The 66,071-nt window shown below is 56.2% G+C and overlaps 3 protein-coding genes across 7 annotated transcripts; 2 read left to right on the top strand and 1 right to left on the bottom strand.

Annotated features, from left to right (window-relative positions):
- Window positions 1-15,862: 15,862 nt before the first annotated feature.
- Window positions 15,863-16,559, bottom strand: LOC133752235 (immunoglobulin iota chain-like). Its single transcript, XM_062182641.1, has 2 exons — window positions 16,514-16,559; window positions 15,863-16,427 (listed from the first exon to the last, which is right to left on the bottom strand). Exons 1-2 carry the CDS (start codon window positions 16,557-16,559, stop codon window positions 16,030-16,032), a joined length of 444 nt encoding a protein of 147 aa, XP_062038625.1. The 3' UTR covers window positions 15,863-16,029.
- A 13,384-nt stretch (window positions 16,560-29,943) lies between these two features.
- Window positions 29,944-33,013, top strand: PRAME (PRAME nuclear receptor transcriptional regulator). The gene is made up of 3 exons (XM_062182332.1): window positions 29,944-30,233; window positions 30,508-31,125; window positions 32,458-33,013. Exons 1-3 carry the CDS (start codon window positions 29,944-29,946, stop codon window positions 33,011-33,013), a joined length of 1,464 nt encoding a protein of 487 aa, XP_062038316.1.
- A 5,574-nt stretch (window positions 33,014-38,587) lies between these two features.
- TOP3B (DNA topoisomerase III beta) lies at window positions 38,588-60,605 on the top strand. Of its 5 annotated transcripts, XM_062181935.1 has the most exons (20): window positions 38,645-38,665; window positions 39,646-39,737; window positions 40,856-41,246; window positions 43,300-43,377; window positions 46,603-46,812; window positions 47,825-47,956; window positions 48,952-49,058; window positions 51,783-51,857; window positions 52,890-53,086; window positions 53,449-53,605; window positions 54,884-54,997; window positions 56,102-56,192; window positions 56,457-56,611; window positions 56,723-56,828; window positions 57,128-57,448; window positions 58,210-58,338; window positions 58,567-58,716; window positions 59,027-59,127; window positions 59,276-59,477; window positions 60,023-60,605. In XM_062181935.1, exons 5-20 carry the CDS (start codon window positions 46,743-46,745, stop codon window positions 60,502-60,504), a joined length of 2,589 nt encoding a protein of 862 aa, XP_062037919.1. In that variant the 5' UTR covers window positions 38,645-38,665; window positions 39,646-39,737; window positions 40,856-41,246; window positions 43,300-43,377; window positions 46,603-46,742; the 3' UTR covers window positions 60,505-60,605. The 5 variants fall into 5 exon arrangements, with proteins under 5 accessions (XP_062037916.1, XP_062037919.1, XP_062037918.1 ...); XM_062181934.1 differs by lacking the exon at window positions 43,300-43,377; XM_062181932.1 differs by lacking the exons at window positions 39,646-39,737; window positions 40,856-41,246; window positions 43,300-43,377 and having other exon boundaries at window positions 38,588-38,665.
- The last annotated feature ends 5,466 nt before the right edge of the window (window positions 60,606-66,071 follow it).

The following is a 66,071-nucleotide window of genomic DNA, read 5'->3' as shown; positions in this document are numbered from 1 at the left end:
TAGTATTTTAAGTAAAATAAACCAGACACCCAATGGAAGTCACAGAAAATGCACGTAAGTGGACCAAACTCGCTCCACTTCTGTGGCTTCCTGGGTTCTATTTCTCCATGTCCTCACCTGTTGGGTAGGGCTTCACTAAGCCATTGACTTGGAGAGCCCAAGACACAGTGGAATTTGCACCGTAGCATCAGCCAACTTAATCTACACCTGCTGCTATAACAAAAAGCCTTTAGAAGGATGATCCATGAACAGAAATCTGAGTTCTGGGGCTGGGGAGCCCAATCTAGGCACCAGGAGATGCTGTCTCTTTGAAGAGTCTGCTTCCAAGATGGCACCTCACCGTGTGCCCCAGAGGAAACCAACACATCCCCACATGGCAGAAGGGCCCAGCTGGGACCCTGTGGTCTTTTTATAAGGTCATCAGTCCCGTTCATGAGGGTTCTTCCTTCATGATTTGATCCTCTCCTAAAGGCAGTCCCTCTTTGGAAAAAAAAAAAAAACAACTTGAAAATCAGAGTTATATGGAGAGGGAAGAAACAGAGGTCTTCCATCCACTGGTTCACTCCCCAAATGGGCACTACAGTCAGAGCTGGTCCAGACTGAAGCCAGGAGCTTCCTCCAGGCCTCCCACATGGGTACAGGGGCCCACGCGCTTGGGCCACCTTCCACTGCTTTCCCCAGGCACATTGGCAGGGAGCTGGATTGGAAGTGGAGCAACCAGGACTCAAACTGGCATCCATATATGATATCGTCTCTATAGACAGCAGCTGAAGCCTCCAACACAGCGCTGGCCCCCAAGGCAGCCCCTCTTAAAATGCTTCACATTGGTGATTGACACACTAAGTTTGGGGGATACCTTCATACCACGGCACCAGTGGAAGTGGTTCCTTTTGATAACATGATCACAAACAGACCCATATTCACCAAGTGATCCATTCACTGTGGCTCCCTCAGCCGATTGTTTAACTTATTCCTGTTTTAACCTCCAGCCTCATCAGCCCGTTCAGGCTTCCGTACCTGCATGTCCTCTGCTTAGGCTCCTGTTCCATGTCCTGTGACCCCCAGCCTCAGTGTTCAGGCACCGTTCCCGGGCCACCCACACATACGATGCTACCCCCGCCACCCCAGTGGCCTTCCACTGCATCCTGTACCCATGCCTCTTGTCTGAAATTGTCCTGCTTCTTGATGTAACTTGCCGATCGCCCGAGTCACCCATCTCAGTACAAGTTCCTAGAAACGTGAGAACCACACATGTCTACCACCCCTGCCTCTAGCACTCAGCCCAGGGAAGGGCAGAGCCTCAAGCACCTTCTGTATAAGTAAACGCACTATGCTGACAGCTTTCAAAAAAAAAGGGGGGGGGGTAAGGGCAGGGCTGGCACTGTGGTGCAGTGAGTTAATGCCCCAGCCTGAAGCGCCAGCGTTCCATGTGGGTGCCAGTTCTAGTCCCAGCTGCTCCTCTTCCGATCCAGCTCTCTGCTGTGGTCTGGGAAAACAGAAGATGGCCCAAGTCCTTGGGCCCCTGCACCCTTGTGGGAGACCCAGAAGACACTCCTGGCACCCAGATCAGCACAGCTCTGGCTGTTGCGGCCATCTGGGGAGTGAGCCAGCAGATGGAAGACCTCTGTCTCCACTTCTCTCTGTAAAAAACTTATTTGAAAGACAGTTACAAAAAGAGTAGAGAGGTCTTCCATCCACTGGTTCCCTCCTCAGATGGCCACTGATCCAAAGCCAGGAGCCTCTTCCAGGTCTCCCATGTGGGTGCAGGGGCCCAAGGACTTGGGCCATCTTCTGCTGCTTTCCCAGGCTATAGCAGAGCTGGATCGGAAGAGGAGCAGCCAGGACTAGAACTGGTGACCATATGGGATGCCAGTGCTTCAGGCCAGAGTGTTAACCCACTGCACCAAAGCGCTGGCCCCTAAAATAAATCTTAAAAATACCTCAGTTTTACAAGTGAGGAACTTCAGTGTAGTGAGATTAAGTCAACCATTTTTTACATGCACACCCACCCCAAACAAACAAGAAGGAAGACTGCAGAAAAAACAAAATGGAAAACCAGACCAGAGGGACATCCGTATCTAGAGATCCTTCACAAAGTCTCATTTGGGGCAGTGCTGCGGTGCAGTGGGTTGAAGCCCTGACCTGCAGCACTAGCATCCCATATGGGCACTGGTTCAAGTCCCGGCTGCTCCATTTCCAATCCAGCTCTCTGCTAATGGCCTGGGAAAGCAGTAGAAGATGCCCCAAGTCTTTGAATCCCTGCACCCACCTGGGAGACCCAGAAGAAGCTCCTGGCTTCAGATCAGCTCACTTAGGCCTTGCAGTCATTGGAGAGCAAACAGTGAAAGGAAGACCTCTCTCTCTCTGGCTCTACCTCTCTAACCCTTTCAAATAAAAAGTCTTTAAGGAAGGATTTTTTTAAAGTGTCTTATTTGTCCTCATACCCGGCATCTACAACAGTCTAGGACACCAGAGGAACATCTAAGTTCAAGTTGAAATCCAAAATATGAGACCCGAGTACAGTTGATGTTGTAAGACAGAGACGAGCATGAGATCATCCTTTATTTTGAAAGTTAAAATATTCTTTACAAGTCAACAGATCAGCAGGGCCCTGCCTCTCCCATCCTGCCAGAACGCCTCCTGCAACAAGGAGCCGGAGTCTCGGCCAGCAACTAGAAGCTACCCAGACACGTGCAAGTAAGGACACTGAACCACGGCACTTCTGCAGGCTGGCTGTGCCACGCACTATCGCACGGTGGAGCTCTGCGCGGCAGTTTGTGGGTCTCCCCTCCCCCATTTGATCAAGTTCTGTCCAGCTTAGCTTAGCCATGGTTTGGCTTCTAAAGCAGCGTTAATCCAGGGTGCTCATCCACATATCCAGAGCATTCAACAAGGTTAGGATACTTCAACATTCTTCAGCTCGAGCATTGCCGCACACCATCTTATCTGTAGGAGGGGCAGTTTAGAAGGTCGTGGGAGACGACCACCCCGGGGTGGGGGCAGCAGCACAGGGCTGGCAGCAGGAACTCAGGTGGCAGCAGGGGCCCAAGACCACCCCCACCCAGCAGTCTCCAGGGCGCAGGCATCACGTGGAGCAGGCTGTTGCTGCCCACGCCCACGTTCTGCAGGTGAGCAGTGTAGTGTAGTGTAGTCTGTAGTACAGGTGGGTGATATCGGTGCCCAGAAGTCCACATCTTAAGGTCTCCACTGGTCTCTGCATGTCACTAAGACGACACAAGTAGTTATTCCCAGGGAGCTGAGGCCAGAGCTCTTGGCTTGGTCCAGCTCCATTGCCCCCCACACATAGGGCTACACCCTAAGATGACCCTAGGAGACCATCTCCTCACTTCCTGAGAGGACTTCAGAGTCAGGTGCTCTCCCATACCTACCATGGATGCTACACACACATTACTGGGCCACTGCTACCCATGTGAGCCTCACTTCTGCCATGGAAACTATAGAGGTCAAGCTTTGGAAAGATCTTCGCACGCTAGGGCTGATCTGTTCCTAGGCGATGAGTTTGGGAAGATGCTCCACTCCCCCCCCCCTTAGTACCCCTTTCCCCCAACCACTAGCTTCCTAGTTGAGCAGAAGGCCTATGGGAGTTTCCACAAGCTCACCATTTGTGAGAGGGGTGCCTAGCCTAGCCATGAAGACAGCAGCACTGCACAAATGCGGTGCTAGTTTGATTCCCAGCTCCGGCTTCCAACTCCAGAGCCCCGCTCATGAGGGATTCGAGGGTTCCCTGGCTGTCCTGATTGAGCAGTGTCCCCACCACCCCCAAGCGCATGTCCAAGAGGAGTCTTGGCATGGAAATCGGGTCTTGGCAGATGTGATCAGGTCAAGGTGAGGGGAGACTAGAGAGGGTGGCCCCTAGTCTGTTGACTGCAGTCCCTTACAGACACAGACACACGGGAAGAAGCCATGGGCACAGGCAGACTGCCCTGATGTGCCAAGGAGCGCAAAGGATCACCAGCAAGCACCAGGAGGTAGAACATCAAGCAACAACTCCTCCCCCGGAGCTTTCGGGGGGAGCACGGCCATGTCCACACCTTGACTTCCGACATCCAGCCCTCACTCATAAGGGAGCACATTACCGTGTTTTCAGCCACCCAGCTTGGGATCCTACAATGGGACCCCTGGGAGTCTACTACACAGGCCATTTCGTATTCAAACAACCCTCCCACGTGCTCACCTGGCAGCTCTGTGGCTGGCCCAAGAGACAGCAAAGCTTACGGAGGTAGTCCAGCTTATCGAACCAGGAGAAGAAGGCCACAGGAGTTCCATGGTGTGAGCAGGTCTGCTCCTGCTGGGGTGGGGGACGGGGTATGAGCCGGGGCCGGTCTGGCTGACCCTGCAGCCTGTGGCTGCCAACATCGGCTCCCCTTTCCCCAGGATCTTCACCACAGGGGGCACGGCACTCCATGAGCGAGCAGCTTCCTGCCCTGGAGGCACGGAGACCCTCCCCGGGCACGGGCACGGAGGAGACAGGACAGGAAGTGGCGACTTCCTGTCAGGGCAGGAGACCATCTCACTCTGCCTTGGAAGATGAGAGCAAGGCAAGCGTCCCCCGGCCCTGGGATCCATGGAGGCTCTGGCCTTGGATTCTGTACTAGCCTGGCCTTGGCCACGACCGAGGCCGGCCCTGCCTTGGCTAGTGCATGTGTGTGTGCTAGACACAAAAGGGATGAGAGATCTCCCAGCACATCTCCCTCCTAGGTGAAGCCCAGCACCCTCAGCTCTGGCCTTCTGTGAAGATGGGCAAGGATACAGGCTCCTTAAAGCAGCCGCAGCCCTGGGATGCAGCAGGCCTTTGGTCCCCATCCCTCCACATGGCCACCAGCTGCCCCACCCCACCTGCCACCCCAGCCACTGGGGTTTGTCCACACAATGCTTCCCTGCAGGCCTCTCGTCCCTTCTTGCACACAGCCCTTTGTCAGAGGGCCGTCCCCACTCCTGCCCACCTCAGGCAGACCTGACCTACACCCAACAGGTGCACATCCATGGAGGCTCCCACCCTGTTGTGACTCCCACCAACTGTGCCTCTGCCCGCACCTCCCCCTGCTCCGGCCTTACCTGGGGTGAGCAGTGGGACTCCCGAGCCATGGCTACTCGATGATCCCAGCTGGAGGCAAGGAGAGGGCCAGGCCTGTGCCATCACTGTCCATCTTCGAGCGGCCCTCATCGAGGGTCACAACGGACAGGGTCAGGAAGAGGGAGCTCTCCAGGGACAGGACACAGCCGAGCCCTCAGCACTCAGCAGGCTCCGCACTGCAAGATACAAGACACCGAGAGGGGGACCGGTCTGTGCATCCACCAACCCGAGAACAAGATGGGGGAACCCTCAAGCAATCCCACACCGCTCAGCCTCTTCCCGTGTCACGGAAGGGCAGCCCAGGCCTCAGCCCGCTGACAGCAACATCCTCACCACCCACTCCTGCTCGTGCCTCGAGCAGAAACCCACAGCTCCCTTTCTGCCCAAGAGAAGCCACAGGGGCTTCTTCCAGTCCTGGACACCTGGGGGCTGGCAGGAAGACTGGCATCTCTGCATATCCACTGTTCCTTAACAGGTCTAAGTGGAGAGAGCTTGTCTCCCCTCCCAATTCCCCCAGGGAATTCCCATCAGCACATGCACAGGTTCAGGAGCCAGAGAGAAGGTGGACTGAGGGCTTAACGCCTGTGCAGACCGCAGCTCAGAGCTCAGCTTGTAAGGAGACAGGGAAGCCAGCAAGAACAAACCAGGCAGGTGGCCCAGGCATGGCCCCAGGAAAGCAGACTGAAGGGCGAGGCCCAGCTTCCTTTCCCAGCCAGGAATCCAAGCCTCTAAGCACAATGGCCCTCAGCCCAGGAGTCTGCCAGGTACAGACCAGGAGCCTAAATGCATCGATTTGGGAGCTTTCTCACAATGAACAGCCAGGCACAAAGCCTGCACTCCTACAGCGCTATCTGCAACTGCTTAGGCACCGCCTTCCCACTGCCTGGTCCTTAAATGCACGGAGCTAAGGAACTAAGGAGCACACCCTCGTGGCTGGGGCCGGCCTTGTGGTGCAGTGGACTAAGCTGCCGCCAGCTCCTTCACCACCTCGGAGTGCTCCAAACCCAGTGCCCTCAGGTCACGTTCCAGGTGCACAGTTGAGTGAATCACTGGCCACAGGCAACTAAACTCCACTTCCAGCCTCACCCTGCTCCCCGGAGGTCAGGGCTGGAACTCTAATCCTGTAGCTGGTTGCTCTGGCAACAGCTTTCCCAGTGGCCACACCAGGCTAGGCTGAGGTGTGGTTAAAGAGGCTTATTGCCAATAAAGGGTTCTATTCACCTTACTTGTGCCTGAGTGACCCCAGCAAGGGGGGGGGGATGGGTAATGAAAATTTAACAGGTGCTCCTATGCCCTCATCACTTAGGCAACCACAAGGGCTCCAGGGGTTCTGGCCAGGAGGCAGGGATGGAGACCAAAATATCTTCCTCCTATGTTGATGGATGTTTAGACAGGCAAATGGTAAATAGTCAAAGAAAAATACTGTGGCTGTTAGTCAGCTTAAAGAACTGATAGGAGGGTAAGAGGAACGGTGTGTCAATGAAGAGGTAAAATGGATAATCCCAGGGACTGGCGTAGTGGGTTAAGCTGCGGCCTGTGACACTAGCATCCCATATGGGTACCGGCTTGAGTCCTGGCTGCTCCACTTCCCATCCAGCTCCCTGCTCCTGTACCCAGGAGAGCAACAGAGGCTCAAGTGCTAGGGCTCCTGCCACCTACACAGGCACCTGGACAGAGTTCCAGGATTCTGGCTCCAATTTGGACCAGCCCTGGCTGTTGCAGCCATTTGGGGAGTGAACCAGCAGATGGAAGACTTATCTTCCCAACTCTGCATTTCAAATAGATAAAAAATCTCTAAATAAATGGATAATCCTGTTTCAGGACAGGAAAAAGCAGGAAATTGACATCAACAAACCTGGGGGGGCGGGAGGGAACATGGACTTAACAGTGTGCATCATGTGGAGACCAGGTAGTAACACAGAAGTTAGTATCAGACCAACAACTTGTCCCAAGAAGCCACCACCACTTGGAGTGGGGATGGGGGTGGCAGATGGACTACTTTCATCACCATCCTATCCCCGGTACTACTTATGGCTTTTAGAATAAAAAAGGAAAACACAGGCCGGCGCCGTGGCTCAACAGGGTAATCCTCCGCCTTGCGGCGCCGGCACACCGGGTTCTAGTCCCGGTAGGGGCACCGATCCTGTCCCGGTTGCCCCTCTTCCAGGCCAGCTCTCTGCTGTGGCCAGGGAGTGCAGTGGAGGATGGCCCAAGTGCTTGGGCTCTGCACCCCATGGGAGACCAGGATAAGCACCTGGCTCCTGCCATCGGAACAGCGCGGTGCGCCGGCCGCGGCGCGCTACCGCGGCGGCCATTGGAGGGTGAACCAACGGCAAAAAGGAAGACCTTTCTCTCTGTCTCTCTCTCACTGTCCACTCTGCCTGTCAAAAATAAAAAAAAAAAAAAGGAAAACACAGCCCCCTACTGCCTATCTGCTTCTGCCACAGCAGAGGCTTTTGAGAGGTAGTAAGACAGGATCTCATCTTGCTGGACCACCAACCAAACAAAGCAAGGAGCAAGGGTGCACCAGTCACCATGACTGGAGATAACAGGGGCCAAGGGTGAGTGAGCAGGGGGTCAGCTCTGAGATGGGAGCCCAGGATCGGGATGCGAGCTTCCACCCTCACGGTGTAAGACCCCTGCTAAAAGTAAATATTAAAATATTATAGTAAGGGTTAAAAAGTTTGGCTGCTGACGGTAGACATTCCTTAAGATAACTGTGTCTCCACCCGCCTGCAGAATAACCTTGGGAAACTGCTCTGTGTAACTGTCTCACACGGTAACACTTTCAGGAGTTGGAAAAGAGTTGCAATAAGGTTCAGTAACTTAGTGACCATTGTATAAACTTACCCCTTCCCTCGCTAAAATCGCAACAAGAGTTTGCCCTTCAAAATAGCTAATCACCAAACGCCCTGCATACATATGTTAATCAGGTGGCTATTGTCTTTAAAAACTGCCTGTAACCTCTGCTCCGGGCTCTCTTGACTGCCTGTGGTGCTGGGGAGCCCGTTTGCGCAAACGCCTAATAAAAATCCTCTTGCTCTTGCATCTTTTGGTCTGGAGGTTGGGTTTTTGGGTGACCACCAGAGCAAGTTGGATTCCCAGATTTGGGGTCCTTCAACAGGATCAGCAGCCAAGAAGTGGAACTAACAGCACAGATCACTACTTAAAGAAAATGACCCGGGGCCGACATCGTGGCACTGAAGGTTAAGCTGCCACCTGTGATGCCTGCATGCCATATAGGCACCCATTGGAGACCCTGCTGCTCCACTTCTGAACCAGCTCCCTGCTAAAGTGCCCAGGACAGCCGAAGATGGCCCAAAAGCCTGGGCCCCTACCACCCACGTGGGAGACCCAGAAGCAGCTCCAGGCTCCTGGATCTGACTTGGCACAGCCCAGCCTTCACAGACATTTGGGGAGTGACCCAGCAGATAGAAGACCTCTCCCTAACTCGGCCTTTCAAATAAATCTGTAAAAATAGGGCCGGCGCCGTGGCTCAACAGGCTAATCCTCCGCCTTGTGGCGCCGGCACACCGGGTTCTAGTCCCAGTCGGGGCACCGATCCTGTCCCGGTTGCCCCTCTTCCAGGCCAGCTCTCTGCTGTGGCCAGGGAGTGCAGTGGAGGATGGCCCAGGTGCTTGGGCCCTGCACCGCGCTACCGTGGCGGCCATTGGAGGGTGAACCAACGGCAAAAGGAAGACCTTTCTCTCTGTCTCTCTCTCTCTCTCACTGTCCACTCTGCCTGTCAAAAAAAAAAAAAATAAGTGGCCCAGTCCTGCTTTGATGCTGGTTAAAACCAACCAGATGTCCTTGTACGTGGACACGAGTTGGCTTGAGACCATCTAGTGGTGAATGCGCCACAGTAGCCGGACCCAGCTGAGGCTGAAGGACCCCATGCCCGAGCAGCAGCCTCGTCTAACTCACCTAACACAGGAAGCCCGAACCCCTCACTGTTCAATCTCCACCCTCAACTGAACGAGAAACTCGTGTTACCTCAGTGACTCCGTGGGCATATGCATCCACCACCCTTTGAATAGACATCATCCATCCCAGAACTTCACGAGTAGGCAGAACTTCCCTGGAAACAAGCCCTGTAAGTGGTAGCTCTTGGCTGCTCCAGTTTTTGGTCACAAGACACCCTTGCTCCTGGCTTAGTTGACCGAGATGGTTCTGAGCATCTTCATTAGCATTAACCGTATACAAGGGGCCAGCACTGTGCTGTAGCAGGTAAAGCTGCCGCCTGCCATGCTGGCATCCCACATGGGCACCAGTTCGAGTCCCAGCTGCTCCACTTCTGATCCCACCCTCTGCTATGGCCTGGGAAAGCAGAAGATGGCCCAAGTCCTTGGGCCCCTGCACCTGCATGGGGGGCTTAGACGAAGCTCCTGGCTTTGAATTGGCACAGCTCCAGCCATTGCAGCCAATTGGGGAGTGAACCAGCTGATGGAAGACCAACCTCTCTGCCTCTCCTTTCTGTATAACTTTCCGGTAAATAAAAAAAAATCTTTAAAATAAGGAGGGGAGGGGAGCCAGAGGCTAGGAAGAGACATTTTCAGTGCCTGTAGTTAACATACTAACACAATTAAGAATTATGTTAACCATGAGAAAGATACCTCAGAAGTGGGATTTTCCCCTAACAAGCAAAGTGTTATCAATGGACAATTCAGAGAGGGAGTCACTGTGTCCTCACTTGATCTGGAACTTAACTCTGGAATCCAGGCACTCAAGTAGAGCATGGGGAAGATGGTAAATGTGGTCGAGTTCAGCCAAGCAAGTGTAGACTTGGGAAGTAAGGGAACTTCCGGGCCGCGTGAAACCCATCCGTGTTAGCTAAGGTGCTTACTGCTGTCAGGCTCCTGCCCTCCCAGAAGCTGGGAGGTGGGGGCCCTTCCTCCAGGTGTTGGCTGTAGCCGTGAACCTGCTTGGCCATCTGGAGTCTTCTCAGCAGGCAGATGAAGGCTGCAGCCTACAGTTGTTAGGAACCCTTCGCATTTGTTCAAGTCAGCTGGTTGGAGAGGGCTCAGGGGAGCCCGGTGGGGAGTTTGGTCAAGGAATCTGCCAGTACATACCCGCAACAGCCTATTAGTCAGTGGTGGTAGAGGGATGGGTATTTGGTGCAGCCTCCATAGACCCCCCCAAATCCCATATGGGAGTACCTGGGCTTCAGTCCCAGCTCCGCTCCCAGTTCCAGCTTCCTGCGGACCTGCACCTGGGAAGCAGCAGGCAATGGCTCAAGTCCCTGGCTCCCTGCCACCCACGTCAGAGACCCAGGTGGAGTCAGGGGCCCCTGGCCCAGCTTCAGCTCTTGCAGACATTTGGGGAGTCCACCAGGGGTAGGCGCTCACTGTGTCTGCCTGTCAAACAACATGGACATAAGTGGTGAGGAGAACCGAGTATCCTCCTGTGCTCCATCACAGCCTTCATGGCCTATGAGCAGCACCTGCAGGAGGAACAGAGCTTCACCCTGGAGACAGCAGAGACACAATGGATGGTAGGAGCAGAGGGCGGAAAGCACACACGCAGAATCTTCGGGAATTGGGTTTAACATCTCCAGCTTTAGACTATCAAGCTAGTTACAGTTTAGGCCATGCTTTGGAGTACCAGTCAGAATATAGTTATCTCACATCGTTTAAAAACAACCTAAAGCAGGGCCAGCTCTGTGGCACAGCAGGTAAAGCTGCCGCCTGCAGCACTGGCGTCCCACAAAGGTGCCGGTTTGAGTCCCAGCTGCTCCACTTCCAGTCCAGCTCCCTGCTAATGCACCTGGGAAAGCAGTAGAAGATGGCCCAAGTGCTTGGGCCCCTGCACCCCTGTGGGAGACCCGGAAGAAGCTCCTGGCTCCTGGTTTTGGCCTGGCCCAGCCCCAGCCCCAGTCGTTAGGGCCATTTGGGGAGTGAACCAGCATGATGGAAGAGCTCTCTGCCTCTCTAACTCTGCCTCTCAAATAAATAAGTCTTAAATAAAGCAGGCAAATGAGCAAGAACAAAGGACCGAGATGACGCAGACCTAGACTCAAAGGCGAGAAGCAGAACCTACCTACAGCCCTGCAGTGTGACGCCTCGAGTCCTGAGCCACACCGGCACCAAGCAGAGGGTGACGGGAAAGCTACCGCACCCATCACCACCGCCGCCTCCCTGTGGTTATGAAGGAGCCACGGAGGCCTCTCATTGGTCACACTGACTAGGTGCCCTCCCCAGGCCAATCAGCTCTGAGCTAGTGTGGGGCTGACGTAATGCCCCCAGTAGCTCCCTGCACTACCTTTTTGTGTTTTTGGTTTTTTGGTGTTTTTTTTTTTTTTTTTTTTTTTTTTTTTTGGTAATTGTCTCCCACGTGGCATATCAGGGCTCAATCCACGGTGTCTTCTCCAGTTTGTCGATGTCACCTTGGCCAACAAAGCAGTCAGTCTGTTTTCCCACCCAGACTCGGCTCCCAGAATCCCTCCAACGACTGCGCCTTTTTACGGTTCTGTCTTGTGTGCTTGCTTTTTGTGGTTTTTCTGGAACGTTTGCCCCAGAAATCCACCCAACAACACAGAGACCCTTATCTTCCTTAATTTACATTTTGGAGAGAGGCATTGTTTCCCTCATCCCCTGCTCTGGCTGCTGCCAATGCCCTCTGGCCGTAGAACACCAACTCCTCCAAGTCTCTCTCTGCAGAATTTCTTTAAGGTTTATTAAAACAGATTTAGAGAAGCCAGGAGCCAGGAACTCCATCCAGGCCTCCCACATGGGTGACAGCACCCAAGTACCTGAGCCATCTACCCCTGGCTTTCCCAGGTGCGTTAGCAGGGAGCTGGATTGGCAGTGGAGCAGCTGGGACTCCAGCCGGCACTCCAACATAGGAGGCTGGTGTTGCAAGCGGTGGCTTAACCCACTGCACCACAACACAGACCGTTCCTCAAAAAAACTTCAAGTCAGTCTTACTTTGTCCCTCCCTATAGTCATTTAGACAGCCCAAAGACATGACTAGATACACACAACACAACACCTGACTTTCATTGTTAAATACAATCAGGTGGGGGCCAGCACTGTGGTGTAGCAGGTAAAGCCGCTGCCTGCAGTGCCAGCATCCCATATGAGCACTGGTTCGAGTCCTGGCTGCTCCTCTTCTGATCCAGCTCTCTGCTATGGCCTGGGAAAGCAGTGGAAAATGGCCCAACATTTCACCACAGGTGAAATCACTTTAGATGTTTTCTTAGATAATTGAAGATTTCATTCCAAAGCCACCTATATTTAAAAAAAAATTCTAACCATCTTTGAAGGAAATATTTCTCAACGCTTTCCTTTAGAAGTAGATAAAATATGGCTTTATTTGGATTTTATAAAATAAGCTCTGAGTGGGGGCCTCGCAGCCTCTTAGTTAACGTTCTGTTTGTCACTCCGGGTTTTGGCTCGCTCGCTGCTCTCTCCTGTGTCTCTGTTACCTCTGTCTTTCTGTCCTTACTGCCTTGCTCCCAGCTATCTGCCAGCTAATTAAGGTTGTCAGCCAGCTGCTGAGTAAATGCACTGTGCAGTGCTTATACAAAATTGACCTGTTTGGTGTTACTGTTTATGCTAACACTAACACATGATGGGCGGTGCATTTCTCTGGATATCCTGACCCCTCTGCCGGTTTGCAGAGAAGCACGTATGTTTGCAAAGTGGGGTCAGCTTATTTTAATTTGGATTGCACACTAGGTTATGTTAAACTTTGGGAATTTTCAGCTTTGAGTCAAGGTAATTTTTAAAAGTTACTATATTCAAAGAGAACTAATTCTACCTAAAGCCTTTGTAAGTCATTAAAATCCAAGGGAAGGAGGGAGGAGAGAAGGAAAGAAGGAAAGGGGCCAAGTGCTTGGGCCCCTGCACCCACGTGGGAGACCCAGAAGAAGCTCTAGGCTCCTGGCTCCAGATGGGCTCAGCTGTGGCCATTGTGGCCATTTGGGGAGTGAACCAGAGGATGGAAGACTTCTCTCTGCCTCTGCTTCTCTGGACCTCTGCCTTTCAAGTAAATAAATAAATCTTTTTAAAAAAAGACATGGCCAAAATGCAAAAGATGTATTGAATTTTTAAAGTTATTATCTGTAATTATATCTAATATAGTCTCAATCATTTCTAAAAATCGCCAGCTTTAACCAAAGTAACCAAAGCTGTTTCCTCACATAGAAAAATCTAGAACCTTTGATCTGATTTTCTCCAGATGGGTTTTTCCCAGGGTCCAGACACAGTCAACACACAACAAAAGCCCCAGTGTCCATGGGGGAAGAGGGAGGTAGGGTGTCGGGGCCATGGCAGGCAGGGCAGCAGCAGGTGCGCACAATCCCAGGGGCAAGTGCACAGACAGGGGGCACCAGGAGGGGCTTCCAGGTGGTCCACATCTCCATCTTCCTAACCTGGGCCCGGGAGCCAGGAACCCTCTGCCTGCCCCCTCCAGGTAACAGCGGGAACTCTCAGTACTCCCATGCCCTTCTTCGGCCTGTTCAGGCCCTGTGGGCACCTGGAGGGGTCTTTGCTTGGGAGTGGACCCTTGCAATCTGGGAACCCCTCTCCTGACACCTCCTCCCCCCATTACAGTTCAGAAAGTTCTCCGCATTGGCCTGTTTCAAACTTACCTATCCCTATCAGAAGTGTGTGTGTGTGTGTGGTCATTCACTAATATGACGGGCTGTGTGTGTGTGGCCATTCACTAATATGACAGGGGCTGTGTGTGTGTGGCCATTCAAATATGATAGGGGCTCTATGTGTGTGTGTGTGTGGCCATTCACTAATATGACAGGGGTGTTTGTGTGTGGCCATTCACTAATATGACAGGGGCTGTCTGGGCTGGCTCTCCCTCTGTAGGGCCTTATGATGGCCCCAGCCACCTAAGTGGATCCCAGAATCACAGGATCTTTGGATAATTCGCTGAATCGTGCCTTCCTCTGCTCACTCATGATTCGCTCGGCTCTCCTAATGCCCGTCAGGTGTGGAACCACTGACAATTTGCAGGCCTGTGGAGGCATGGGGAGTCTCCCTAGATAGACGTAGAGGTGTGAGGGAGGGGCTGGATCGAGGTAGGAAAGCATGCTGTTGGCGCACCAGAGGGAGCCAATCATTGCTCCCTCTGGGGGTCTTGCCCAAGAGGTGAGGTTTGAGGGGATGGTGGAACCCTGGGTTGGTGGCTGCCAAGGGCAGGCAAGTCCTTCCTCCAAGTAAGCAGTTGGGCAGAGGTTGGGAGGCCGCCAAGGGAATCAGGTGTTTGTGATTGCCACCAGTTTAAGTAGGCAGAAACACGGTGAGGAGTGGGGCGGCCCGTGGCCTGATAATGGCTGAGGCTGGACCTGACTCAGATGGAAGGAAAAGACAGGCTGGTGACTGGCGAGGAAAGGGTGACAGTGGCGTTTTGTGGGGTGCCTGTGACAGTCAACCCCAGGGCTAAATGCTTCACGTAAAATGAATCCACGCTAGTCTATGTATCTACATGCTACCTGGTGAAACCTCCAAGGCCAACAGAGCTAAGCCCCTCCCCATAGCTGAACAAAAGCCCAAGTCCAAGGTCAAACCCTTGTGGAGGATAATGGAGCCCAGGACACTCTTCCTGGATTTGTTGTGCTAGCACATAATCCCGGAGTCACAGAGTATGAAGGCCGGGGGGGGGGGGGGGTTGACAGGCGGAAGATGGCGTTTTTCTGGAGGCCACGTGGCTGACCTTGGGGGTGGGGCTAAGGGCAGGGGGAGCCTGAAACTTCTGTGCATTCGAGGAAGTGAAAGAACACAGGGTCCCCGGGGCCTGCCGTGAGCTGACAGCAGTTTGACCACAGGCAGGCCACCAGCATGTGGGGACCAGCCAGTATTGACATGTGTCCGTCTCTTGCTGGAGAGGAGGAGGGGCTCTCAGGGTCTTTTTTACCATACTAGTGGACGTTCTCACCCAAGTTGGGGTCACAGGAGGAGTTGAAGGGGACTCTGATGATCCCAGGAAGCAAAGGCTTGGTTGAAGCCTTTGGAGGCGGGACCTGGGGGTGGGGGGGTCCTCCAGAGCAGGGGTGGCCCACTATGGCCCCAGTGGCCACACCTCCAGCAGCCCCACCTGGCTCTGTAAATGTTTGAGGAGCACAGGCACCCGCACTGGCTCTCATGATCTCTGTGGCTGCGACTGAGCATTGAGCATCTACAACGGCCCACAGGGTCAAAAATACTTACTCCCTGGCCCTTTCCAGGAAAAAACAAACAAACAAATCCTGGCTCTGTGCACAAGAGTGAAGGCACTGCTCTCCCTTACATGGGTGCTTCTCAGCTGGGGAGACTCTGCCACACCTGGGGACACTTGGTGACGTCTAGAGACCCGTGGGATTGGCACAATCCGAGGAGTGACACAGCTGGTGGGCAGAGGCCAATCCTGCAATGCACAGGACAGCCCCACAGCTGAGAACTGTTTAGCCCAGAATCTCAATAGAACCAAGGCAGAGCTCCCTGCACCCTGGGGTCACCTCCCCCAGAGACCCAGGGAAGGTGTCCCTATGCTCATTAGCCCTGGAAACTCAGCTGATGAGTCAACTGATGCCTACAGAAAGCACGCCCTTGGCAAAGATGTCCCTTTCCCACCCCCACCGAGAACGCAGGGTGCTTTGTCTGCCCTTCCCCCATCCCAGCGCCGTGATCTGGGGTGAGCCCCTGGCCACACTGCCCAGCCAAGCCAGCCGTAATGGCCAGGCTCTCTGGGATCCTGGCTCGCAACTGCGCCCCGCCCATCCTGACCGCTCCAGTGCCCAGCAAAACACAGCACCGAGACTTCTCAAGACACAGCAACTTTAATCCCTTACCCCAGCCTCCAACCCGGGGGGCTTCCAGCAACACCGCCTGTGCCAGGACACACTCCGGGGCGGCTCGGGGACTCCTGGGACTGGCAGGGGGCACCTCCTTCCCCCCAAGCCGGCCTCTCTCCAAGTTAAGGGGTTGCCGATCCTGGTCTCCGCCTCAAGGCGCGCTGTCCTTGGGCACCTGGGACCCTGAGGCCGCAGGCTCCTCTTCCTCCCCCCTCTTCCTCTCCATCTCCTCCTCCAGGCTGCCCATGGCGCAATAATACACAGCCTCATCCTCCGGCCGCAGCTCCGAGATGATCAGGTAGCCGCTGTTCTGGGCCACGTCCTTGGATCCGGAGAAGCGAGGAGGGATCCCGGGGCCGTGGCCCTGGTTGGAGTGGGAGAAGTACCGCAGCAGGAACCTGGGCGGGTGGCCCAGCCTCTGCTGATACCAGGAGATGCTGTGTAGTCCCACGCTGTGGTCCCGGCTCAGGGTGCAGGCGAGACGGACCGTGGTCCCCAGGGCCGAAGACACGGACGGTGGCTGGTGCAAGGCCGGCTGAGGGCCACCACCTGGGGGCCAAATTCAGCACAGGGGACAGGGCAAGAGGCGCACAGGGGCAGGAGGCTTGGGCTCTGGGGGTTCCCAGTTCCCTCACCTGCGCACTGGGCAAGTAGCAGGAGCCAAACTGGAATCCAGGACATGGTTCCTAGCTACACAGCACAATCTCACACGACCTCTGCTCCTGGGGTGGGTCTTCACACTGAGCTGACAGCTCCCGCCCTGCTCCGAGGGGTGGGACCCTTCACGCCTTGGTCTCTGGTCACTACCATCCCAGGCTTTCACGGGTTTGCAGCGTCAGTTACAGGAACGGCCTTTGTGGCTCTGGTCTTGCTCCGTGGCAGCCTCTGGGGGAGGAAGCACCTGCTGGAGACTCCCAGGCCGGGGCCCAGGACGGCAGCCGGTGGGCTTGGGTCCCTCCTGGGAGTGACCCCAGCTTCCCCCTCGGAGGGAGCTGGGGCCTGTAGCCTCAGAAATAACTTTTCCTGTCCCACTTTAAATGCCCAGCGAACTGGAAAGAGAAGACACAGCCTCAGGCTGCTGACAGCACCTGCTCAGTACACACGTGTTGTCTGTGATCTTTTAAGATTTTATGTATTTATTTATTTTGAAAGGCAGAGAGGGAGGGGGAGGTCTGCCATCTATTGGTTCACTCTCCTAGAAGACCACAACAGCCCTTGAAGCCAGGAGCCAGGAACTCCACCCCGGTCTCCCACGTGGGTGCAGGGGTCCAAGCACTTGGGCCATCTTCTGCTGCTTTCCCAGGCCACAGCAGGGAGCTGGATCAGAAGAGGAGCAGCCGGGAACACTACAAACCTGTGCCCATATGGGATGCAGGCCCCAGAGGTGGCAGCTTCACCTGCCACACCCCAACACCAGCCCCTGTCTGTGGCTTCTTTTCTTGCTCCACGGACACAGTTGAGTAGTGACAGAGACCATCTGGGCCACAAAGCCAGAAACAGCCCTTTCCAGAAAGTATTTGCAGGTCCTGCCACTCTCCCGTGCAGAAAAGTAAATGCATTTTTTTCTCTCTCACTTGGACCAGCTGTTCTGTGCATTTAAACCTCACAGGCCCTGGAGAGAATAGGGTGTTCTGATGCCTTCCTCATCCTAGGCGTGCCTTCAGCCCAGCTCCTGTCCCTCCTAAGATTGAAGTAGAGTGACTGGAGTCTTGAGAAGGAGACCCCAGGGGAACCCAGACTCCTAGCCCTGCCCACTCTCCAGCCCACAGAGCAGGCTCCCCTTGGTCCTCTTATGACTGAACTGTGTTACCCCAAAACTGGCACAGCAGGCTAAGCTGTCACCTGGGAGGTCTACATTCCATGTCTGAGTGCCTGGTTCAAGTCCTGGCCGCTCTGTGATTCCAATCCAGCTTTACTGGGAGGCAGCAGATGATGGCACAGGTACTTGGGTCCCTGCCAGCCTCGTGGGAGATCTGGATGGAGTTCCTGCCTCCTGGCTTTGACCTGGTCCAGCCCTGGCTGTTGCTGCCATTTGGGGAGTGAACCAGCAGACAGAAGATATGTCTCTCCAGTTCTACCCCTTTGCCTGTCAAATAAAACATTGTAACATGATAATAAGGAAATAGGGAGGCAGATACATGAGGACCTGAGCCCTGAGCCCTGGTGATGGCCAATTTGCCTGAGTGCCCAGTTATCAAAACACCAGGAGGTGGTTACAAGACACTTTTCCAGGGCCAGCACTGCGGCATAGTAGGTTAAGCCTCTGCCTGCAGGGCCAGCATCCCCTACGGGGGCTGATCTGAAACCCAGCTGCTCCTCTTCTGATCCAGCTCCCTACTAATGTGCCTGGGAACGCAGCAGAGGATGGTTCAAGTCCTGGGGACCCTGCACTCATGTGGGAGACCTGGAAGAAGCTCCTGGCTCCTGGCTTTGGGCCAGCCCAGTCCTGGCAGTGTGGCCATTTGGGGAGTGAACCAGCAGATGGAAGACCTCTCTCTCTGTCTCTGTCTCTGTATCTCTGTCTCTGTCTCTCTATTTCTGTCTCTGCCTTTCAAATAAATAAATACATGGTTACTAAAACTCCTTCTCCATGCTTTCCAATGAGGAGTGTGGCCTTGGAAATCCATGGTGGGAGTGAGAGGCAGGAAGCCCCTGCAGGCAGTGGTGATGGCCAGGATGTGAAGGACTCTTGGCTCCAAAGCAGCCATGGGCAGAAGACTCATACGGCTTCTCTGAGAGGGAAGCAGACAGAGGAAACCCTCAGCAGTGCGGGCTCTCGCGCTCACCGGAAGCAGCAGAGGGGCTTTTTCAGGCATCGTGGTGGAAAATGAGCGTTGCCCTCCAAGCACCTGCTGTGCAGGTGTCGCCTGCCCTCCCAGGGGTAAAGTCCCTGGCTCAGGGCTTGAGGAGAAACTCCAAGGAAGAGGCCCAAGTTCAAAGCCGGAGACTGAATCCGAGACATGGGGCCAACCCTGGAAATGCAGGGGTGCTCCCCAAAGCCCAGGGGACGCGTGTGTTCTGAACTCACGCTTGGATGTGTGGGCGTGGGGTGCAGGGGCTGAGTCCCCACCTCGGGTCACCCACATCCCCTCAGTGTGCACGGGTTCGAGTTTCCCCTCTGCCTCCAACCCAGCTTTCTGCATACGCACGTCTAGGAAGGGAGCAGGCGATGGCTCGAGTGCTTCCGTCCCTGCTGCCCCTGTGGAAGACCTGGATTGAGCTCCTGGTTCCTGACTTCAGCCTGGCCCAGCCTCAGCATTGTGGGCATTTGAGGGGTGAACCATGGTGGGGAGAACTCCCTCTACCTCGCCCTCCCCCTCTCCCTTCCTATCTCCCTCTCCCTCCATTCTATTTATCTCTCTCTCTCTCCTTCAAATAAATTCCTTAAATAAATCAATTTAATAAAGGACACCAGTCCTATCATATTATGGGCTATCACAATCAACTCTGACCTGGTCTTACTTATACGCACAAAGACTATTTCCAAATGATGCCACCTTCACAAGTGCTGGCAGTTAGGAGACAGGTAACAATGTCTCCTTAATAGCCTTTCAATCCCTGATCTTGGGGTTATTTTCTGTCTGCTTAGATCTTCTTTCTTTTGTTTCTGAATTGATATCCATGTGCAACTCTTCATCTCTGTGGTTAAGCTTATTCTTAAGAATTTTATTTGGGGCCAGCACTGTGCCATAGTGGGTAAAGCCACTGCCTGCAGTGCCAGCATGCTATATGGGCGCCGGTTCAAGTCCCAGCTGCTCCACTTCCGATCCAGCTCTCTGATGTGGCCTGGGAAAGCAGTGGGAGATGGCCCAAGTCCTGGGGCCCTTGTACCCATGTGGGAAACCTGGAGGACGTTCTTGGCTCCTGGTAACAGATGTTCCTAACAACAGTGCCCAAACATTCCCCTTCTCCACACCCCTGCCAACACTTGCTTTCTTCGGGGGCTTTCTGTAACGGCAATCCCAGTAGATGAGAGATGATATTGTGTTGTGACTTTTATTTGCATTTCCCTAATGATTAGTGGTGTAGAACATCTTTACATATTTTCCTTTTTTAAGATTTATTTTATTTATTTGAAAGGGAGATCAAGATCGAGATTGAGATCGAGAGAGAGAGAGGGAGAGGTTTCTTGCATCTGTTGATTCACTCCCCAAGTGGCCACAAGGGCTGAAGCTGGGCTGGGCCAGGCAGGAGCCAGGAACCCCATCTGAGTCTCCCATGTGAAGCACGTGGGCCATTTTCCAATGTGCTTTTCCAGGCACATTAGCAGGGAGCTGGATCGGAAGCTGAGCAGCCAGGACTCAAATCAGTGCTGTGATATGGGGATGCGGTATCATAGGCAGTGGCTTAACAATGCCTGCCCACATCATTCCATTTTCCTTGTTGACCATTTGTATGTATCAGGTTTTTTTAAAGATTTATTTATGTATTTGAAAGGCAGAGTTACAGAGAGCCAGAGGCAGAGAGAGAGAGAGAGGTCTTTCATCTGCTGGTTCACTCCCCAGTTGGCCACAACAGCTGGAGCTGTGCTGATCCAAAGCCAGGAGCCAGGAGCTTCTTTCTGATCTCCCACATGGGTGCAAGGGCCCAAGGACTTGGGCCATCTTCTACTGCTTTCCCAGACCACAGCAGAGAGCTGGATCAAAAGTGGAACAGCCGGGACTTGAACTGGCGCCCATATGGGATGCCAGCGCTTCAGGCCAGGATGTTAATCCACTGAATCACAGCGCCAGCCCCCACCCTAGTGTTTTTAATTGACTCAGCTGGTTTTGGATGCCCAATGTTCCTACTTAGTTTCCTTGTGCTGTATCACCCATTATCTCAATATGCTCATTCAAATTGTGTACGCTGTGGGAATTTTTTATCCTATCTGTCATTTTTTGTTTGCAATGGCTGTGATCATTTCCCTCATAGGGAAGTTTCCAGGATGGGGCAAAGGGATGAAGACCACACATCCGAATCCCTGCTGGCCCCACCCAGGGAGGGGGTACAGAGCATGAGAAAAACCACTGTCTCCCCCTCCCCACGAAACACTCAAGTCTGGTCCTCTTCCGTGTTTGCCTCTTAACAGAAGCAAATAGAAGGACACTCAAACGTACGTGCCCAGATCTGTGGTTTGGAGACGCAAGGATAGGAAAGCAGCCTTTTTCCCGTGCCCTGGGCTGCTTCCCTGGTTTTACACCTGAATACACCTGGCTCTGAGCTCTCAGACTTCATAGTTTTGGGGGCACTGTTTGTCCCCTGACAAAGAAACTCCAGCAGTTGCTGGGATTGGCTCCTTCAACAGGAACCCTGAACTTCATCCGTGCTCTGTGCACCCCTCCATAAGACTCTCTCTGCACACTCTTCTAACTCCCATGAGAGTGGGGGACGCCTCCTTTGTTTCTCTGTGGCAAGGTCCAAGACCCAGCTTTGCAACACGGTTAGACACAGATGCTCCAACTGCCGCTCTTTGGTTAACTGAGATCATGAGAGTTTATCCCCGGAGACTAACTGCAGAGGCTCTCGGCTGCTGCTTGGATAACTGAGACTTGCCTTGCTTGCAAAACAAACCATCTGCCACTGTGTGCCCCGCCCCTTAGAAGTCCAAGGTCAACCACTCTCCAGAGACTCTCTAACCTTGGATCTGGAGCATTCTCTCTGTTGCAACAGCCTGCATAAGATCTTCTCCTTGGCGTGGGTGTTTGGTGCAGCATTAGAGACACCACTTGGGACACGTACACCCCACATCAGAGTACATGGGTTCCTCTGAAGCCAGCTTCCTGCTAATGTGCACCCTGGCAGGCAGTAGGCAATGGCTCAAGTGATCAGGTCCCTGCCACCGGCGTGGGAGACCTGGACTGAGTTCACTGCTCCCAGGAGCTTTGCAGGCTGGACCGGTGGCTGGGAGCTCCTCCTGGCTCTCTGCCTCTCGAATAAAATAAATAGTTTTCTTTTTAAGTGGGTGGGGAAATAGAATTAAAAGATAAGTTTCTATTTGTGAAACTGCACCTTAGCTGTCCAGTGTATTTTGTCTTTGACAGCAGGCTTCCCTGCTCCAAACCCAAAGCCAGTCCTACACATTCCCCTCCCAAAGAGCCCCCTTCACTGTACTGGCATGTTTTTCTCCATTTTCCTATTTAAATCCTACCGATGGGGCTGGCCCTGTGGCACAGCAGGTTAAGCCACTGCCTACAATGCCAACATCCCATCCGAACTCTGATTTGTGTCCCAGCTGCTCCACTTCCAATCCAGCTCCCTGCTAATGTACCTGGGAAAGCCGTGCAAGATGGCTCAAGCCCCTGCCACCCATATGGGAGACCTGTATGGAATGGCAGCTTCCTGGTTTGGGCCTGGCCCAGCCCCAGTTGTTGCAGAGTGAACCACTGTATGGGAGCTATCTCTCACTCTCACTCTCTCTCTCTCTCTCTCTCTCTCTCATTCCTCCCACTCTGTCTTCCTCTCTCTCTCTCTCTCTCTCTCTCTACCCTTCAAATAAATAAAAAGAGATCTTTAAAAAATAAACAAACCCTGAGGCTGGCACTGTGTTACAGTGGGTTAAGGCCACAGCCTGTGGCACCAGTATCCCATGAGACAGCTGGTTTCAGTCCTGGCAGCTCCTCTTCCTATCCAGCTCTCTGCTAATGCACCTGGGAAAGCAGCAGAAGATGGCCCAAGTCCTTGGGCCCCTGCGCCTGTGTGGGAGACCTGGAGGGGGCTCCTAGCTCCTGGCTTCAGCCTGGCCCAGCCCAGTCATTGGGGCCATTTGGGGAGTGAACCAACACTGGAAAACTCTGTCTCTCCCACTCTCTGTCTATAGCTATGCCTCTGAAATAAACAAACAGATTTTTTAAAAGATTTATTGAGTTATTTGAAAGTCAGTTACACAGAGAGAAGGAGAGGGAGAGAGAGAGAGGTCTTCCATCCACTGGTTCACTCCCTAGATGGCTGCAACAGCCAGAGCTGCACCTATCCAAAGCCAGGAGCCTGGATCGTCTTTCCATTCTCCCATGTGGATGCAGGGGCCAAAGCACTTGGGTCATCTTCCACTGCTTTCCCAGGCACATTAGCAGGGAGCTGGATAGGAAGTGGTGCAGCCTGGACTTGAACCAGCGCCCATATGGGATGCCAGCACTGCATGCTTTACCTGCTACGCCACAGCACCAGCTCCCCATTTTTTTTTTTTTAATAAACTAAGGGCCAATGAAATTGCATGACTTACTCAGAGTCAGTAACTTAGCTGGGGCATGAGGTTGCAGTCCCCAGCAGTCTGGGCCGTGCAGAGCCTGTGTTTCCTCGGTGACGTCTCTCCCTCCCCCTTAGGAAATGGCAGTTGTTTCAATGTTGCTGCCAAAAGGTGAAGTAAGGTGCCTGACAGCTTCTCTCAGGGAGCAGAATTGCCTGTTCTCTCCCCTCGCCTCGTCTCCAGTGCAGCGTGAGGAACGGACAGCCTCGGGCACTGCTGAGCGAGGTGGAATGAGCAGTAATGACCACAGGCTGGTTTTTACTGATACCTCGGGCTCCTCTCCAAAAGGATCCCCAAAGATCCACGATCAACCACTGACATATGGCAGTGTGGGGCTGTGAATTCCGGGGAGTCATTCCCGAAAATCAAGTGCAGGGCTCAGCACCCAGGGCCCACACAAGCTTCGGCCCGGCCAGGCAACAGGCAGCAAGTAGCACCAGGCCAGCAGCGCTGCCGCACAGAGCGACTTCCGGCTTCCGACTTCCGGTTTCCTCCTGCCGGGCCGAGGCCGGCAACGGCCGCTGCCATTTTGATTTTGAACTCACTTCCGGGGCCCTCGGCGCCCGGCCGTGGCTGGAAGTGGGTCCAACCGGCCCCCCGCAGCGAGGCTCTCCTGACATCTCCTGTGCAGAAAGAATATTCCTTGAGTTGCCTCGGGGGTCGCTCTCCCGCCCTCTCCTGGAAGCCCAGGTCTGCTCAGACAGCCGGCCCTAGCATCGTGGCCTCTGTGTGTTCAAACAAAAAGCGACGATCCCGCTCTTCGGATGGTTCTTACACGGAACCATTGCCTTCGTGGAATAGCCTCGCGACAAACGTCCTCAGGTGGGTTTACTTTGTTGGTTTGCTGCTGTTGCTGAGAGGTTGCGTTGCTGAAAGATGGTGCAGTGAGTGGAGGAGAGGCGGGCATCCCCAGGCTTTCGTCACAAGACAAGTTTTCAACCCAAAACCCGGCCCCGAACATTCTGTTGGCATCCTCACTTTATGCATGAGGAAGCGAGCCTAGCTTCCGTGAGACACCCAGCTGCTAAGTGGGAGAGCCGACCTCTCAGTGCCAAACTGTGTTTATTCCAGAAGCTTCGTCCATGTAACCAGATCCATCTCACAGAATTATGATCACCCAGAAATGATGGGTTCCCCTCCTAAGGTACGAGTGTCTACGTTTTGTTCGGCTGGTTTGAGAAATACGACCGCATTGTGCTTGTTTATCTGCTTCTGGTTTAAAATAAGGGATATATAAAAGAAATAGGATTAACTTGTCTGTTCTGAACAGACTGGGAGAAATACAAAAAGAGTGAGCAAAATGCAAACATGTGATAATGTGCTGAGCTCTAAATATGCTTAGAGATCCCTCAAGGAAAAAAGTGGCCAACAGGTGGAGACCCAGGCGCATCTGGAGTCTCAAAACATTGCTGGAGGAGGCCGGCACCGTGCTCGCGTGGCTAATCCTCCACCTGCGGTGCCGGCACACTGGGTTCTAGTCCTGGTTGGAGCGCCGGATTCTGTCCCGGTTGCTCCTCATCCAGTCCAGCTCTCTGCTGTGGCCCAGGAAGGCAGTGGAGGATGGCCCAAGTGCTTGGGCCCTGCACCCGCATGAGAGACCAGGAGGAAGCACCTGGCTCCTGGCTTCCGATCAGCGCAGCACGCTGATTTGGGGAGTGAACCAACGAAAGGAAGATCTTTCTCTCTGTCTCTCTCTTACTGTCTAACTCTGCCTGCAAAAAAAAAAAAAGGCAGAGAGATGGAGACAGAGATCTGTCCACTGGTTCACTCCCCAAAATCCCACAACAGCCAAGTCTGGGCCAGGCAGAAGCCAGGAGCCCCAGAACTTAATCCAGGTTTCCCATATGTGTGGCAGGGACCTAAGTACTTGAGCCATCACCTGCTGCTTCCCAGGGTGTGCATTAGGAGGAAGCTGAAACTGGAAGCTGAGCCAGGACTCAAACCCAGGTAACATGGGATGTGGCTGTCCCAAGCAACTTCTCAACCTTGATCAAACACCTGCCTCTCATGATTGATTTTTCATGTGATTAGTGTGAAACAGAAAAAGTCAAATTATTGTATAATTCACCTTAAGGGAACTTCTCTATTGAAGGAAAAAAGCTTGAATTGACTCTTGTCCAGCTTGGACTTGCAGCCCCCAGATTACATTCATTCATTCGGGAAACACCTATTGAATTCCTAGTATATGTCAGGTTCTGTTCTAGAAGCTGGGACATGGAAGTGAATGAATATCCAAAAACCTGTCATTTTAGTTGAGGGGAGACAGGTAGTCAAGAAGGAAATAATATAATTTTAGATAGTGACAAATACTACAAAAAATAAAGCAGCTGATAGGCTACTGTGGGATTCAGGAAAGGAAGACTCCAACAATCAACCTGGAAAGAAGAATAAACTATCATTGCCGGGGCTAAGGAACTGGACCAAGGTGGAATGGAATGGAATTGCATATTTCCTATTATTACACACATAATGGCCAATATGATTAAAGATTAGTTGGTGAGTATGACCTATTTTAGCACTCGCAGAGCGCCCAGATTATTCTGTGTCTACTGACTAAATCTAACGTTCGGATTGCAAGTACTGAGGGTCAGACTGCAGAATGTGGTATCACCACTCAATGGACTCATGACTAGAGATTGTCCAGAAACTAGGATGGCCTTATTTCCTTGTTACTCTCTTACCATATTAGCCTAACTCATAATTTCACTCACTGGTGAGCTGAAAATTTTCAACCGTGAGAGCTTGCATCTTCCTCGTCTTAACTTGTTATTGACTTATGGGGTGATAACACTGAAAGGATCCCCCTATTCACCTGTGCACCAAGTAATATTAAAGTATATGGATTGAACAAGACAGTTGGAACACCTCCTAAGCAGGACCTTGGGCTATACACAAGTAAATACTAATCCTACTAATTCCAGAATAATGGCTTTTTTTTTTTTTTTTTTTTTTTTTGACAGGCAGAGTAGACAGTAAGAGAGAGACAGGGAGAAAGGTCTTCCTTTATGGTTGGTTCACCCTCCAATGGCTGCTGCAGTCGACGCGCTGCAGCCGGCACACCGGGCTGATCCGAAGCCAGGAGCCAGGTGCTTCTCCTGGTCTCCCATGCGGGTGCAGAGCCCATGCACTTGAGCCATCCTCCACTGCACTCCTGGGCCACAGCAGAGAGCTGAACTGGAAGAGGAGCAACCGGGACAGAATTTGGCACCCTGACCGGGACTAGAACCCAGGGTACCAGCGCCACAGGCAGAGGATTAGCCTAGTGAGCTGCAGCGCCGGCCTCATGACTATCATTTAATAACTGCTTGCTATATGGCAGACACTGACTTTACACGTTCAGTTGTGCTCCTGGTTGAGTATCTTTCATGGGGTAGGGGGAGAGGGGGAGGGAGCAGTGTGCAGTATGAAGACCTAGTAGTAGCTCCAGTTCCTGCCTGTGGGATCCAAGCAAGGTATTACTTGGTTAGAAATGGAAATACAGTGTACACACCTCATCAATTTGTGTATATGAAAATGAGAGAAGGTAGAGGTTGTAAGCTACTGTGGGCTGTTAAGAGTCACTGTCATCAGCTTCAAATATACCGTCTGGAGTGAAAATTTGATGGACATTGGGTTTCCTTTTTTTGTGTCTTTCTATCATGCTTTCATCTGTCTGTAAAGATTCTGCTTTTTTTCCTGCATAGTGACCAGTTACCCTCAGGGCCAAGTGTTTGCACAAGCGTTAAGATGCCGCTCCGGACACCCACATCCTGTATGGGAGTCCTGGCTTCATTCCCAGTTCCAGCTAATACACACCACACACCCTGGGAGGCAGCAGTGACGGCTCACATAAGCAGGTGCCTGTACCCACGTAGCAAACCTGGACGGAGTTCCTGGCTTCTGGCTTTTGCCTTGCCCAGCTCTGGCTGTTGCAGGCATTTGGGAAGTGAGCCAGTGGGTGGAAAAATCTCTCTCCCACCTCCTTGTGGGTCTTTCTCTCTTTCAAATAAATAATATCAAAAAAATAAAGGAGAGGCCGGCGCCATGGCTCAACAGGCTAATCCTCCACCTAGCGGCGCTGGCACACCAGGTTCTAGTCCCTGTCGGGGTGCTGGATTCTGTCCCAGTTGCCCCTCTTCCAGTCCAGCTCTCTGCTGTGGCCCAGGAAGGCAGTGGAGGATGGCCCAAGTGCTTGGGCCCTGCACCCCGTGGGAGACCAGGAGGAAGCACCTGGCTCCTGGCTTCGGATCAGTGCGGTGCGCCGGCCGCAGCGGCCATTGGAGGGTGACCCAATGGCAAAGGAAGACCTTTCTCTCTCTCTCACTGTCCACTCTGCCTGTCAAAAAATAAAAAATAAAAATAAAGGAGAGCTTCCTGTGAACTTCCACAGTTCCCCCAGCCTCTTAACACCAAAAGGAAATAGAGACAAGTCAACCTGAGCACGGATAGGAATGTATTCTTCTTTTTTTTCAAAGATTATTTATTTTATTATTTATTTATTTATTTATTTTTTGACAGGCAGAGTGGACAGTGAGAGAGAGAGACAGAGAGAAAGGTCTTCCTTTTTGCGCACTGTGGCCGGTGCACTGCACTGATCCGATGGCAGGAGCCAGGTGCTTCTCCTGGTCTCCCATGGGGTGGAGCCCAAGCACTTGGGCCATCCTCCACTGTACTCCCTGGCCACAGCAGAGAGCTGGCCTGGAAGAGGGGCAACCGGGACAGGATCGGTGCCCCGACTAGGACTAGAACCCGGTGTGCCGGCGCTGCTAGGCGGAGGATTAGCCTACTGAGCCACAGTGCCGGCGCAAAGATTATTTATTTGAAAGGCCAAGTTATAGAGATGCAGAGACAGCAAGAGGAGAGAGAGAGAGAGAGAGGTCTTCTATTATCTGGTTTACTCTCCAAATGGCCGCAACAGCCAGAGCTACACCAATCTGAAGCCAGGAGCTTCTTCCAGGTCTCCCATGCAGGTGCAGGGGCACAAGGACTTTGTCCATCTTCTACTGCTCTCCCAGGCCATCGTAGAGAGCTGGATCGGCAGTGGAGCAGCCAGGACTTGAACTGGCACCCATATTGGATGCCTGCCTTGCAGGCAGTGGCTTTACCCGTTATGCCACAGCACCAGCCCCAATATTTCTTGTTTATTTATTTATTTGAAAGAGAAAAGAACTTTTGTCCACTGGTTCACTCCTCAAATACCCAAATGGCTGAGACTGGGCTCAGGCCAAAGCCGGGAGCCAAGAACTCAATCCAAGGGCTGGTGCTGTGGCGTAGCGGGTAAAGCTGCCACCTGCAGTGCCAGCATGCCATGTAGGCGCTGGTTCGAGTCCTGGCTGCTCCACTTCCAATCCAGCTCTCTGCTATGGCCTGGAAGAGCAGTACAAGATGGCCCAAGCCTTTGGACCCCTGCACCCTCATGGGAGACCCAGAGGAGGCTCCTGGCTCCTGGCTTTGGATTGGCACAGCTCCAGCCATTGCAGCCAATTGGAAAGTGAACCATCAGATGGAAGACCGACCTCTCTCTCTCTCTCTCTTTCTCTCTCTGCCTCTCCTTCTCTCTCTCTCTCTTTCAAGTAAAATTTAAAAAAATTAAAAAAAAAAAGAACTCAATCCAAGTCTCTCACATGGGTGGCAGGGACCCAAGTACTTGAGCCATCACCTCTGTCTCCCAGGGTCTGCATTGGCAGGAAGCTAGAGCCAGGAGCTGGAGCTGGGTATCAAACCCAGGTACTCCAAATGAAGACATATCTTAATTGCTAGGCTAAACACCTCATCACTATTGGTATTTCTAAGTGAGAGTGGTCTATGATTTTTTCTGTCGCAACCATCATTTTCAACGCTGTTTTCAGATTTTTTAAAAAAGATTTCATTTATTTATATGGAAGGCAGAGTTACAGAAAGAGGAGAGACAGAGAGAGAGATCTTCCATCCACTGCTTCCCTTATAGTCTGAAGGCCCACAGTCCAAGGCAGGGCAGCCCCTTGGGTCTGGCATCTTGCAGAAGATGGTGATGGCACAGCCTGTGTGGGGGACAGTCATTCGCCGCGAGCCAGGAAGCAGCAGGAGAATCCTTAAATAATCAACCCTCCTGAGAGAAGGCGCTTCCAGGGGCACGCCCCCATGACCCAAAGACCTCCCCCAGCGCCACCTCCTACCAGCCACCAGCCAGGAATCCACTACTGTGAGACCATCTGCCTGTGTTTGGGAAGCCAAGTCCTGCCCGAGCCATGGCATCAGGTTGGGATAGACAAGGCTCTTCACTGAGGGGTGGGAGTGCCAGCCCCCGTGAGTAGTCAGGGAAGACCTCTTGGAGGAGGTAAAGTTGAACCGAGAATCGAATGAAGGGAGAGGGCAGGCCACGAGGACACCTCTGCTTCTGGGCAGAGGGAGTAGAAGTGCCCGGTGCTGGGGCATGGCGGTGCCTGGGTCTGGGAAAGGCACAGAGGCTAACCTCTGCCCAGGGGCTAGCCGCGGAATGAAGGGAGGCAGAGGAGCAGCTGGACCTGACTTTAACCCGGAAGCAGGAAGAGGTGAGGGTGGGGAACACCCTCCTGGTGGGAGCCACCTGGTGATTTGGTGAAAGCGGAAGTGATGACTGGCAGATTCTAGAAATGTCTTGGAAAGCTGTGGTGGAGTTTGGGGACAGTGTCCTGAGCAGGTGCTCACCAGTGACCTACCTAGGAGTGATTCTAAAACCCCCACCCCACTCCCCACCCCAGGCCTGCCTGGGGGATTGAATCATGAATGCAGGGTGGAGCCAGTGTTTGGTGCTGTGATGGATGAATGAATGCTGGCCTGGGAGGGATGCTGAGCCCAGGGGCTCTGAGAGTCCCCGCCTTGTTCTGCCCCAGGGTCGCAGAGATGAGCAGCCCAGCCCTCCCCAAGCTCTTGGAACTTGCAGCCCACAGCCTGCTGAGCAGCGAGGCCTGGGGGATCCCTGCCTTGGAAGAGTTTACGGTGGACCTCTTCCCACCACTGCTCACCGCAGCCTTCGCCAGGGGGCGCAAGAAGGCCGTGAAAGCCCTGGTGCAGGCCTGGCCCTTCCCTTTCCTGCGCCTGGGCTCCCTGATAGTGCAGTGGCCCAGACAAGACAGCTTGCAGGCCGTGCTGGACGGCCTGGAGGACTGCCCGGGCCCCGGGGCCTGGCCCAGGTGAGGGGGATGCTGGAAACAAGGGCTCGGCGCAGAGGCCAGAGGCCGACGCAGGGGGAGTGCCGAGGGCCGGGCTGAGGGTTTCTGGGTTGAGCAGCCGATGAGGCAGCTGAAGGGGTGGGCTTGCCACCTCCTGGGGATTGGGGCATGGGGCTGGGGAGGGGCCTGAGTGTGGAAGGAAAAGAAAAAACCCCATTCAAGAGTGGAGGATGCCGGGATGCGGGAGCCTGTGCCCATCTCCCAATAGCGGCTCATCGCACCCCCTCTCCCCCAGCAGGAGGTCGGAACTGAGGGTGCTGGATCTGACCCTGGACTTCCAGCAGGTGCAGAGTAAAGGGGTCTCGGAGGCCCTGGCCAGGTTCCCGTTTTGGTTACCATCGACCGTGAAGGCGGAGGCGTCCCAGGCCGCGGCAGGGCCCAGGCCAGCAGAGAACACGAAGAGAGGGCCAAAGCAGCCATGGGAGCCGGTGGAGCTGCACATCGATCTTTTCCTGCGTGGCCCCTTCAAACTGGACACGTTCCTCTCGGGCCTCTTGACCAAAGTGGAGCGGAGCGGCGGGTCCCTGCGCCTGTGCTGTCGGAAGCTGCACATCGAGGAGATGCCCTTCAACAGCCTCATAGGCATCCTGAAGACGTTGGAGCTGCAGTGCATCCAGGAGCTGGAAGTCTTCGACTGGTTCCGGGCGCTGTCGGAGCAGAGTCTGTTCGCCACGCAGCTGGGCAGGATCTGCAACCTGCAGAGCCTCAAGCTGGCCTACTATCACTGGGCCTTCTCTCCCGAGGGCGAGCAGTCCTCCACCTACTTCCTGTCGCAGCTCAGCAAGCTGGCCCACCTGCAGAAGCTCCACCTCTCCTACTCCTACCTCTCGGGCAACCTCCACCAAGTGCTCAGGTGAAGGGGGGCAGGGGCCTCCCACAGGGATCTCCAGGGTGTCCCCCCCAAGTCCATTCAGGGCAGGGGGCAAGTGCAGGCGTGGGGCCCGCGCTTCTCATGCTGTGGAACCCTGGCACAGCCCTGGGAACGGGATTTGGATGCAGCTGATGGCTGGGATCTACCCTGGAACACAGCGACTTTCCCCAAAGAGGCGTATGGTTAAACAAAACAAAATTCACAATGGATTTAAAGAGCTAGCTGGCTTTTATTTGCACTTCATAGCTGGGAGCAGCCTCCCATTCTTTTTTTTAGATTTTTTTATTTATTTGAGAAGCAGAGTTACAGACAGAGAGAGGGAGAGACAGAAAGAGAGAGATCTTCCATCCTCTGGTTCACCACCCAACTGGCCACAACGGCCAGAGCTGAGCCAGGCCAAAGCCAGGAGCCAGGAGCTTCTTCTGGGTCTCCCAGGCAGGAGCAGAGCCCCAAGGACGTGGGCCATCTTCTGCTGCTTTCCCAGGCCATAGCAGAGAGCTGGATTAGAAGAGGAGCAGGGTCCGGTGCTGTGGCATAGCAGATAAAGTCGCCGCCTGCATCACCAGCATCCCGTATGGGCACTGGTTCAAGTCCCAGCTGCTTCACTTCCAATCCAGCTCTCTGCTATGGCCTGGGAAAGCAGTAGAAGATGGCCCAGGTCCTTGGGCCCCTGCACCCACATGGGAGACCTGAAAGAAGCTCCTAGTTCCTGGCTTCAGCTCTGGCCATTGTGGCCATTTGGGGAGTGAACCAGCAGATGGAGGACCTCCCTCTCTTCTCTCTCTCTCTCTCTCTCTCTCTCTCTCTCTCTCTGCCTCTCCTCTCTCTACCTCTGCCTTTCAAATGAATAAATAAATTTTTAAAAAAGAAATAAAATGAAGCAGCTGGGACTCAAACCGGTTCCCATGTGGGATGCTGGCACCACAGGTGGAGGCTTAACCTACTGTGCCACAGTGCCAGCCCCTCTTCTAGAAATTTCTACAGGAGGTTCTCAGGATACCCCATCCCAGTCCAGCCCTTGGCACACTACAAGGCCAGCGGCAGCCTCCCCAGACTCAAACCCGAGTAGCAACCGGCTCCTCCTGAGGACTTCTTTTTCGTCAAAGCAGCTCCTTGCAGCAGGCACACTGGCTGGGCCGTGTGGGTCTCCGTGTCCCCGCAGAGAAACCTGGGGTCAGCCAGTGGGTGGGTGGAGACAGAGCCAGGCTGTTGGGACACCAAAGGGCCTGACCCTAAACCCGCGGTTCAGTGGCTTCCCCCAGGGCAGGCGGGGCTCCACGCACCCCTGAGTCAGCTGTGCCCTCCCCCCCCCAGCTGTCTGCAGGCCCCGCTGCTTGCCCTGGAGATCCGCTCCTGCACCCTGCTGGACACCGACGTCACCTACCTGTCCCAGAGCCCCCACGCCACATGCTTGAAGAGACTGGACCTGAGTGGCAACAACCTGTCCTACATGGTGCCAGGGCCCCTGGAGGCGCTGCTGGGGCAGGTGTCGGGGACGCTGCAGCACCTGGACCTGAACCACTGCCGGCTGAAAGACGCCCACCTCAGCGCCATCCTGCCCGCCCTGTGCCGCTGCTCCCGCCTCAGCTCCCTGGGCCTGTCCGACAACCCGGTGTCGCGGGCCGGCCTCCTGAGCCTGCTGGAGCGCACAGCCACGGGCCTGACGGAGCTCAAGCGGGTTCTCTACCCGATCCCGGTCGAGTGCTGCGTCTACCTGCACGGCCTCTCCTGGGGGCCAGTCAATAAGGACAAGCTGTGCCAGGTGCAGGCCGAGATGCAGGCGCTGCTGCAGGCCGTGCAGCGCGCCGACATGCACTGGAGCCCGCCGCTGCCCTCGCCCCTGCCCGTGAGGCTGGTGCAATTCGACTGAGGGCCCGGGGGCCACAGACCTCCAGCCGGGGGCGTGGACATAAAACAAGCTTGCACAGACCGTCTGGTGCGTTCTGCCCCGCCCAGACCCCTGCCCTGTTTGGACCCTTCCTCCCAGCCGCATCCCTCACTGAGGGGCTGTACCGTCGGGGTGGGGGTGCAGAGACCACAGCAGCCCCGGCCTGCCCCCCCCCCCCAGAGGTCACTCCCTCTCCTCGGCTTCCGGCCGCTCACGCGGTTTCTCTGCCCCGCTCTTTGCTTCCGGAGAGGGTGAAACGGGGCCTCGGCCGACTTGCCCAGCGCCCGGGGTGGGGGCTGCCGGGAGGCAGAGGGGGCGTGGCCCTTGACCGTGCCCCCTCAGCGCCTGGTCTCCGGGGCACTGCCGTCCTGGGACTGGGTGCCCAGACGGCCCAGGACATGTCTGGCACCAGAGGGGACCTCAGCTGCAGGGGCCGAGTCACAGAAGCAGCAGGAGTGGCCTTCTCCGGGGGGGGGGGGGGCGGGTCGGAGAAGTACTTCCGGGTTGAAGACAGACAGCTGAGCTGAGGCGGGCGGCTGCTGGAGGAGACCTGGACACGGGCACCTGCGGAAGGCCAGGCTCGTGATGTGAGTTCGGACGGGTCCCGGCCCAGTACAATGAAAGCTGCTGCCCAGGGAGACACGAGGTGGCATCAGGAGACGTGGGAGTGGCCGAGACCCACACACCGAAAGCCCTGGACTGGGAAGACAGGCAGGGCCAGGGACAGCCAGGGGATGATGGATGCAGGGAGTCACTGAGTGACCAGCAGGGGAGGGGGACCCCCGCTGCGTCCTGCCCACCCCCACCGTCTCAATTCTGGCCCTACCCGTGCCAACCCAGGCACCAGCGGCAGGAAAGGAAGTGACCCTCCCGGGAAGGTGCCCACTGCCTGTCCCACCCAGCAGGGAGCCGCTCGAACCCCCAGGTCACATTAATGCCCTGGAGAGCCCCGTACAGGCTGGGAGAGGGGCTCCTGCTTGGGACACAGTGCTGGCGGTCCCCGATCACCCCCACCCTCGTCATCCATCCACGTACCAGTGTCGCACACACGGGACCAGCTCAGAGACCAAGAGCCTGCGAGTGACAGGTGCTTTTGCAAGGGCCAAGGACAGAGCAAAGACAACAGCGAGCGCCACCCTGGTGGCACAGATGCTCAGTGCAGGTCAGCGGCTGGCACATCAGTGGCAGGACCAGAGGCCGGGCCAGGGCCAGGGTCAAGTGCGAGGCAGTGGGGCCTACGGTGTGGTGGGCAGAAGAACAGCAGTTTGAGAGCAGCTCTTAGGCAAGGTCTGTCTGGGCAGAGAAGCAGGGCTGGGTGGCCACGGGCATTTGGGCAGAGACCGGAAGTGGAGCAATCCCAGGCAGGGGAGCGGGAAAGTGTTTTGGAGGAATGTCAAGACTTAGAAACACAGGCTGGGGCCGGCGCCGCAGCTCACTAGGCTAATCCTCCGCCTTGCGGCGCCGGCACACTGGGTTCTAGTCCCGGTCGGGGTGCCGGATTCTGTCCCGGTTGCCCCTCTTCCAGGCCAGCTCTCTGCTGTGGCCAGGGAGTGCAGTGCAGGATGGCCCAAGTCCTTGGGCCCTGCACCCCATGGGAGACCAGGATAAGTACCTGGCTCCTGCCATCGGATCAGCGCGGTGCGCCAGCCGCAGCGTGCCTACCGCGGCGGCCATTGGAGGGTAAACCAACGGCAAAAGGAAGACCTTTCTCTCTGTCTCTCTCTCTCTCTCACTGTCCACTCTGCCTGTCAAAAATTTAAAAAAAAAAAAAAAAGAAAAGAAAAGAAACACAGGCTGGGGGATGGACCTTGGCTCTGGGTGGTGGTCTCTGATGCCACCCAGGTTGCCGTGGCCAGTGTGGCCAGGAAGGGCATTGTGCATGTGCCCAGCAGCTGCCCTCCCCAGGGTGTGTCTGGGCCTCGCCGCTGCCTGCCAGGGGCCCCTGGAGGCACACACGGGAAGCACACCTGCTTCCCTCCTTACACTTCCCGTTCACGTTCTCCTTGCCCGAGTCACTGTGGATTGGAGGATGCTTGCTTCTGGAAGCTTCTGCACCGAATTCCCCCTAGATCCTGAGACACACCCCCACCACGCCCTGCAGGCGCACAGCCCCCTGGAGCTTGTTTGAAGGTTCCCTGCCGTGTAAGTGTCTCATCGTTCTGCATTGCAAAATTACTGAGAGTCCCCACCTCACAGAGAGTTGCAAGTGTGTTGAATAAAGTTATTTGCTTAGAAGGGCTACCTGCTGGGACTGGCACCTGGTGAGCCCTTCTGGAAAAGAAGAGACTTTTCCAAGGTCTGGTTCCAAATAAGCAGCTGTCGGTGGTGCCAGGCTGGGAGAGGTGCACCAGGCTCTGCTCAGAAAGCAGAGCAGCTGAGACTCGAACTGGTGCTCATATGGGATGCCAGCGTCACAGGGGATGCCTTAACCCGCTGTGCCACGCCGGCCCCTCTTTCCCCATCTTGGTGCAGTGTGGAAGAGCTACTCTCAGGGAGTCCCCCAGAAAGAAGCAGCAGGTGCGCAACATGCCAGTAAGGCCCCTGGTCAAGTCGCAGTAAGGAGAAGAAGGGAAGAAAAGGGGAGAGGGGGAGGAGATGGAGGGACTCGCCAGGGGATTCAGGAGGATTGGGAGGAGAGAGGGTTGTCTGCCATTGCTCTGTAGAAGTGGGGCAGGGCAGGGAGCTCTGGGCCAGGTCCCGATTGGCTACTTTCCAAGACATTCCCTCCTTGCGAGATCATCCTCACAACTCCAAATATGACCTCACTGCCACACACACAGGCAGCAGGCCCAAGCTGTGCAGACACAGCCAAGGGCGACAGCAGGCAGCCTGGAACGCTACTCACACCATCGATGCTGGCTCCCTGCCTCACACCACATGTGCTGTGGTGTAGCAGGTAAAGCCACTGCCTGCTGTCCCGGCATCCCGTATGGACACCAGTTCAGGTCCTGGCTGCTCTACTTCTGATCCAGCTCTCTGCTATGGCCTGGGAAAGCAGTGGAGGATGGCCCAAGTGCTTGCACCCCTGTACCCACATGGGCGACCAGGAGGAAGCTCCTGGCTCCTGGCTTCAGTTTGGCCCAGCCCTGGCCACTGCAGCCATTTGGGGAATGAATTGTGGATAGAAGATCTCTCTCTCTCTCTCTCTCTCTCTCTCTCTCTCCTCATAAAATGAAAAATAAATTATTTTTAAGTTAATTCAAAATGAGTCTACAACCTGCATGTAAGGCCTGGGCAGGGGCTGGAGCCACCAGGCCAGGCCCCTGGGAGCACTGAGGACAGGAGCCCAGGTATCCGAGGTGCAGTCACCACTGGGGTCTCTCAGAGCTGTGCCTGCAGCACCCCACGCTGTCTCAGAGCTTGTTTGTTTTTTTTTTCTTAAAGGTTTATTTACTTATTTGAAAGGCAGAGATATATAGAGAGAGGAGAGAGAGATCTTCCATCCACTGGAAGTGACATGGCCACAACAGCCAGGCTGGGCCAGGTTGAAGCTAAGATACAGCAGCTTCTTCCAGGTCTCCCACGTGGGTGCAGGGGCCCAAGCACCTGGCCATCCTCTGCTGCTTTTCCCAGGACATAGCAGAGAGCTGGATCAGAAGCAGAGCAGCCAGGACTCGAACTGGTGACCACATGGGATGCCGGCACGGCAGGCAGAGGCTTCACCTATTGTGCCACAGTGCCGGCCCCATCTCAGAACCTATTACAGGTGCTGCCTGCCGACTCAAGCCTTCACCAGCCGGAGCTGGTGCCACACACGCGCAGGGCAGGGCAGATTCAACCCTGCACACTCCAGGCTGCAGCCTCCTTAACAGAGTGAGGGAGGAGGCCGTGCTGGGGACCAAGAGAGACTCGTGTCTCGTTCCCCTCCGGGGCTGAAGCTTCACGGAGGTGTGAGAGAAGTGACAGATCCGAGCAGCCTGTCCACAGCCTGAAAGCCTTGCTGTGTTGCTCAACTCGGAGCCTGGGAACTGAGCTGGGATCCCCACGGGCTGATTTGGGTGCTTATGGATGCGCAGCCTGGGACTCTGTGTTGGCTGATGCTGGTACCGGGTTGCGGCATAGCCACAACCATAACCAGACACACTGAGTAGGGAGGAAGAGGAGAGAGAGAAGGCCAAGGCCATGAAGGAGACACCCCAGGGCTCTGCCTCCTGGAGCCCCAGGGTGGGGGAACCGCTCACCCTTAAAACAGGCACCCTGCATACAAATACCTCCCTAAGGCTCCCCCGGGAGCCTGACCCAGGGGGTGTAGCGTAAGGGCGCAATGGCAACGGCAGACACCCTGGCCTCCAGAGCAGAGCCCCCCACGCCCCCTGCTGGCCCCTGCGGGATCTTCATTAACTGCACCCAGGAACTCTGGAGCCGGCCTCAGCCGTGACCGCTGTGCTGGGGTAGGGGTCGGCTGAGGCCTGGAGAGCTGCAGGCAGCCGGCGGGGCCTGGATCAGGGTGGGGTGACCTCCAGCTCATGTTGAAGACGGGTGAGGGTCGCATGGGCTGATGAGCCCCGCGAGAAAATAACGAGGCAATCCCTCCATAATCCTAACACTAACGGTATTTATATCTTTTTCTTAAAAAAAAAATTTTTTTTTAAAGATTTATTTATGGGGCCAGCGCTGTGGTGTAGCGGGTAAAACTACCACCTGCATCACCAGCATCCCATATGGGCGCCGGTTCGGGTCCCAACTGCTCCACTTCTGATCCAGCTCTCTGCTATGGCCTGGGAAAGCAGTAGAAGATGGCCCAAGTCCTCGGGCCCCTGCACCCACGTGGGAGACTGGGAGGAAGCTCCTGGCTCCTGGCTTTGGATCGGTGCAGCTCCAGCCGTTGCGGCCATCTGGGGAGTGAACCAGCGGATGGAAGACTCTCTCTCTCTCTCTCTCTCTCTCTCTCTGCCTCTCTGTGTAACTGTGACTTTCAAATAAATAAATCTAAAAAGAGAATCTTCCGTCCACTGGTTCACTCCCCGGGATGGCCACAACGGCCAGGGCTGAGCCAGGGCAAAGCCAGGAGCTCCAGGTCTCCCACGCGGGTGCAGGTGCAGGTGCAGGGGCCCAAGCACTTGGGCCATCTTCCACTGCTTTCCCGGGCCACAGCAGAGAGCTGGACTGGAAGTGGAGCAGCCAGGACTCGAACCGGCGCCCATATGGATGCCGGCACTGCAGGCGGTCCCTTTTCCTGCTACACCACGGCGCCGGACACAAGCATTTTTATTTCCAGGTGTTTTGCACACATCATCCGCTCGTGCATCCCACAAACGGTACGGCTTTGACGAAAGCCTGCTGCACACACGTCCGTAGCTTTGTTAGCAACCATCACAATCACTGGCACGATGGCTGTCATGACTGGCTCCCCGTAGCTGAGCAGAATCCGGGTGGAGAGTTTGGGGGAGCCCCCTTCGGACAGCGAGCCCCCCGGGAGTCTACGCGGAGCTCCGCGGAACCCCTCAAAGATGGCGGCGGGGATTCGGGGCGGTGCCCCAGGAACGCTCGAGCGCCGGAACCCGCAGACACCGTCGGACGGGGGAGTCGGACGGACGCGGGGACGCCCGAGGCGGCCGGACCCGGAAGTCGGGGGTGCAGTGGCCGCCCCTCCCCGGGAGCGGGAGCCGGAGACGAGGCGCGGTGGGGCCGCGGGTGAGCAGCGGGCGCCGAGAGGGGCTGCTCGCGGAAGCAGGCCGCGCAGCCCGTCTTCCGGCCGGGGTCCTGAGTGCTGGCCGGGCAGAGGAGAGGGTCCCGGGCCGGGCCTCGCGTGCCCGCTCGCCGGGGCGGTGGCGGGAGCGGGGATGGGCTGCGCGCTCAGCCTCGCGCTGGGCGGGGGCCGGGCGCCGCCGGCGCTGCCACTGTTCTCCTGGCGGCCTCTCCGGGCTCTTTCTGTCGGAACCTCCCGGGCCGGGAAGCCGAGGCGGTGCGGTGGTCGGCGCCCACTTCCGGGCGGTCTGAGGGGCCCGGGGTCCGGGGGCAGCGGTTTGTCGGGGCGGGGGAGGCGATGGCTTCGTCTTGCCCCTTCGCTTCCCCGGCCTGTGGGAATAGGACGCGGAAGGCGTCATGGCCACTGAGCACTGGGGGTCCTGTGCCAGGGGCACCGACACTGGCCCCTTTACTGGTGATCTGGAGAGGGAAAAGTGTAAAAACGGACAGTCCCTGCCCTTAAGAGTTGTTGGCGAGATTAAATGAAGCAGTGTTGATGGCCGTGGCGTGCCCGGCCCAGAGGAGCTTAAGGGTTGTTCCGTTTCTGATTCTTTGGGTGGATGGTGTGGGGGATACCCTCCCCTGTCCACTCGAGAGGTGGACTCGGGTCTTGCAAGGTCTCGTGTCCGATGAGCGGGTACACCCGAGCAAGTTGTGTACTAGCACGCAGGGCCCTCATTGGCTGAGTCCTGCGGGGTGTACACTTCCCAGACGCTCCCTGCGCTACAGTTACCTCCTGCATGCGCTGCAGTTTCCCCTTGGGACTTGGCTACTCCGGAACAACCAGGAGTTTGCCTAGTGAGGTGTGCTACCTCTGCAGGTGCACGCTGTGTTGAGAATGGCCCACCAGACCTGCTGGCCAATCCCTCCTCTTTCCCTGTTTACGCTTTTTGGTCCCAATTTGACTCCTATTCTTTGTTCTTCAGTCGTTTGGCTCAGGACTCCGGCTCAGTTCGGAGAGATGAGGATTGAAGTTACAGCACTGTTCCATTTTCCACGGTACTCTTCTAGCCAGCCTGTAAGGAGGTCACCAATGCTGCCTTCCCTGCCGGTTTATTGACTATGTTAGGTAGCCTGTGTGATGCCTCTGTGATGGCCCCATCAGGATTGTCCTCCTAGTATCCTCTTTCTGAGGGCATCCCGAGAGTATGGGATATTCAGGCATCCCTTATCCAGCTTCCCCCACCAGCAGCCCATCCCATCTGCCCAAGCCACATTCCACGGCTGCTCTGTGGGTGGGGGAGGGGCTGGAATCCTTTTCTAAGACTCTTTCTTCTTTCTTCTTTTTTTTTTTTTTTTTTTTTTAAGAATTATTTATTTGAAAGAGTTACAGAGAGAGAGAGAGCCAGAGAGAGAAAGGTCTTCCATTCTGCTGGTCCACTCCTCAAATGACCACAACAGAAAGAGCTGAACTGATCCAAAGCCAGGAGCCAGGAGCTTCCTCCAGGTCTCCCACACGGGTGCAGGAGCCCAAGCGTTTGGGCCAACTTCTACTGCTTTCCCAGGCCATAGCAGAGAGCTGGATCGGAAGTGGAGCAGCCAGGACTCGAACCAGCACCCACATGGGATGCCGGCACTGCAGTTGGCAGCTTTACCTGCTACACCACGGCGCAGGCCCATCCCTGATTAGCATTTTTTTTTAAAAAAAGATATTAGAACATGCAACCCCTCCCCCTCCTCTAACCCTGACACCGTTGGTTCTTCTCTGTGGAGATTCCTGTGCTCTCTGGCTGATGCATCAGGAAAGTACATCCGGGGCCAGTGCTGCGGCTCAATGGGCTAAACTTCTGCCTGCGGTGCCAGCACACTGGGTTCTAGTCCAGGTCGGGGCGCCGGATTCTGTCCCGGTTGCCCCTCTTCCAGGCCAGCTCTCTGCTGTGGCCTGGGAGTGCAGTGGAGGATGGCCCAAGTGCTTGGGCCCTGCACACCATGGGAGACCAGGAGAAGCACCTGGCTCCTGGCTTCAGATCAGCACGGTGCGCCGGCCACAGCGCGCAGGCCGCGGCGGCCATTGGAGGGTGAACCAATGGCAAAGGAAGACCTTTCTTTCTGTCTCTCTCTCTCACTGTCCACTCTGCCTGTCAAAAAAAAAAAAAAGTACATCCGGGTGACTCCCGCGTGTCTCTTCCCGTTCAGGCCACACCATGATGTTTGTCAAGGGCTCCTGGTGGGACCGACTCAGAAGGACCTCCCGAGCCACCTGATTCTCATCAGAAGTCAAGAGGGGAGTTGCCTTTTCTTCTTCCTTCCACTCTGGGCTCTGTCTCACGAGATGTCTCATCTTTCCACACCTGTGCCGTCCACTGATGGTTTTAGGAGCTCCCCTGTGTGTCTCCCTCCTAGCTGTTTGAAGTTTGGGATTTCTCCATCTTTCCCCAGGGAGACTCTGATGCAGCCTCTTTTTAACCAGCTCTTCTACTGAGCTAGGAACTCCTCAGACGCTTGAGTGTGGTTTGGGCTACCGCCAGGCCTCCACTATCAGGATCACCCGACCTGGGCATAGACCCTGACATGAAAGGAGACCCGTGTAAGTGCGTTGTCTCCCCGGGGCTCCCTCTGCTGGTGGGGGCAGCGGGCCAAGCGCTGGCAGGCTGGCCTACCGCTCATCCTCCACTTGACTCGAGTCCTAATCCGAGTCCCACTGTGGAATGTTGGATGTCAACACCCCGTTAGCCCTCCCTGGCTCTGTCTTGGAAGTAGGAAGTCAGACTGCAGGCTTTGGCCAGCAACAGGACTGAACTCGATGCACCCTATGGTTGACCATGAACAGCCAGTTTCTGGCCATCTTGATCAAGTTAAGCTTTTTTTTTTTTCTTCTTTTTGACAGGCAGAGTGGATAGTGAGAAAGAGAGAGACAGAGAGAAAGGTCTTCCTTTTTGCCGTTGGTTCACCCTCCAATGGCCTCTGCAGCCGGCACATCGCGCTGATCCGAAGCCAGGAGCCAGGTGCTTCTCCTGGTCTCTCATGCGGGTGCAGGGCCCAAGGACCTGGGCCATCCTCCACTGCCTTCCTGGGCCACAGCAGAGAGCTGGCCTGGAAGAGGGGCAACCGGGATAGAATCCGGCACCCCGACAGGGACTAGAACCCGGTGTGCCGGCGCCGCAAGGTGGAGGATTAGCCTGTTAAGCCACGGCGCCGGCCGTTTTCTTTTTTTAAAGGCAGCAGCTCAAGTGAACACTCGTGTTGGTAGAGCAGGAATGTGAGCAGGGGAAGTGGATTTCGGAAGCCATTGTCCTCAGGCTGCCTCTCACCGGCTCCCACTGAGAAAGTAAGGGGGCCCCCGGCTGGGTCAGGAAGGATGCACCCCGGTTAAGACTGCAGCCGCCTTGTCAGAAGTGGAGCCCAGGACCCTGGCTTCGGCCAGGCCCCAGCCGCTGTGGCCATTTGAGGAGTGAACCCGCAGATGGGAGGTTCTGTCTCACGCCCGCTGCCCCTCTCTCTGTGGAACTCCGTGGAACCTGATGCTGCTGAAGAGAAACGTACTCAGCCAACAGGAAGCATGTGTTTCAGCCCTGACCCGACCAACGTCCCGGGCGACCTTTGGAAATCACTTCCTCTGGGTTTGCTCCTCTTCGAGACGATTGCGCCAGGTGTCAGTGAGGCCCTTGCCCCGGGATTCTGTGATTCCGGATCCTAGGACGCAGTGGGGCTTTTCCCCAGTAAAACTGTGATACTCGAAATACTACCAAATATGCATCCACTGCTGAAGTGTGAGACGTTGAACCAGAACTTGTATTTCCTTTTTTGTTGTTCTTTTTAACTATTTAAGAGAGAGACCAAAAGAGAGAGTGTAAAGTCCCATCCACTGGCTCACCCCACAAACAGCCGCAGTAGCCAGGCAGAACTAGGAGCTGGGAACGTAATGCCACATGCTGACAGGACCGAGCTACTTGAGACGTCAGCACTGCCTCCCAGGGGCTACGTTAGCAGGAAGCTGGAGTTGGGAGCCAGAGCCAGGACTCAGACCCAGGCATTCAGATGCTGAATGTGGACACCCTAACTGCCAGGCTAAACATCTGTCCCAAGAATGAGGATTTTTTTTTTTTCCTAGAGCCAATGCTATAGGTGCATGTGAAAGATGAGTAGCAGCTGCATGGCCTGACAGGTGGACAGGCTGTCTGAAGCGCACGTGCCCTGCTGTGTGCTGCCCAGAGGTAGCCCTGCTCCTGGGTAACTTGAGATGATCTCAGATAATGGAGATAATGCAGAGACAAAACGTGTCTCTCTGGAGTGACTAGTCAGCTTGCTCGCTCTTTGTCGAAAAACTCAAGTATTTGGGTATGAAGGGAGCAGGAGAGATGGGACTTTGACACCATGGGGAAAAAAACACCAAGGGGACGTGTTTTCAAAAGATTTAAAGTCACGTTTTTTTTTTTCTTTAATATTTCTTTAGTTAGCTATTTGAGAGGTAGAGTTACAGAGAGAGGGAGAGACAGAGAACAGTCTTCCATGCACTAGTTCACTCCCCAGATGGCCACAGTGGCCAGAGCTGTGCCAATCTGAAGCCAGGAGCTTCTTCCAGATCTCCCATGTGGGTTCCGGGGCCCAAGGACTTGGGCCACCTTCCACTGCTTTCCCAGGCCATAAGCAGAGAGCTGGACCAGAAGAGGAGCAGCCAGGACGTGAACCAGCACCCACAAGGGATGCCGGCACCGCAGGTGAAGGCTTAACCTATGCCACAACGCCAGACCCTAAAATCAGTTTTTAAATTTTAGAGACCTCAAATAATTTTTTTTAAATGTGTTTGTTTGAAAGGCAGAGTGACAGGAAAAGAGAGAGCTCTCCCATTCGTTGGTTCACTCCCCAGATGGCTGCAACAGCTGGGACTGGGCCAGACCATAGCCCAGAGCCGGGAATTCAGTCTGAGTCTGCCACGTGGCTGGCAGGACCCCAGCTACTTGAGCCACCACTGCTGCCTTTCAGGGTCAGCATTAGCAGGAAGCTGGGGTCAAGTGCAGGGGCTGAGTGTGGAGCCCCCAGCATGGCACGCGGGTGTCTTAGCCAGCATCTTACCTGCTGTAGCAAACAGCCGCCCCTAGTGTGTCTTTTCTTAAATCCGTTGTCTTAGTTCCTGTTGACCCATCACACGTGTCCGTAGCACCAAAGGTAAAAGGTGCAAGAGGGGGTATGGTGGGCAGGAGCCCCCTCAGCCCTGTCCCCAGGCCTGACACACACACACTCTGCTCTGACCTTTTGAGGTCCCCTGCAGACATGTGTGACCAGGTACATCGCCCCCTCAAGTGCCCCCACAGCAGTTGTCTCTTCCTCGCCACCGCCAGGTGTGGCCTTGCACAGAGGGGCAGGCCTTGGTCTGCCCAGCTCCCCGCGGTGAACGCCAGGTCTCGCGCTGTGGGATGGGTCTCACGGCAGAGACCTGCCTGGCTTCACTGCGTGCAACAGCCGGGGTCGCTCCCGCGCCGCCCTGTCCTGGCCGCGGCGGGGGTGTTCAGTGTCCACACGGACAGCACTGCCGGCCCCCACAGCTCACCCCGGGTCCCGAGTCGGCCATCGTGCCCCTGAGAGTGGCCTCCTTGGACTCCTGCTACCCACCCCGACCAGGCCTCCCTCTGCCGCCTCTTCCTCTTCCATCAGGAGAACTGGACCTTGGCGCACCCCCTGCACTGCCTGGACACGCCCTCCCTCCTCTCCTCACCAAGGCTGGCCGGCCGCCTGTCACCCCCTCGACCCCGCCCCGGGTGCATGGCTGTCAGCCCCTCCCTGCCTCTGCATCTCCTCTGGTCCTCTGCAGGGCAGCCCCAGCCGCATGCAGACACACTGGTGTGTCCTCCCCTCCCCTTCTCCCAGGCCTTCCTGAGCGCCCACCCACTCAGCTTTCACCTCTGTCTCTCACCAAAGGACCCCATGAGGGTCGCCTGGGCCCTTGGACCGCCAGGTCTCAGAGGCCACCTTGCCCGCCTGTCCCGACTCCCCCTGCTGGTTCCCCCCCCCAGCCTCCAGCCTGGCGTCTGCCCTTTAGCTCACTCCTCCGAGCATCACCTCCTCCAGGGCCAGCATGTTGGCTGTTCTCATTCCAGCTAGAACTGCTCCCTCCTTGCTGTTTCTACCTCCATCAGTGGCCACCCCTTCAGCAGCCTTAGCAAGAAACCCTTGCGCTGCTGTCACACCTCCCGCCCCTCCTCGTCTTGTCCACATTCTGACTCCGGGAAGGGTTCAGTGAAGACCTGAGGTCAGATCATCTCAGTCCCGTCGAAGCCTCCACTGCCCCCCAGTGCCAACCCTCAGTCAAGGCTCAAGGGACCCCAGCAGCCTCCTTGCTGTTCCTCCAGGCTGCCCGGCCATCCCCTAATCTTTTTACCTGGGCTCTTTCCCCAGAAGCCCCTGGCCCAGCCCTGCTAACTCCCAGACCCTCCCAGCTGCTGGCTCCCTGGTACTGGTGCAAGTTCTGGAAAGACAGGGCTTGCTGTCGCTCTGTGCAGTGGGCTCTGCACCCAGCACTGGCCCAGCGTGCCGGGGGTGCTCATTCCTGGAAGGAGAGGTGCCGAGTCTGCTGCATGCCGGGGCGGTGCCAGTGTGTGTCCCCATCCGTGCGTGCTCGCGCGCCTGCCCCTCCTGAGTGTCCAGGTCGGGTTTCTGCTAGAGAGAGAACCATGAGGATAGTTAAAGAGTTCACAGAAAAAGGAATTGCAGGGTAAGTTTATTTTGGTGCAGAATTTGAAATCCGGGCCTAGTTTTTTCATCACTCACCTTTCCATGGATTTCTGAAGTTCTCCTAGGAACTCATTTTAGCTCTGATTTTTTTTTTGGTCATTGTTGACTTATTTGAAAGAGAGAGAGAGATCTCCCATCCACTGGTTCACTTCCCAAATCCTGCAATGACTGGGACTGGAACGGACTGAAGCCGGGAGCTCAGCACAGGTCTCCCGTGCGGGCGGCAGGGACCCACCCACTTCAGCTGTCACCGGCCGCCTCCCCGGTGTGCGTCAGCAGGAAGCTGGGGTCAGAAGCGGAGCCGGGACCTGGATGCAGCATCCTCTGCACTGTGCCGAGGCCTGCTCCTTGGCGGAAGTTTCAAAATGGAAATCTTCATATTTTCTTCCCCAAAAACCGGCCAACTGTCTCCATAGGAGGCTGTTGTTAAAAACACCCTGCTACATTTACAAATACCACTGCTGCATCTATAACGATCAAACAGGTAGAAAGCCTGTGTGTCTTGTCTTGGTTTTACTTTATTTTACTTTACTTCTCACTCTGCCGACGGTGTTAGCCGCCACGTGTCCGGCAGAGACGGCTGTTGCAGTGACGTAGACCTTAAGCTAGGGTCCCGGTGGGAGGACAAGGCCGTCACAGGCTGTGACCTGCAGTGCAGTGGGCTGGGACAGAGGTGTGGGGCACGGGAGGACGTGGCTCATCCTGCCAGAACAGAACAGTTCTCGGAGCCGGCATCATGACGTAGTGGCTTAAGCGGCCCCTTGGAACGCCAGCATCCCTTACCCAGAGTGCCGTCTGCTCCAGCTCCCTGCTGATGTGCCTGGGAAGACAGCAGAGGATGGCCAAGTCCTTGGACCCCAGCCACCCACATGGGAGACCAGGATGATGCTCCTGGCTCCAGAGACAGATGCCCTGCCTGGGCACCTGCATTCTCCAGACGGGGCTCAGCCTAGGCAGGGGTACCACTGTCACCCGTGGGAGCCAGCAGGACAGAGGCCGTGACGGGGCCCCTCTGCTCTGGGAGACCACGCCCTCGAGTGGGAGGGCCTCCGCCCTGCCGCAGCGCCTCCCTCCTGGCCTGCAGGCCAATGGGAGCCCGTGAGCTCCCTCCAAACAAGCCCACGTCCCTAGGGCCGTGTGAGTCCGCGGGTGACCTGGGCACTTGTTTCTGTCTCAGGCCGTCCAGGTTCCCTCATTTCTCGTTCTTTTCTCAGGGTGTGTGTTTGCTTTCAACTGAGTTCCCTTGGTGCCAGTGTGGGTTGCGTGGGAGCTGTGGAAGAGCCGTCTCTGAGCCTCGCTGTCGCCCGGTACCTGTGGAGTGAGGGGCCGAGGACCCTGACAGCCCAGAGCCAGGATGAAGACGGTGCTCATGGTGGCGGAAAAGCCGTCCCTGGCCCAGTCCATCGCCAAGATCCTCTCTCGAGGTAGGTCCTTAACCTCCCCACCAGTGCTTTGGTCCGTAACCGTGGTCCTGGTGCCTTTAGCCTTTCTGGACGTTTCTTTCTTTTCCCAGCTGGGCCCGCAGGTCAGCAGGCACTAATGAAGCCACACAGCGTTGGCGACCGCGGGCCGAGTTTGTGTGCACACTCAAAAGGAGCGAGGCCTAATTCAGGGGCAGGGGAAGGGGCGGTCGTTGTCTGAGCGCTGTGCCAGCAGGGGTGTGGGCTCCAAGCAGCAGAAACCCATCCTGGAAGGAGGAAGACTGAGTCAGGGCCTCGCCCCCCGTCTCAGCCATCCCTGGACGCACCACTGCCTGCTGGCCCCCTGGCTCGGCCCCTGCACCTCTGCTCGCTCAGGAGTGGCCGCAGGTGCTCCTGAAGCACCAGGGAGCTAGAGAGGGCATGCCTGCCCCTCACCCCACGCCAGCTGCCCGGGGGCCCGGCTGGGAGGTGTCTCCTCCCATCCATGAAATCCCCTCCCAGTTCAAGGAGTATTTGGCTGCGGGGCACCAAGAGATGGCAGGTGCGCACTGTCTCTCACTCTTGGTCCAGCAGCGGGGGGAGAAAGAGCCCCTCACACAGCTGCCAGGCGTGGTCTGGAGGGGCTGAGGCCCCGGAGTGTGCCTGCTACCCAGGGCTCAGCGGGTGAGGCCACACCGCAGCATCCGGTCATTAGGGCTCTCAGGGACCTTTGAGTCAAGTTTGCATGAAAATGAAGCAGCAGTCAATCTGAAGGGTGAAACCAGGAGGGCAGACAGAGCAGAGGGCCCGAGGGTACCCCGTCCTGGCTGCAGCTGACACGGGCCCACTCCAGGCCGGCGGTTTACAGGTGCTGCTTCCCTGGGCACGGCTGTGTCTCTCAGTACCCAACTGCCGGCAGGGCCTGAGGAGTGTTTCTCCCCGGGCCGCTCGGGAAAAGGAGGGCTCTGGCTCTCCGAGAGACAGCGGCCGGGCCCAGGGTCTCCCCAGCGTGTGCATCCATGTGCTTCTCCCCCAGGGAACATGTCCTCGCACAAGGGGCTCAATGGCGTATGCTCAGTGCACGAGTACACCGGCACCTTCGCCGGCCAGCCTGTCCGCTTCAAGATGACATCCGTCTGTGGCCACGTGATGACCTTGGACTTCCTGGGTGAGTGCACCCCTTCCCCGCCCTCTCACCCAGCCTGCACTGTGCAGCCCAGGGTGCAGCCAGAGCTAGGTACATGTCTCGACAGAGAACTTTGTCCCGAACACTTGAGTCTTGGAGCTGGCAAATGTTAGAGTGATGACCAGGGGTTCCTGGGTGAGGCACCCAGAACCCAGGCCCTGGAGGTCAGCGCTCCTGAGTCCCCGGGGTCACTGCCTGCCCTGGGCGCCTTCCTGTGGCTGAGGAGGTAAAGAGCCTGTCCCACGCAGGCACTTGCCACTTAGCAGCTGTCGCTGTCATGCTCACGTTGTTCCTTGCAAGGGCCAGTGTTAGTGGCCCTGCAGGGCCGTGTGGCTGACAGGACTCTCAGCCAGGCCTCCGTGAGCTTCTGTTCTTGCGGGGGGCAGGGGGGCCTCACACCCAAACCCCCTGCAGCCCAGGATTGCTGAGGCGCCATGCCAAGGGGAAGGCGGAGCTCTCGGTGTGGGTCTTGCCCAACGCGGCAAGGCCTCCGTGGTGGTTCTCGCTGCTCAGCGGTGACAGAAAGGGATAGATAGAGCTGGGCTCCAGACTCTGTATCTGGATGGCAAAACTGGAGAGCCAGGATTCGAACTTGAATCTGTCTGACCCCATTCTCCCAGGCTGCAAGAAATAGGGCCTCCAAGCAAGCCAAGGACCCAGCATGCAAGAGCTGGGCCTTAAGAGGCAGGAGTGTTTTCTGCTCTGACAAAGTGAGCCAGCCCAAGACTGGAGCTTCCAGCTGCAGAGAAGCCCTGGAAGTGAGGCCAGAGCAGCAGCCCTACCCAGCCCTACCCAGCCGAAGGAAGGCAGGGTGGTGGGTGTTAGCCCAAGACCCAAACCCATGCCCTACCCCGTCTGATTGTCAGGGGACCCTGGGCCAGTGGCTCTCCAAGCCGCCCATGAGGGGTCAGCAGGTGGCAGAGGCTGACCCCCGCGAGCTGTGGTGTGTGACTGCGCATCACGGCCTTGGTTTGTAGGGAAGTACAACAAGTGGGACAAGGTGGACCCCGCGGAGCTGTTCAGCCAAGCCCCGACCGAGAAGAAGGAAGCCAATCCAAAGCTGAACATGGTGAAGTTCCTGCAGGTGCGAGCGGTGGGCACAGTGGGCGGGAGCCGGGAGCTGAGCACAGTTCGAGTGCTTGTCCCTGTGCCCTCACAGGGAGGCCTTTCTGCCCCTTGTGCGTCCCCCGCGGGCCCACACGGCCCCTCCAGGCCTGGTGCCCCTGAGCACATCCAGCAAGGCTGAGTACACCTGTCGCTCAGTCCAGGAGAGCACAAGCGTTTCGCTCTTTTTTTTTTTTTTTTTTTTTTTTTTTTTTTTTTTTTTTTATGTTTACTCTCTTATTTTCATCTACTTGAAAGGCAGAGTGACAGAGAAAGACAGAAAGCATCTTCCATCTGCTGGTTTACTCCTCAAGTTTCCACAATAGCCAGGGCCCAGCCATGCCAAAGCCAGGATCCCAGAACTCCATCCGGGTCTCCCACGTGGGCAGCAGCTGCCGGGCACTTGAGCCGTCATCTGCTGCCTCCCAGGATGCAGGAAGCTGGAAGCAAAGGCAGTAGGATTCAAACCAGCACTGCACTATGGGATACCAGCATCGCACACAGCAACTCGCTACACAGTTCCCAGCTTTTCTTATTCTGTTTTATGTGTTTATTTATTTGAAAGGCAGAGCCACAGAGAGAAAGAGAGATCTTTCATCCACTGGTCCACTCCCCCAAATGCCTGCAATGACCAGGTCAGAATTAGGATCCAGCGATCAGACGTGTCTCTCACTACTTGAGCCGTTGCCCACTGCCTCCCAGAGTGTGCTATAGCAGGAAGCAGGAACGGAGGCCGAGCTGGGATTCGGCCACAGGCACTCCAGTATGGGGTTTGCGGGTCCCAGGCAGCATCTTCTTTATTTTTCTTAACGATTTTATTTTTTTTAAGATTTTATTTATTTATTTGAGAGGTAGAGTTACACAGTGAGAGGGAGAGACAGGGAGAAAGGTCTTCCTTCCACTGGTTCACTCCCCAAATGGCTACAATGGCCAGAGCTGTGCTGATCCAAAGCCAGGAGCCAGGTTCTTCCTCCCAGTCTCCCATGTGGTGCAGGCCATCCTCTACTGTTTTCCCAGGCCATAGCAGAGAGCTGGATTGGAAGAGGAGCAGCCGGGTCTAGAGCCAGCCCCTATATGGGATGCTGGCGCCACAGGCAGAGGATTAACCTACTGTGCCACGGCACTGGCCCCTAAAGATTTTATTTTATTTTGAAAGTCAGAATTATACAGACAGAGAAGGAGAGGCAGAGAGAGAAAGGTCTTCCATTCGCTTGTTCACTCCCCAAATGGCCACAACGGCCAGAGCTGTGCCAATCCAAAGCCAGGAGCCAGGATCTTCTTCCGGGTCTCCCACATGGATGCAGGGGCCCAAGGACTTGGGCCATCTTCTACTGCTTTCCCAGGCCATAGCAGGGAGCTGGATCGGAAGTAGAGCAGCTGGAACTCAAACCAGCGCCATATGGGATACCGGCCCTGCAGGCAGCGGCTTTACTCACTATGCCATAATGCCGGCCCCTTTTTTTAAAAAAAGATTTATTTATTTATTTGAAAATCAGAGTTACAGAGAAAGAGAGACAGATCTTCCGTCCACTGGTTCCCTCCCCAGCAGTGTCTTCCAGGTCTTCCATGTGAGTGGCAGGGATACAAGCATGTGGGCCACCTCCCTCTGCTTTTCCAGGTGCACTAGCAGGGAGCTGGATCAGAAGTGGAACGGCTGGGACTCAAACCTGCACTCCTAAGGGTGCCGGCGCTGTAGGCAGTGGCTTAACCCTCAAGCAGCATCTTTACCTGCTGCTGTACACTTGTTCCCGTTCTGCTTTTGAAATACAGTAATTTGTTTGCTTGGGATTTCTTCCCTAATTGTAAAGCAAGTGCTTTCCCGTTGTGGGAAATTGGAGGATATACATAAGGAGAAAGAAGAAACCATAATCAAGGTCTCCCCACCTAGAGTGGCCTCTGTCAGCATTGAGAGCCACTCTACACAGCCGTTTCTCTAGGCAGTTTTGGGGTTAACATCATAGCAGTTCGGATTTTGTTTCTGTCCACAAACAAGCAGTTCTTTTTTTTTTTTTTTTTTTTTTTTAAGATGTATTTATTTAGGGACCAGCGTTGTGGCATAGCAGATAAAACTACCACCTGCAACGCCGGCATTCCCATTCAGGGGCAGGTTCAAGTCCTGGCTGCTCCACTTCCGATTCAGCTCCCTGTTAATGTGCCTGGGAAAAGGAGTGGAAGATGACCCAAGTGCTTGGGCCCCTGCCACCCACATGGGAGACCCAGACGAAGCTCCTTGCTCCTGGCTTTCACCTGGCCTAGCTCTGGCTGTTGCAGCCATCTGGGAGTGAACATACACATGGGAGGTAACTCTGTCTCTCCATCTGTCTCTGGAACCAGGAGTATCATCCAGGCCTTGGCAGGGGCCCAAGTACTTGGAACATCTTCCACTGCTTTTCCCAGGGAGCAGGGCGCTGGATCAAGTAGAGTAGCCAGGACACAAACCGGCACCCGTATGGGATGCTGGGGTCGCAAGCAGTGGCTTAACCTGCTGTGCCACACATCAGCCCCAAACCAGCAATTGTGAACCAAAGTGTTTCCTGAGTGGCCAGTCTCACTGCAGCCAGTCCTGGCCCAGCCTGGGCACCGTCCTCCTAACCTGGGGTTCAGACTCTGCCTCCTGTTCCAGGCAGGGAGCCCCCTGGGCAGCTGTGCTGGGGGCGGGGCTTGCGGCAGGCACCTGTTCACGTTCACGTGTGCCTTGTGGCAGGTGGAGGGCAGAGGCTGCGACTACATCGTGCTGTGGCTGGACTGTGACAAGGAAGGGGAGAACATCTGCTTCGAGGTGAGTGGGGTGCCCCCTGCGGGGCCCACTTTCCACCTCTCTGCCACTCGTTCCGCACTGACACTCACAGTCCCCCAGGCCTGGGGCTGCCACATGGAATCATTCATAATGGCTCAGAAAGGCCCTTCTCTGCTTCATCTCAGAAAATCCTGGTGCCCTTGCTGGGGACACGAGGCCGAGCGAGCGTAGCAGGGGCAGGGTGTTCTGTGGGGTGGCGCAAGTTTGGTCTGGAAGGCTGGCCCAGCGTAGGGCCATCTCAGGGACCTTCAGACGATGCCAGCTGACACCTGGCCTCGGCGCCACCCTCCTGTCCCAGGCTTCATTCTTCCCCACGCCCACCTCCACCCGTCCAGCCCTCCCTCCAGGAAAGCAGGCGGCTGCACCCGACTGCTCCTCCCATGGTGCCCCTCAGGCTGTGGGTCTTTACAGGGTCACCCAGACGCCCTGGCACCCCTAGTGCGGCCCAGGGCCTGGCAAACTCAGGATGCAGGAGGTGGTTCCGGCGAGAGCAGACTCGCTCACACACTGTCCCCTCCCTCCGCACTGCCCTCCTAGTGAGTCTCAGCTGTGGGACCCCACCCACACCCCCGCCCCCAAGCCGCAGCTGGGCCCACCTGGCGCCTTCCCACTCTGGCCGTGGCCTTTGCCTCTGCTGGGCTTTTTCCTGCCCTGTATTTCTCCAGTCTCTTCAAAGTCTCACGTACTCACCCCCAGCACACCCTCCTCCTAAGAGTAGGCTCCCAGTGGATTTGGGGACTGCGAGGTCCCTTGTGTGCCTGGCAGCAGGGGGAGGAGCGGTGGGGGCAGTGCAGGGCGGCAGTGGGGAGGGGCATGTGAATGGCAATGTAGCCGTGGGTGAGGGGTCTGCACGTAGATGGAGGCTCCTGGAAGGGCAGGAAGACGGCGGGGGTCTTGGTGAAGGGGGCCACACACGTGCTGAGGCTGGGCCCCGGAAGGAGCCGGGCCTGACGGCTGAGGGGTGGGACAGAGATGGGGGGTGGAGGCGATCCCAGCCGGATGGCTTCCCACCAGGTCCTTGATGCCGTCGTCCCCGTCATGAATAAGGCCCATGGCGGCGAGAAGACCGTGTACCGGGCCAGGTTCAGCTCCATCACAGACACAGACATCTGTAGCGCCATGGCCCGCCTGGGCGAGCCGGACCACAACGAGGCGCTGTCGGTGGACGCCCGCCAGGAGCTGGACCTGCGCATTGGCTGTGCTTTCACCAGGTGCCGCTGGGCGGCTGCCCTGGGCCTCTGGGCAGTTTTCACTGTGCCGGCGTGGGTCACACAGGCCGCTGCTGCATAGGTGGCATGGGCCCGTTGGCACTCGGGTCCTGAGGGGGTGTGGCAGGGGTACCCATTAGCAGGGCTCCCTGGCCCACTGGGACCCAGCTTTGCTGTTCCTGTTGGCTTTCCCACCCGTGCACGCGTGACTCCTCCCCAGGGCTCCTCCCTGCCTCTCGCTGCCACCTCCGGTTGTCCTGCGCTCACCACCCCAGCCCCGGGGCACTCACAGTGGGGTCTCAGGTGAATCCTTAACCACATGGCCTTCTCTCCCGCACCCCACCCTCACCCCCGCCCCCACCCAGGTTCCAGACCAAGTACTTCCAGGGGAAGTACGGCGATTTGGACAGCTCTCTCATCTCCTTCGGGCCATGCCAGACTCCTACATTGGGCTTCTGTGTGGAGAGGCACGACAAAATCCAGTCCTTCAAGCCGGAGGCCTATTGGGTGCTGCAGGCCAAGGTGCCGCCTCTGCTCTGTGTGTGTGTGTATGTGTGTGTACTGGGCCTCTCCTGGGTGCTGCAGGCCAGGGTGCCGCCTCTGCTCTGTGTGTGTGTGTATGTGTGTGTGTACTGGGCCTCTCCTGGGTGCTGCAGGCCAAGGTGCCGCCTCTGCTCTGTGTGTGTGTGTGTGTGTGTACTGGGCCTCTCCTGGGTGCTGCAGGCCAAGGTGCCGCCTCTGCTCTCTGTGTGTGTGTGTGTGTGTACTGGGCCTCTCCTGGGTGCTGCAGGCCAGGGTGCCGCCTCTGCTGTGTGTGTGTGTGTGTGTACTGGGCCTCTCCTGGGTGCTGCAGGCCAAGGTGCCTCCTGTGTGTGTGTGTGTGTGTGTACTGGGCCTCTCCTGGGTGCTGCAGGCCAAGGTGCCGCCTCTGCTCTGTGTGTGTTTGTGTGTGTGTGTGTGTGTGTGTCCGGGTTTGGGGGGTGGACTCTGAAAGCCTTGTGTCATCACCATCGTCCTCCTCCTGCAGGCCTCAGGGGTAAGGGTGCCACTGTGGGCCTATGGTGCCCCGGCTAGGCTGAGCCTGGGGACGCTGAACTTGGATGAGTGGGGACAAGGCTGGCTCTGGCAATCGAGGGTAAAATCACATCTGATCACTGGACCAGGGCCCTGAGCTTCTAAGCTTTTTGGAAATTCTGGGAGGCCGGGTGTAGCGGTCAGACAGTCCTGCGAACGCTGCCTCCCTGTCCATATACGAGTGGCGGGTGTGGGTCCCGGCTCTCCCCGTCCCAGCGTCCTGCTGCTGCCCACCTGGAAGGCAGTGGTCATGGCTGAAGCACCTGTGTCCCCCCACCCCCTTGGGAGACCCGGCTTGAGCTCCCAGCTCCCGGCTGTGGCAGGCATTTGAGGAGCGAAATCGGCGGGTGGGAGATCTCATCTCTGTCTCTCTGCCTTTCAAATAAACAAAAATATTTTTTTAGAAAGTCCTAGGGCGCTTTCCTCAAATAAAACCCTCCACAGACGCGTGCTGCAGGATCCGTAACATGACCCTGGAGCTGCTGGGGCTGACACAGGGACCCTGGGTGGGCAGCAGAGGCTCAGGTGCTGCTGAGGATGTGATACCGGCAGCCTTGCCACCCCGCCCACCCCGAGCAAGACCAGGGCTCAGGCCGGGATCAGCACACCGGAGCAGGTGCAGACACCAGCGCCAGGGCTGCGTGGCTCCCACACAAGGCCCACCCAGGCGCTGGGCTCGCCGCCCGCTTCTCCTCGTGTGTTCACCTCCTGTCCTCCGTCCTGCAGGTGAACGCCGACAAAGACAGGTCGCTGCTTCTGGACTGGGACCGAGTGAGAGTGTTCGACCGGGAGATCGCACAAATGTTCTTAAACATGACAAAGCAGGAGAAGGAAGCCCAGGTATGGCCCCGCCCCACCCACACCTGTCCCCCTGGCTCATTCATCCACTCCTAAGATAGTTCTCCCAACGTGGCAGCTGTGGGGCACCCATGTCCACACCTGGGACCTGCCAGGCCCTTCCCACGTGACCCAGTGGGCAGATGTCACAGGTGTCCCTTCTCTGTGATCTCGGGGGGGGGCTAGTAGCTGCAGAGGGACCTCTGTGATGAGCTTGGCCAGGGCCACACAGCAAGCTGGGGACTTCTCTGGGATCCATCCGCCTGGCATCTCCATGGTGTTATATTTCCTGCTCAGAGTGTGTGTGACTCGCTTTCAGGAAGAGGGTGGGGTGACGGGCACAGGGCGTGCTCTGCAGATGCCCCGTGGCCCTGAAAGCTGCCAGAGCCATCGAGGTGTGGCCAGGCCACCTTCAGCCACCCTGCCCTTCCTTGCGTGCCAGCTGGCCCACCCATGCAGCTCTCTCAGGCCCCAGAACTTCTGAAGGCGTTCACATGGGTCGCATTCCTGCAGAGGCTCCAGCTCCGCCTCCAGATCACCCTGCGTAACCCTGGGCTCCACTACTGCATACCCACAGGCAGCCTCAGCATTAGCACCCACGTTTGTGGACCTGGAATCCGGCGTGGCCGGGGATTGGCCGAGGCCCAGGCCCTGGGCAGAGTCGTTGGGACTGTTTCTGCCCTGTCTTCTGATGAGTGTGCCTTCCAGAGGTGGAAGGGGGAGCTCACCAGCCAGCACAGCCCACAGATGGATCCCCGTCGGTCTTGCGTGGCGTTGCTGCAAGTTTCAAGAGAGTCGTCCACACTGAACAGTTGTGTGATGGCACGTGAAGTCCTGGCTTCCTGCCAGCCGTGCCTGCAGCCCCTTCTTCCCGCCTCTTGCTCACTCCTCCGGGTTTTCTCTTTCCTAGACAACTGTCTGGAAAAGAGGCCTTGTTGTGTGTCCCTTGCCGGTCCCAAACGAGCACTGAACCCAGCCTGCAGACTGCAGGGAAGAGGGGGTTTGAGAAGCAGAGAGACAAAGGAAAGCAGGCCCCTTGCCCGTGCTCGATTGCCTCTCTTCGGGCTCCTCCCACCTCCGCATCACTGCCTCCGTCCCGTCCTGCAGGTGGAGGCCACGAGCAGGAAGGAGAAGGCCAAGCAGAGGCCACTGGCCCTGAACACCGTGGAGATGTTGCGTGTGGCCAGCTCTTCTCTGGGTATGCAGGGCGTTTCTCTAGAGCCCCCAAAGACTGCTTGGGACGCACCGAGATGATCCCGTTCAGCCCCAGGGGTGCAGGCGGGGCTGACCCCCACCCCTGGGCTCAGCACCTATCAGGCAGTGATTCCTGGGCCCGGAGGGCAGCTGAGCCTCAGACAGGGGCCCCCCAGCCAGCCGCTCAGAGGCCTACCTTATGTGGGGCCTGAGCACGCAGCCTGTGGGCAGCCCTCTGGGAGGGTGCTGAGCCTCCTGTCTCCTGCAGGCATGGGGCCACAGCACGCCATGCAGACAGCCGAGCGGCTGTACACGCAAGGCTACATCAGCTACCCGCGGACAGAGACCACCCACTACCCTGAGAACTTCGACCTGAAGGGCTGCCTGCGACAGCAGGCCAACCACCCCTACTGGGCCGACACGGTGAGGAGAGCCAGCCTGCCCCCGCCGTCCCATCACTAAGCCCTGGACTGCTGTCTGGCACGTTGGCCAAACCCATGCCCCGATGTGGCCCCTCTCTGTCCTCTCCTGCAGGTGAAGCGGCTGTTAGCTGAAGGTGTCAACCGCCCGCGCAAAGGCCATGACGCTGGCGACCACCCTCCCATCACCCCCATGAGGTCTGCCACGGAGGCCGAATTAGGTACCAGGTGCTCCCGGCCCTATCCCGACACACCCTCCCCCCCACATTCCTCCAGCTACACGGCCCCCACTGGACAGGATCAGGCCCCTGGTAGCCCTGGGACCACCTGGCTGTATGCCCTTGTCATGGGACCAGGACAGGGCAGCAGCTGGGCAGAGGGGCCCCAAAAGGACTTGGTGGGCACAGGAGCCCATCTCCCTTGGGTGCATTCGCTTTCCTGTTTGTGGGCTTTGGAATCCAGTGCCCGAGTGGGAGCCCCGGCCCAGCTCACAGGGTGACGAGTGCCAGGCCTGTTGCAGGCGGCGACGCATGGCGGCTGTACGAGTACATCACCAGGCACTTCATTGCCACGGTGAGCCACGACTGCAAGTATCTCCAGACCACCATCTCTTTCCGGATCGGCCCTGAGCTGTTCACCTGCTCGGGGAAGACCGTCCTCTCGCCAGGCTTCACGGAGATCATGCCCTGGCAAAGCGTGCCCCTGGAGGAGAGCCTGCCCACCTGCCAGAGGGGCGACACCTTCGCCGTGGCCGAGGTGAAGATGCTGGAGAAGCAGACCAGCCCCCCCGACTACCTGACCGAGGCCGAGCTCATCACACTCATGGAGAAGCATGGCATTGGTGAGCGCGCCCGCCGGGGCCCACGCCCCGCCAGAGCCAGGCAGGCCTTCGCTGTGAACCCACGCACCCCGAGGGACCAGCCACATGGCCCAGCTATCCCCAGAGTCAGGACAGCGTCTTCCCAAGTCCTCCCAGCCAGTCCAGCTCTGTCCTGGAATCCCGGAGGCCTGCTGCTCCCGAGAGCCTGGGGTGCCGGGGGCTTCCCAGTGCTGCTGCTCTCAAAGGAGCTGCCTGCCGTGGAGTGGGCACTGCTCTGCTCTGCTCTGCCGTGGCTTAGGCGCCTCTTCCACGCCCTGGCTCCTGGCAGCCGCACCCCAGGCAGCGCCCGGCCCAGTAGTACACACGGCCAGAGGCCCATGGGCTGTAGTAAGGGGCACCTGAGCAGAGCCCACCGCCCTGGGGGCTCAAACCCCAGCCTTCTCTGTGGGTCCTGGGGCCTCAGCAGACACTCGCTCGTGGAGCTGCTGGGGGGAGACGGGGGGTCTGAGAGGGGGCTGGGCGTCGCAGGGTCCAGGTAGGAGAGGCCCAGGAGGTGACATTGGCACGCCCAGAATAAGCTCTGTGGCCTGGGCAGAGTTCCTTAGCCTCCCTCGATGGTAAGGCGGGAATCAGCACCCTGGGCCATGAGAGCAGGACACGAAAGGCACCCATGTGCCCGGCACAGCATGGAAAGGAAAGACCAAGAGCCCATGGGGTTGGGGTAGGACCTGGAGAGTGGGGGGCCGGCCGAGGCACAGCCAGGGCCTTGCCGTGTGCTTTAGGGACTGACGCCAGCATCCCCGTGCACATCAACAATATCTGCCAGCGCAACTACGTCACCGTGGAGAGTGGGCGCCGGCTCAAGCCCACCAACCTCGGCGTCGTCCTGGTGCACGGCTACTACAAGATCGGTGAGCCTCCCCGGGCCTGTGCGTGGGATGGCGAGCGGCTCGTCTGTGAGTCCTGGAGTGACATGTCCCTGGCCGCGTTGCCCAAGATTTCTGGGGCAGGGTGGGGGGGAAGCAGGGCATAGGAGGCAGCCTGGTGCCATCATCTGGTTGAGTGGACAGGAGGAGGAGGGGGCAGTGCGTGAGCCTGGTCCTGCCTAGTGACGCGGCCGCGGCCTCCCCTGCTTCCAGACGCAGAGCTGGTGCTGCCCACCATCCGCAGCGCCGTGGAGAAGCAGCTGAACCTGATCGCCCAGGGCAAGGCCGACTACCGCCAGGTCCTGGGCCACACCCTGGACATCTTCAAGCGCAAGTTCCACTACTTCGTGGACTCCATCGCCGGTAAGGCCCGCCTCTTCCCTGCCCCCAGCAGAGCTCCCTGTGTCAGCAGCCCGGCACCGGGACCAGGCGCCGCCCACCCGTGGAAGACTAGCTCCAGATCTGGGCTCAGGCACCCTCAGAGGGGGTGGCTGTTCACACGGCGTGGACGCGGGGCCTGGGCCACGCACCGCCCTGCTCGCCTGCCCTCATAGTGGAAGCCCCACTGTCCGCAGGGGAGTGCTGCTGCTTCCAGCCCCCAGGGACCCCCACTGAGCCGGTCAGCAGCCCCTCTCCCCCCTCCCCCATGACGCCTCCCTCCGCCCGCCCCCAGGCATGGATGAGTTGATGGAGGTGTCCTTTTCGCCCCTGGCGGCCACCGGCAAGCCCCTGTCGCGCTGCGGCAAGTGCCACCGCTTCATGAAGTACATCCAGGTAGGTGGGGTGACCCGGTGCGGCAGTGATGGCCCTCGTCCTGGCTGCCACACAGCGGCTCTGCCAGCACCACCCACAGGGCTCGCGGCCAGGGGCAGGGAAAGAGGGCAGGCAAAGGCCCTCACGCCCCACCCCTGCCTTGCTGCAGGCTAAGCCGAGCCGCCTGCACTGCTCGCACTGCGACGAGACCTACACCCTCCCCCAGAACGGCACCATCAAGCTCTACAAGGAGCTGCGCTGCCCGCTCGATGACTTCGAGCTGGTCCTGTGGTCGTCGGGCTCGCGGGGCAAGGCCTACCCGCTGTGCCCCTACTGCTACAACCACCCGCCCTTCCGAGACATGAAGAAGGGTGAGCCTGGCCTGCCCTCCTGCTGCTTGTCCAGGGAGTGGCTTCCAGGCCCCCCCCCCCCCCAGCCCTGCCTGCACTCACCGGCCCTGAGCCCTGGGCTGAAGGGGCCGGGGCCCTCCTGTCTCTCATGGCCTCCTGGGGCGGTGCCATCCCAAACGCAGACCAGGAAGCTGTAGCAGTGTGGCATCCACTCACATTCACCCCGGGGCTGGAGGCTGGGGAAGGAGGCCTTGTACCCGCCATGCAGTGGCTTTGAGACCCCCCCACGGCCCCATGGGGCCCAGTGACAAGGGTGCCAGGTGGGGTTCAGGTGATAAGCCGTGGAAGTGGAGCAAAGGGGATGGGCTCGGCTGGGGTGCACTAGGACGGAAGCCTGGAGGGCCTTAAAGGTTGACAGAGACCAGGATGGGGGTGTGGTCGCACTGGCTGCCAAGGCGTCCCCAAGTGCCAGGCCCCGTGGAGCACTTTCTGCCGGGGGGAGGGCCCCGGGGGCCGTGGGGGCAATGGGCAGGGCTGGCTGCCTCACCAGGCTCCTTCTCCCCCAGGCATGGGCTGCAACGAGTGCACGCATCCCAGCTGCCCACACTCGCTGAGCATGCTGGGCATCGGCCAGTGCGTGGAGTGCGAGCGTGGGGTGCTGGTGCTGGACGCCACCTCGGGCCCCAAGTGGAAGGTGGCGTGCAACAAGTGCAACGTGGTAGCCCACTGCTTCGAGAATGCACACCGCGTTCGGGTCTCGGCTGACACCTGCCCCGCCTGCGAGGCCGCCCTGCTCCACGTGGACTTCAACAAGGCCAAGTGCCCCCTCCCGGGCGACGAGACCCAGCACACGGGCTGCGTCTTCTGCGACCCTGTCTTCCAGGAGCTGGTGGAGCTGAAGCACGCGGCCTCCTGCCACCCCATGCACCGTGGTGGGCCGGGGCGGAGGCAGGGCCGGGGGCGGGCCCGGGGCCGGCGGCCTCCCGGGAAGCCCAACCCCAGGCGGCCCAAGGACAAGATGTCCGCCCTGGCTGCCTACTTCGTGTGACAGCCCTGTCGCCCTCACACACGTGGCCTTTAGGCCACTGAAACCATTAAAACACATCGTGTCCAGAGCAAGAGGCTTGGGGCCTTTACGCCAATGCCGCTCCCTCTCCCCGCCTGCATCTCCCTTCCGTGTACAGGGCCGAAGCGCTCCCTGCCCTGCGTGGGCCTACGGGGAGACCACCAGGTCTGGGCCAGGGGGAATGGAGCCCCTGTGCACTGTGTGGGATCGCTGAGCTGCGTGCCAGCAGGAGGCAGCCCCAGCCCCACAAGCCGCAGGTGCTGTGGGAGAGAGGCCCCTCGGGGCAGGCAGAGCTGGGCAAAGTCCTCCTTGCACTTGGCTCTCGAAATCCCTGGGCCTTGGCTCCAGCCCACTGCCTGGGGGCCCGCCCTCCTGCCCCCAGCTGGATGTGGTGCCTGTGTGTGCGCCTGGCAGCCTCCCAGGGCCGCCTCTGGTTCCTGATCTCATAACAAGCCCTCATTGTCTTAGACGGCGGCAGCCTGGTGCCCCACGGAAGCTGTTTGCCTGCCGGGCTCAGGAGACACGCACACCCCCTCCCCCCCGCAGGCTGCAGGCTGCCCCTCTGACCAGGGCTCCGTCCTGCACCACCCGAGGTGGGGCCCTGTGTTAGCTCTGTGCAGGAGCTTGGCAAGAGAACTTTACAGACTGCCAGCTGTGGCGGCCATGCAGCGGTCAGCCGCGTTTCACATGCGCAGTCCCCACTGTCCCCGATCCCTCCCAAGGAGCCAGCCCTGGGATTCTTGGAAACACGAGGTGGATGAAAATGAAGAGATGTCTGTTCAGTGGCCACCCTGAGGGCAGGCTCCTGGGGAGCTGAAGAGGGCATTCTGGGAGCTTCTGCCCGTGCCCTCCCAAGGCCGAGAAAGTCGGCAGCTGCAGGCAGGACCCCCTGCCTGCCGCCTGAGGTCCCAGTGCCCGCTGCCCCTGTGTGTCCCTCCGGCAGAGTGTAGCTCATGGGCAGCCTGACGAGTGCCGTGGCCCGCTCTGCATCCAGCAGTGCAGGTGGTTTGAAAAGTTGAGGAGGAAGGAGATGTTGGGAGCAGCGGGCTCGGGGCAGGATTTTGGAAGGAGACAGCTGTCAACCAGAAGAGTCCAGATGGGGTGGGGAGGCTGACACATTCGGTGGTTCCTTTAACAAGGGCCTGGAGCTGGGGTGTGATGGGATGGGCAGAGAGGTGTGGACACAGCCTCTGGCCACAAGTAAGCACAGGCATGGTGTGTACGGAGCCCAGCAGAGCCAAATGTCCTGGTGCCTCGCCTTGCCGCCAGCTCTAAACCGCCATCAATGACATCCGCGCTCAGGGGTCCAGTGGGGCCGTGGCTGAGGGAAACTGGAAGAGGAGTCTGCTCTCACTGTGACCATAGGACCTGCCACACCCACCCAACCTCAGGTCTTCCATAGCTGCTCTGAAACCAGCAGTCCCAGGCCCGCCCAGAGACTCCTGACCCCCGGGAGATAGGTTGGCTGCTACTGTGCCCATTTCCTGGCCAGGAAACTGAGGCTAAGGGAGGCTAAGGAATGTTCCCCATGGGTCACAGGTGATGAGACATTGCTTCCAGCCTTGCTCATGGCCACTGCACTGAGCAGGATCTAAGAAGGGAGAGTGGGGGGCCCCCGACCCCACAGCACCAGCCCCATTTTCCATCTTTTGAAAGTGTGTTTTTTTTCTCTTTAATTATACAACTGCATTGGTATAAAAACACATACATACATATTATGTATTGAAACATTGGCTCTGGCCGGCACCGCAGCTCAATAGGCTAATTCTCTACCTGCGGCGCCGGCACCCCGGGTTCTAGTCCTGGTCGGGGCGCTGGATTCTGTCCCGGTTGCCCCTCCTCCAAGCCAGCTCTCCGCTGTGGCCCAGGAGTGCAGTGGAGGATGGCCCAAGTGCTTGGGCCTTGCACCTGCATGGGAGACCAGGAGAAGCACCTGGCTCCTGCCTTCAGATTAGCGCGGTGCGCTGGCCGCATCAGCCATTGGAGGGTGAACCAACGGCAAAGGAAGACCTTTCTCCCTGTCTCTCTCTCTCTTTTTTTTTTATTTAGTAAATATAAATTTCCAAAGTACAGTTTATGGAATACAATGGCTCCCCCCCCCCATAATTTCCCTCCCACTCGCACCCCACCCATCTCCCACTCCTTCTCCCATTCCATTCACATCAAGATTCATTTTCAATTATCTTTATATACAGAAGATTGATTTAGTATATATTAAGTAAAGATTTCATCAGTCTGCACCCACACAGAAACACAAAGTGTAAAATACTGTTTCAGTACTAGCTATAGCATTACTTCACATTGGACAACACATTAAGGACAGATCCCAAATAAGTAAGTACACAGTGACTCCTGTTGTTGACTTAACAATTTGACACTCTTGTTTATGGCATCAGTAATCTCCCTAGGCTCTAGTCATGAATTGCCAAGGCTATGGAAGCCTATTGAATTCGCCGACTTCGATCTTATTCCGACAGGGTCATAGTCAAAGTGGAAGTTCTCTCCTCCCTTCAGAGAAAGGTACCTCCTTCTTTGATGGCCCCGTTCTTTCCACTGGGATCTCACTCACAGAGATCTTTCATTTAGGTCTTCTTCTTCTTCTTCTTCTTCTTTTTTTTTTTTCCAGAGTGTCTTGGCTTTCCATGCCTAAAATACTCTCATGGGCTTTTCAGCCATATCCGAATGCCTTAAGGGCTGATTCTGAGGCCAGAGTGCTATTTAGGACATCTGCCATTCTATGAGTCTGCTGTGTATCCCGCTTCCCATGTTGGATCCTTCTCTCCCTTTTTGATTCTATCAGTTAGTATTAGCAGACACTAGTCTTGTTTGTGTGATCCCTTTGACTCTTAGACCTATCAGTGTGATCCATTGTGAACTGAAATTGATCACTTGGACTAGTGAGATGGCATTGGTACATGCCACCTTGATGGGATTGTATTGGAATCCCCTGGCACGATTCTAACTCCACCATTTGGGGCAAGTCCGATTGAGCATGTCCCAAATTGTACATCTCCTCCATCTCTTATTCCCACTCTTATATTTAACAGGGATCACTTTTCAGTTAAAATTTAAACACCTAAGAATAATTGTGTGTTAGTTACAGAGTTCAACCAATAGTACTAGAACAAAACAAAGAAAAAATACTAAAATGGATAAAGTATTACATTGTACATCAGTAGTCAGCACAAGAGCTGATCAAGTCACTGTTTCTCATAGTGTCCATTTCACTTCAACAGGTTTCCCCTTTGGTGCTCAGTTGTCGCCGATCAGGGAAAACAAATGATATTTGTCTCTTTGGGACTGGCTTAATTCACTCAGCATAATGTTTTCCAGACTCCTCCATCTTGTTGCAAATGACCAGTTTCATTGTTTTTGACTGCTGTATAGTATTCTATAGAGTACATGTCCCATAATTTCTTTATCCAGTCTACTGTTGATGGGCATTTGGGTTGGTTCCAGGTCTTAGCTATTGTGAATTGAGCTGCAATAAGCATTAATGTGCAGACAGCTTTTTTGTTTGCCAATTTAATTTCCTTTGGGTAAATTCCAAGGAATGGTATGGCTGGGTTGTATGGTAGGGTTATATTCAGGTTTCTGAGGAATCTCCAAACTGACTTCCACAGTGGCTTAACCAGTTTGCATTCGCACCAACAGTGGGTTAATGTCCCTTTTTCCCCACATCCTCTCCAGCATCTATTGTTGGTAGATTTCTGAATGTGAACCATTCTCACCGGGGTGAGGTGAAACCTCATTGTGGTTTTAATTTGCATTTCCCTGATTGCTAGTGATCTTGAATATTTTTTTCATGCGTCTGTTGGCCATTTGGATTTCCTCTTTTGAAAAATGTCTATTGAGGTCCTTGGCCCATCTCTTAAGTGGGTTGTTTGTTCTGTTGTTGTGGATTTTCTTGATTTCTTTGTAGATTTTGGTTATCAACCCTTTATTTGTTGTGTAGTTTGCAAATATTTTTTCCCATTCTGTCGGTTGCCTCTTCACTCTACTGACTGTTTCTTTTGAAGTACAGAAACTTCTCAATTTGATGCAATCCCAATAGTTAATTTTGGCTTTGACTGCCTGCGCCTCCAGGGTCTTTTCTAGGAAGTCTTTGCCTGTGCCTATATCATGCAGGGTTTCTCCAATGCTCTCTAATAATTTGATGTGTCAGGTCATAGATTTAAGTCTTTAATCCATGTTGAGTGAATTTTTGTGTAAGGTGAAAGGTAGCGGTCTTGCTTCATGCTTCTGCACATGGAAATCCAGTTTTCCCAGCACCATTTATTGAATAGACTGTCCTTACTCCAGGGATTGGTTTTGGATCCTTGATCAAATATAAGTTGGCTGTAGATGTTTGGATTGATTTCTGGTGTTTCTATTCTGTTCCATTGGTCTATCCATCTGTTTCTGTACCAGTACCATGCTGTTTTGATAACAACTGCCCTGTAGTATGTCCTGAAATCTGGTATTGTGATGCCTCCAGCTTTGTTTCTTTTCTTTTCTTTTTTTTTTTTTTTTTTTTTTTTTTTTTTGACAGGCAGAGTGGACAGTGAGAGAGAGAGAGAGAGAAAGGTCTTCCTTTGCCGTTGGTTCACCCTCCAATGGCCACTGCGACCGGCGCGCTGCAGCCAGTGCACCGCACCAATCCAAAGGCAGGAGCCAGGTGCTTATCCTGGTCTCCCATGGGGTACAGGGCCCAAGCACTTGTGGCATCCTCCACTGCACTTGCGGGCCATAGCAGAGAGCTGGACTGGAAGAGGGGCAACCGGGACAGAATCCAGCACCCCAACCGGGACTAGAACCCGGTGTGCCGGCGCCACAAGGCGGAGGATTAGCCTATTGAGCCACGGCGCCAGCCATCTGGCTCTGTTTCTGTTGTACAAGATTGCTTTAGCTATTCGAGGTCTCCTGTTTCTCTATATGAATTTCAGCATCATTTTTTCCAGATCTGAGAAGAATGTCTTCAGTATTTTGATTGGTATCACATTGAATCTATAAATTGCTTTTTCTCCCTGTCTCTCTCTCTTTCACTCTGCCTGTCAAAAAAAAAAAAAAAAAAAGAAAGAAAGAAAGAAAGAAAGAAAGAAAGAAAGAAAGAAAGAAAGAAAGAAACATTGGCTCTGAATAGTTTAGGGACCAGTATTATGACACAGTGGGTTAAGCCACCGCCTGCAACATTGGCATCCCATATGGGTGCTGGTTCAAGTCCCGGTCACTCCACTTGTGATCCAGCTTCCTGCCAATAGCCTGGGAAAGCAGTGGAAGATGGACCAATTGCTCCCACCCACGTGGTAGACCTGGATGAAGCTCCTGGCTCTTGGCTTTGGATCAGCGCAGCTCCGGCCATTGCGGCCATTTGGGAAGTGTGCCAGTGGATGGAAGACCTTTCTCTCTGTCTCTCTCTGTGTAACTCTGACTTTCAAATAAATAAATCTTAAGTTCATGCGTGCTAGTTTAAAAAAAAAACCAAAACTTCCATGTTAACAGAAAAAATGGTTCCAAAGGATGTCCTTGTCCCAGTGCCTTTACTGGATGCAGGTGACAGGACAAGGGGG

Source organism: Lepus europaeus, chromosome 23 (genome assembly GCF_033115175.1).
Source record: "Lepus europaeus isolate LE1 chromosome 23, mLepTim1.pri, whole genome shotgun sequence".
Taxonomy (NCBI): Eukaryota; Metazoa; Chordata; class Mammalia; order Lagomorpha; family Leporidae; genus Lepus; species Lepus europaeus.
Note: the sequence above shows the minus strand (reverse complement) of the source record. Positions and strands in the feature narration are given on the sequence as shown.

Bases quoted from the DNA above. Each gene is read 5' to 3' on its own strand.
- LOC133752235 (XM_062182641.1), bottom strand. From the start codon at position 16,559: ATGTCCTGGATTCCAGTTTGGCTCCTGCTACTTGCCCAGTGCGCAG. The intron at 16,428-16,513 runs GTGAGGGAACTG...TTTGGCCCCCAG, and splicing joins GCTACTTGCCCAGTGCGCAG to GTGGTGGCCCTCAGCCGGCC.
- PRAME (XM_062182332.1), top strand. From the start codon at position 29,944: ATGAGCAGCCCAGCCCTCCCCAAGCTCTTGGAACTTGCAGCCCACAGC. The intron at 30,234-30,507 runs GTGAGGGGGATG...CCTCTCCCCCAG, and splicing joins GGCCCCGGGGCCTGGCCCAG to CAGGAGGTCGGAACTGAGGG. The intron at 31,126-32,457 runs GTGAAGGGGGGC...TCCCCCCCCCAG, and splicing joins AACCTCCACCAAGTGCTCAG to CTGTCTGCAGGCCCCGCTGC.
- TOP3B (XM_062181932.1), top strand. From the start codon at position 46,743: ATGAAGACGGTGCTCATGGTGGCGGAAAAGCCGTCCCTGGCCCAGTCC. The intron at 54,998-56,101 runs GTATGGCCCCGC...CCCGTCCTGCAG, and splicing joins AGCAGGAGAAGGAAGCCCAG to GTGGAGGCCACGAGCAGGAA. The intron at 58,717-59,026 runs GTAAGGCCCGCC...GCCCGCCCCCAG, and splicing joins CTTCGTGGACTCCATCGCCG to GCATGGATGAGTTGATGGAG.